Source organism: Colius striatus, chromosome 4 (assembly GCF_028858725.1).
Source record: "Colius striatus isolate bColStr4 chromosome 4, bColStr4.1.hap1, whole genome shotgun sequence".
Classification (NCBI taxonomy): Eukaryota; Metazoa; Chordata; class Aves; order Coliiformes; family Coliidae; genus Colius; species Colius striatus.
Window position 1 is genome coordinate 97,133,985 of NC_084762.1, and position 71,355 is coordinate 97,205,339.

At 45.3% G+C, this 71,355-nt stretch overlaps 1 protein-coding gene and 1 long non-coding RNA gene across 12 annotated transcripts; one reads left to right on the plus strand and one right to left on the minus strand.

Moving 5' to 3' along the window:
* Positions 1 to 2,528: 2,528 nt before the first annotated feature.
* On the minus strand, positions 2,529 to 17,616 carry MAPK15 (mitogen-activated protein kinase 15). Its single transcript, XM_061995121.1, has 14 exons — positions 17,463 to 17,616; positions 15,171 to 15,269; positions 14,692 to 14,721; positions 13,289 to 13,379; positions 12,124 to 12,254; positions 11,803 to 11,966; positions 10,800 to 10,939; positions 9,414 to 9,471; positions 7,798 to 7,935; positions 7,450 to 7,555; positions 6,459 to 6,759; positions 5,895 to 6,046; positions 5,118 to 5,345; positions 2,529 to 2,854 (listed from the first exon to the last, which is right to left on the minus strand). The coding sequence occupies exons 1-13, from the start codon at positions 17,529 to 17,531 to the stop codon at positions 5,139 to 5,141; spliced, it is 1,686 nt and encodes a 561-aa protein (XP_061851105.1). The 5' UTR covers positions 17,532 to 17,616; the 3' UTR covers positions 2,529 to 2,854; positions 5,118 to 5,138.
* LOC133625307 (uncharacterized) lies at positions 16,919 to 26,780 on the plus strand. 11 transcript variants are annotated; one of them, XR_009818623.1, is made up of 7 exons: positions 17,778 to 17,991; positions 19,612 to 19,722; positions 19,836 to 20,261; positions 20,767 to 20,886; positions 21,483 to 21,595; positions 24,582 to 24,690; positions 25,076 to 26,780. It is a non-coding gene; the product is annotated as an uncharacterized LOC133625307 (long non-coding RNA). The 11 variants fall into 11 exon arrangements; XR_009818619.1 differs by lacking the exons at positions 24,582 to 24,690; positions 25,076 to 26,780 and adding an exon at positions 16,919 to 17,010 and having other exon boundaries at positions 17,916 to 17,991; positions 21,483 to 23,765; XR_009818627.1 differs by lacking the exon at positions 24,582 to 24,690.
* Positions 26,781 to 71,355: the final 44,575 nt, after the last annotated feature.

Consider the following 71,355-nt stretch of genomic DNA (forward strand, 5'->3'; position numbering starts at 1 on the left):
AGCAGCACATGCTCAGCTTTTGTATTTACCATTTCCTAACACTCTTGGCTCTGTTTTGTTGTTGGTTTGTTTCCTGATACATAGTGCAAGTATGGATTTGGGAGATGAGCAGGAAGAAGGAGCTGAAAGGCCATGACAAAGGATATTCACACTCCACTAAGGGAGGAAAGCCTGGTTTTAGGACTCCTTTTCAGCTGGGTCAGGAGTTTAATTAAGCATCTAAAATGCTGTCTTGGCCAAGCAGTAACTTCCTCAACGATGTAACTCCAGCTCATTAAGGAAGAGAGGACATTCCTTTGTCAGCACTTCTTTCCATGTGAAGACAAGGGAAAGACTTACAACAATGGAAGGAACAAGGCTGTTGTAATTTTTGAGCTCAGAAGTGTTTCATCTCAAGTAACTTTTGGTAGCTTGGTACCAAGCTTAACAATGCAGCTTTAAACCAGTCCAGATTAGCCAGTGGGTGCATGCAGCTGTGTTACAGCGTCTGGCAAGACAGAAGGTAGAGACAGAGGCTGTTGAGAAAGCTCTGCACGTAACGTTTAGTTACTTGGCTGCTGGGAGGTTTTGTCCCCTCAGCTTGGGCTGGCTCTGCCTGGCGTCCAGCAGAATGGCCACAGTGGATGGGCTGCTTTTTTCCTGATCTTTGTAGCATAGTCTAAAGAGATGATGGAAGAATGCTCTCAAATGGAAGTAGGTTGCTGCATTTCCCATTCCATCAGCCTGAGTTTTGTGGTTACCCGCTTGGGACACTCACTGCAAACTCAGCAAAGCAGCCCAGGGCCATGGCTGACAGATGGAGGTGAGAGGCGGTGTCAGCTCCTGAAGGTAACTTTAGTGGGGTTTAGGATATGCCAGCTCTGATGGTAGCAGGCTTTAAACAGCTCACATGTCTGTAACAATTCATGATCATTTTACTGTTTGATGAAAACCTTGTGAGATTGATGTGCAGAAAGACAGATTGATCAGAAAAAACAAACTAAGATTTCCATATCCATAGAGATGGTGGTAAAACTCTGCAAGAATCAAGAGGAATTGCTATTTAACGTGAGGAGGTAAACCTAGAATTACAGTTGAGAGGAAAAAGGAAAGAAAAAGGAGGGAAGAGGCAGACAAAATTGGGGAAAAAAGCTGAAATGTATTTCTTATGGTGATTCCTCGTTGTGTAAATGTCCATCATTTCAGCTATAACCAGTTACACAGACTCATAAAGGAGTGCTGCATGTGGACTTAGTAAGGAATCAGATCCAGTTATTCATGGGTCTAAAATTGAAATTGATACAATCATTCTGTGCCAGATGAGAGGGTTTATTTTACTCTAGAGAGGAAGACAAGCTTTACAGATATAGATACAGATATACATCCTCTCAATATGCCAGTCCTATTTGGTGTAATTCTTACATCATCCCACACCTCACCAGCCTTTCCCAAATCTACCTGCTCCAGCATCGTTCTATAACAAACAAGTGTGAAACTTCATTTTCTCTCTAGTCCCAGATGACATTAACACTTGAGAGTTTTGCTGCATTTGTTCAGATTTTTAGACTTCCATCTTTCTCAGTGTGGTGTGCTCAGTGTGAAAGGATGTTCCTGACCAGAACTAGAATGACTCACCTCTCGTACCGATGTTGGTTACCAGATGTTGTAGATATGCACAAATACCGCAGAATAACCAAAATCAATTGGTCATAACAAAAGTTATCTTAAGAATGAAAAGTTAGTGCTGCAGCCCATCGCCTCTCAGCGTGAGACGAGGTTCACGGGGGATCTTGGATGTCACGTGCTGTCATCAAATTGCTGGGTGTTTGGCTTTCAGTGGAAGTCACAACCCTGATTTAAGCAGCAGACTCCCTTTTTCATGCTTGAGAACTGGCATCTCGGACTCAAAAAGCCAACATACCACACAGAGTGCAGCCTACACAACATATTCACCGTGTCCTGGCCATTTCCCATGTCTCTCTCTACCTGTGATAGGAAATGCCTATTCTATGAATACAACAGAATAAACCAGGACTTCCCTGCGAGCTGCATTCCCAGTTCCCCACTATTGCCAGACTTAAGTGACCACACCTGGTACCAGAAGGGAATGTTCCTCAGTGATATAGGCTGCTGGGGGAGTGCCCAACCCTGGAGGGATCCCAAAGCTGTGGGGCTGAGCTGCTGAGGGCCGTGGCTCAGTGGTGGCTGTGGCACTGTGAGGGCTCAGGGCTGGACTCCAGCAGCTCAAAGGGCTTTTCCAGCCTCAATGAGTCTTATGTTTTTAACTGAAATTTCCAGGACAAAGACTTCTAATAAAAACTAGAAGTTAATGAGTAGAATGCATCATCATTAAAACAGGAATATAAGGTTTACTATAGTCCCAATGTTGACTGATAACAACTTCAAGATGTTTCAGCAATAGCTTCTCTCAGAATGCTGCTTTCTGAAAGAAAATAGTAGTTACTATGTTCTTCATTGCAGAAGATATGAATGTATTTTCCCCTTTCACATGCAGCAAACATTGACTGAAAGACAAAGATTCTCTGTGGTGCAATAGAAGGTATTTATTTTTACAACATTTACAATATTACAGGGTAGGTAAGCTAATAAATCCTGCAGCAAACTCACCTGTATTCCAAACGCTTTTCTGTGCAATTTTAGATATATATGTTTAGAATATATAAAGAAACATGTAAATATGGAATTAAAACAAGCCACCATTGGTTCTGTCCATTTACCCCAGGACAGCCATGGAAATTAGTGGAAAACAAAATGAAGGGCTTTAAGATTATTTGTGAAGGGTTTGTTCTTCTGGGTCTTCAGCGAATTACCTGTTCTGCTCAACAGAAATCCACATGCAGTAGCACACCTGAAACTGTTGGAGAGCCATAGAATCAGAACATGGCTTGGAAGAGACCAAAGATCATCTAGTCTAATCCCTCTGCCTCAGACAGGGACATCTTGCACTCCATCCGGTCGCTCAAAGCCCTGACCAACGTGCCCTTGGACACTCCAGGGCAGCCACAGCCTTTCGGGTCAGTGCCTCACCACCCTCATGAAAAACTTATGTCCAATCCAAACCAGTCTAAAACCATTGCCCCTTTTTCTGTCACTATAGGCCTTAGTGAAGAAGACTCCATCCTTCCTGTAAGCTCCCTTTAAGGGTGGAAAGGCCACAGTGAGGTGTCCCCAGAGATTTGCCTTCTCCAGGCTGAACAGCCCCAGCGCTCAGCCTGTCTTCAAAGGAGAGGGGTTCCAGCCCCCGGGCCATGTCCTTGGCTTCCTCTGGACTCACTATAACCGGCCCATGTCTTTCTTGCACCGAGGACTCAGAGCTTCATAGAATCATGGAATGGCTGGGGTTGGTTAGAGCTCATCCAGCCCCAGCCCCTGCTCCAGCGGGTTCCGCTCGCGCAGGGGCACAGGAACGCGTCCAGGCGCGTCTGAAACCTCCCGTGAAGGAGCCTCCACACCCTCACAGGGAAATAGTTTTTCCTTATGTTTGAGTGGGACTGTTTGTGTTCCAGCTTCACCCCGTGGCCCCTCGCCCTGTCGCTGGATACAACGCGAGCGCTGCCGCGGCCTCAGGCGCCGACCGCAGCTCGGCCGGCCTTCGGCGGGGAAGGGGTTAAGTTCCCCCGCCGCCGCACGGGGGCGTGGCCGCGCCCGCCGTGACGTCACGCGCAGGGTTGAAACGGCGGCGGCGGCGGGACACGCGCGGGGCCGCGGCTGCGCACTCGGGCTGAGGCACCGGCACCGGGCGCCGAGCGGAGACAGCGGGCGCCGAGCACCGAGCGCCGAGCACCGAGCGGAGACAGCGGGCGCCGAGCACCGAGCGCCGAGCACCGAGCGGAGACAGCGGGCGCCGAGCACCGAGCGCCGAGCGGAGACAGCGGGCGCCGAGCACCGAGCGCCGAGCGGAGACAGCGGGCGCCGAGCACCGAGCGCCGAGCACCGAGCGGAGACAGCGGGCAGCGAGCAGGTACCGCGGGCGCTGCCCGCTTTCCGTATCCCTTGGCCGTCATTATAACTCCTTATTGTCTGTGCTGCTCAGTTGCCCTTTGCCTCAGCCCACACGGCTCTGCAGTTCCTCCTGCGTTGCCCTCCCCGTGCTGCGGTGGGCAGCAGCAGTAACTGTGGTTCGGTTAATTCTCAGCCAGGGCTAAACCACCACGGGCTTATTTTTTGGCACGCAGGGTGGGCACGAAGGGTTGAGATAAGGACAGATGTGACCAGAGCGTGCTGGAATCTGTTACACAGTTTGCGTTGGTTAAAGGAGGCAGCTCCAGTGCTGGTTCAGGTGTTGGCGTGGGGGTGTTATGCAAACTCTCACCTGCTCCACGTGTTCCCTGCAGCGCTCTTTATCAAAGCGGGGCAAGCAACGAGCACCGTGATTTCGTTGTATTTGGCCCTTACAGCTTATGATATATTGTTGGTTATGGGGCTCAGCTGGTATGTCCAGCGTTGTTGGCACTCCCCTACCTCAGGCTTTTCCTTTCAGAATTTGTTAGTAATCTCACCCAACCTACAGAGAAGGCAGGGAGGGAAACTTTCTCCCACCTTTTACCTCCTCTTTCTTCCTCTGGCTAACTACAGCAACATTTGAGAAATGTGGATACTTTTGAGTCATCCTGATTTTACTGTTCTGTCTCGTGAATATGCTTCGCATCTTGCTTAGGGTTCTAAAGTTTGTCTCACTCAAAGATCTGCCCCAAGGCTTGGTAATGATGGGTGGAATGGCAGGTGGGAGAATATGGGTAGGTATCTCTCACTTCCAATGGTCTAGAACTTCCCCTTCAAACAACTACATGACCCTGATAGGGCAATAGAGTATTTGAAAGGAAAAGGTTGTGGTTATTCCAAAGAGGCACAACTGACCCCACTGTGCTGGGCGCTGGCCAGTAGCTACCAAACACTGCTCAACATTAGGCAGCATCCTCAGGGGGAAGGGGAGAGAAATAGACCAACAGGCACTGGAGCTACCCCAACCCCAATGACCTGTGGCTGCTCAGACCTCAGCAACAGGCAGCATGGCTACTCAAACCCTGCAGCTAAATCAGGAACACAATCTGTGCCAGTATCAGTCACCCCTATAGAGAAGAAGAAACGTTGGACTGATGAGATGAGCTGCACCTCACCTGGTGAGAACACTTCCAGGCTCATTGCTGATGTTGCTGGGAGGACTGTGGGATTGGAAGGCTCTGCAGGGCAGATTTACATATGGTTCCATAGGCCTGGGAGTAACTCCCCATTGATGCTTTGGGATCACCAGCAGCTCCCATGTTTGCAGTAATCTGGAACATCTTTTTGCTGGGCTTCAGAAGGGGACGAACATCTTTGTTGTGAACCTGAACATTTCTTGGATTCTGTGTGAGAAAGAAAAGCCAAGATCGTTAGTAACCTGGAATCAGTGTTCTAAAATGCAAACAAGGAACACAGATTTTGCCTCAGCTGAGGAGAAGGACAGATCATACATGTTACATGAGCAACAAACAGGCTGTTTTGTGAGATCAACAAGAGGATGGTGAGAACAATGTGCAGGAGAGGGGCTCAGAATGTGTGTCTTGAAAATGAGCTAGTGTCACTGTAGCAAGATACAACAAAGTAAGCTTGCACTGGAGCAAAAGTCCAAAGGCCTGCTTGGCTAATATCTTGTTTTCAACAGTAGTTAATGCTTTAAATATATATACAGAAGACAGATCATCATCATCATTCCTTTGTATATCCTCCTGGCTTCTGCCAAGGCTACATACAGATACCATGTCTATCAGCCCCTGTGGGGGAAAAGTTAGTAATACATTAATACATTCCAAAACATCATACATCACACTTGAATCTGCTGTTTCCCTGCAGCTAATGCTTTGGCCTTTATAGGAGCTGTAACACACGTTTGTTTTGGTAGGTCTGCCACTCACATTATAAAGGTTCTGCACACTTGTAGGAGGGAGCCGAGCATTAGTGTTTGCCCATGTGGTTTGTCTCCCCAGTTTCCAGTTGTTGTGGATTCTGGGCTGTTGAGAAGGTGGTGCAGAACAGTTTCTGATCACAGCACCAGAATTTGCATTGCCTGCAGAAGAAAAAAATGAGAGAAAGTAGGAGAATCGTGAGGACATAACACACACTGACTGAGGAACACAACTTAGAAACTGAGTCAGCCCCTGCCAGCTCGCTCCACCTCACAAACAGAACAAAAGTATTCAGAATACAAGTAGAAGACAGTAGCAAATCAAGCCAAAAGGGCATGGGAAAAGCTATCAGCAGTAGAGAAGCAAAGAGAAAACAAAGGATCACAGAGTTAAGACTGAGGCAGGAAAGAGACAGAAGTCTTGTTCTTATGTTATTTTCTTCCCACCCTTTCACTCTCTCATTTTGGCATGCAAATCCCCCTTATTTCCTTTTCCCCACTCAGTCTCTTTTCTTCTCTCTCCCTCACAGTAATGCCTTGTGGTGGATCACTTCCACTGTAGGCCAGTACCTACTTTGAACAGCAGTGTGTGTTATGGGGTTGTATATCACATTGAGCGTTGATCTCTGACATAGAGTTCTTCCTAAATCTTCACCCTGGCTGGACACTTCTGGCTGGACAGGAGTTGTAGTTCCAGCATGCACATGCAAAGTTTTTGGAAGAGGTTGTGTTGGTTCTCTCTGGCCTTTCCTGCTGGGTGAAGTGACAGAAGTGGAAGCTGGAAGAAGTGGCCTGGATTCAGACTGGCTTAGTGGAATGTTTTCTCTCTGCATTTGCTCTTTTGGATGGCTGTTTAATTTTTTGTCAAGGATCATCTACAGGAAGGAGAAGTTGGTTAGACTCAACATAGCTACACAGCATAGAAACAAAGACTTAAAACTGCAATTTATTTCACAAGATAGGTAACAAGTACAATTTAAAAGTCAATGTAGTGTTGGAAAGAAGGTAGAAACAAGATTCTCAATGGAAAGAAATAATAGGATGAAGCATTAAGAGTGGATGAAGAGGCAGTGCCAATGTATCCTGAGGGAGGACACCTCTATGTTTGTGTGAGTGCTCTGCCTGCCTGTTTGTGATCCATCTATAGGTTTGTATCTATATACACAGTGCCTTTTTGTTTTCTGTGCACTTGTGCTGTCTGAGAATACTTCTTCAGCCCTGTTACTGGCTGGACCTGTGGCCGTGGAGTGGCAGCAGCCTGGCTGTTTTTGCATTGTTGGATCCAGTACAATACACTTTTGTCTGCCCCAGTCTCTGTCAGACATCTGTCAGAGTCTGCTTTGCAGATTGTTCTTTTCCCAGTGGGAATATAAACGTAAAGACCTCTCAAAAAAGTATGACAGCATAGAACCGACTGATGAGAAACAGCCAGATGTCACTGTTAGCGTGTATGGAAATGTAGGGGAATGCAAATAGAAGACAGTGACTGAATTCCTTAAGCATGTGCAAGAATGGCAGGTTACCTGGAGGATTAGGATTTTGGAAAGTAGGGTAATAGAAAGTACCTCATATAATTTATTTCGATATTCTGCTACAGACAGCTGGATGTCATCACCTAGAGGAAGAATCACATCGTAATCCAGAGAGGGCTCCCTGGCAGGACAGTGAAACCTGGGAAAATCATAACATCACATGATTCACTAAGACTAAAACCAGCACCACAAATTAGTATGATGTTGAAAAGGATCCTTAAATGACCTAGTGTGACCTCTAGTGCAAACAGCTACAGAAATGTAAGACGTGGCTTTGTCTTTTTTGTTTCTGTCATGCATATAAAGAAAACTTGCATCAAAAGCAGGTCTGTCACATCTCAGAAGACATCAGGGGAAACTGCACTTGGGTACCACTCTCACCTTTTCACATAAGGATGCTGCAGAGCCTCCTCTGCTGTGAGTCGTTTATCAGGGTTAAATACAAGGAGTTTCTTGAGAAGATCCAAGGCAAGCAGTGGAGTAGAGGGTGGTAAAATCTCATCAAATGTTACTCGCTGCCTGAAAGTCAAAAGCAATGATATAAGCTCCCAGCATGTATCTCGCAATGAAGGCAGGAATTACAGTTCTGGGAGTCACATCAAGGTCACACCTGACTCCAGAGATCCCTCACAAACAGTGTGTCAGCATCCTGGAACACTCTGAAGTATAGGCCTGGAGTGCAGCAAAGGCTTTTACACCTCTGATGAGGTTTGCATCTCCCCCCTAGCACTAGGAACCAACATGAAGTGCCTGACTTGCAAATCTACTCTTTCTCTTGTTTCAGTGAAAAGAGTGATTGATACCAGAGAGTATCAGACACAGGGGATTAACAGTCCCCTGGACCACAAGTCCTGTTGTTCTTTTGACAGTGCAGGAAGCCCAGACTCCTAAGGTGGATGTTTTAGTTGATCTGTTAAAGACCCGATGAATCCAGCCCTTAGGCCACAGAAAGACATTTCTCTGTAGTTTGCAATAAGAAGATGAAATTTAAAAATCTCATTTTGCATTTTGCAATCCTCAAGACAAGCCCTCAAATGTGATGTACAGCAGGAGATGCAGCATGCCATGGAAGAGGTAAAGGAGCAGATGGACCCGTGGCAAGAATACATACATCAGTACTATGACCAGCAACAGTTAAACGTGTGTAACTACTATCAGTCCCTGTCCAGTACACTCCAGTCAGATCTGTTGCGGTGTTCAACTCCTCTGGCCCCATGCTGGATGCCCAAAAGGATGCTGGTGAGTTGACCCCAGCAGACAGCTGAGACCTCAGCATTAAAATGCACGTGCTATTCATGTGAATGGCAAGGGACCTGCTTGAGCTTATGGTTTGAGCCCCCCTAATCTAAACCTATAAAAACACAGCAATAAACATTCAGAGAACTCACTGCCCCACTCAGCTGGGCTATGTGTATTGCAGATGAGAAGGGATGCCCACTAGTACCATGACAGACATGAGGAGAGAATACTTAGAGAGTAGTGAGAATAATTTGCTGTGGACGTGAAATAGTGTAGGAGCATAAAGTTTACTAATTAGGTATGTAATAAGTACAGAATTATGTGGCAGTTTGTGTGCATAACTGGGTGTCCAAAAGAACTGTGACAGATACAAGAACAAATGAAATACAGAAGTCACAGGGAAAGTCATTAAAGCAGCTGGAATAAGGCTGCCAGCCTGAACTGATTCAGGCTTTCCCTGTGTGACCCAATGACATTGGGTACTCAAAGGACTCAGGAGAGGGAACTGCGCTGATTTTTGGGAAGCACACATGCCAATAGCGTGGAGTATAAGCCCAATCTCATTTTGGTTTGCTCTTCCCAGATTGTGTCATTAGTCTTCTCAAATGTTAATGTTTAAACTTTACATCCCTTCCCTGGAGCCTGGGGAATGTGCAGAGGGCAGAAACCATTTCCAAGGCAAACTTCAGGGGAACTTTTTGCCAACATCACGCAGTAGGTTGTTGACTTGTGACACGCAGGGAACGTACGAGGCTTACCGGGAGCTCAGGTGGTTAATAACTGAGGCTCTGTAATCCGACTGCATGGCCAAAATATCTGCAACAATGAAAAGATACTGTTCATGCCAAGATTAGGCTTACCACAGCTACACAGTTTATGAAGGTAAGCAAATACTTGGTATTAACATAGGGAGTTACCCTAATACAACTCATTATCCCTTATGGAAGAGGGATGGAATATTTACTTACAACTTTTCTAAGCTGATTTTCTCAGTCCCTATTCATTGTCATAAATTTCACACACTTGCACTTTTATACCCACATACACAGAAGCACCAAGACATGTGATTCCAGGATCACTTGTGTGGGACACAGAGAACAAGGGACACCAGCTGCTGCTTCCCTCATCACTTCTGCAGGGCTCTTTGTGACTGGTGACAACAAGCTGTTTTATGAACATACCTGTCACCCTCTCAAAGAGCCAACAGTTGCTATGGATTTGGTTTATTTTCACTTCAGAATCTTGTTCCTTTGCTCCCCATAAATCTCAGGCAAAGCTGCTGCTCATAGATTGGTTTTCCTTGTTTGCATTAATGTTTTGAACAAGTGTTTCTTTGTTTTCACTAGTTTGGCTAAAAGTGAAATACATTGTGCCTGTGATACGCTGCAACCTTTCAGCCATTGTCCCGTGGAACTTCTGCTAAGTCATTTGTCCAGGGGTCTTGTCTCAGAGTGCAGACATTATCAACACCTTCCTCAATTTGTATTGCTGAGAATGGAACGGCATTTTTTGTTATTAGTGCTGGCTATTTTTCTACCACCTGTTTTGGTGTCTTTGTACACGTTTCTGTTCGTATTTCATTCACAGCAACCAAATCTCTAATAAAAACCGTAAATAAATAAATTTTAATGGAATTCTCCAGAAGTGGGATGTCCTTAAACCAGAGGCAGGCATTTTTCTGAAACTATTTTCTGAAAACATTTAGAAAATATCAACATGTTGTAAAAGCTTGTAAAATGTTGGGGCTGTTGGACTGACACTCACACAAGACAGTCATAATGAAAAGGATTCCTTTTGCATTTCACACATGTACTCCCATTTTCACTTCTGTGTTAAGATTTCCAGTCCAAAAAACGTGCAATTTACCTTTACCATGCAAGTCCCACTGAAGTATGTTACTCTGTTCTAAACTGTCACCCTCCTGTAAATCTCAAAAGTGTTTTGAAGGCCAGGTTCCTGTTTCTCATCTAATTGAGTAAGGGCTTGTTTTCCTCTAACGCTGACATTTCACAATTAAGTCTTTCATTTCCTTGGAAAGATGGTAGAATGACTCATAAGATGCCTTCTTCCCCGAGGCAGCTGGGCTGCTTTCTTTCACTTTTTTAAGCTTTTCTCTAAATACCTTTCCTATAGAAGAGTCCTACCTTCTCGGGATGGGGCAGGAATGACCCTCAAGATCTGCTCGATTTGATTCACTGTTGATGTGCCAGGAAAAAGAGGTTTCCCAAGCAGCAGCTCTCCCAGAATACAACCAATGCTCCACATGTCTACACCTTTAGTGTAACTGCAAATAAGAACAGAACAGAGTTAGGACTAAATCAAGCAAATATTTTTTTCTGTACATGATGTTCACATCATCTGCATTAGTTTGTTTTGCTAGAAAAACAAGCTGGATGACTCCTTGAACACAAATGCTCACAGCTTTTAACTGTACAGTGAACGAGGTTCAGGAGTCATGAAACTTGCAAGCATAAAACAGAAAGGAGATTTATCCTACTAAAAGTGCATTCTAGGAAACCAGAAAAGGAAATACACTAAAGGTAAATGCCAGGACAAGGAAACTTACACTTTTCACTGGACCAACAGTGAAAACACAAGTTGCTGTTTGGAAACAACTGACTTTGCAGGGCATAATGATTCTAGGAAGCACAGTAAATACCAAACACACATTTCAAATTTGGAATACTAACCTAACCTGCACTTATTTTCTTTTCTGATCAATGAGATTTTGTACATTAAAGTCAAAGAAAAAGGACTAAGCCTGACTAACAGGCAGCTGATTCAGCACTTGATTACAGAATATTTTGTGAAGGTCTTTCAAAAAACTCTTATAAATTTGGAAAAGAGGGACTAAGACACTCAACCAAATTTTGTACAGATGCAGATTTCAGGGGAGAAAGGATGAGAAACAGATGGGACTGTAATGTATGTAAATGGACGCTCTGAGAGGCCAGGCAGCAAATGTAGTGAGAGGTTTTTATATTGCAGAGCCAAGTTTAAATGTGCATTGAGGAAATGCACTGCTGGTCTGACATTCCATCTGGTGGCATCCAAAATGAACAAAAAGTTAAGGCTTTTAGACAATAAATTCTCGCAGTGGTGAAGACATTACAGGATCCCATCCCTCTGCTCATGGGAAGCAGTTACCTCTGACAGGAGAGCAAGATCTCAGGGGCTCGGTACCAGCGTGTTGCCACATACTCTGTTAGGGAAGGGTTGCCTTGATCCTCATTCATCTGACACAAAGAGCGGGCCAGCCCAAAATCACAAAGTTTAACAAAGCAGTCTGCATCCAGCAAGATGTTGGAAGGCTGATTTGAACAAAGGAAAATCAAGAAGCTTTTTACACACTGAATGGCAGAAGATTATTATCAAGGTTCTTCTACTGGTCTCATTCTTTTTCTGTTTTTCCATCTAGTGTTTAACAGAAAACGTGGGTGAAGGAGAAGGACTATGGCTGAAATATACCTTCTGATCTCTGTGAATAACGTTTCCCGAGTGGATGAATTTAGTTGCCTTCAGGAGTTGGTAGAGAATGTAACACTTGTGGATATCTTTCAGCAAATTCCCCTTCTTAATCACAGCATGTAAATCTGTCTCTGTAATACATCACATCAGTAATATATTTACATTGGGAAAGGATCATCAACTTGTGAACAGAAGCTCAAGAGAGACAGGGAAGTGCTGCAGAGAGGCCAGCACAGGGACACCAAGATGATCAGGGGTATAGAACATCTTTCATATGAGGAAAGGCTGCGAGACCTGGGGCTGTTCAGTCTGGAGAAGAGGAGACTGAGGGGGGATCCTATTAACATTTGTAAATATCTAAAGGGTGGGTGTCAGGAGGTTGGGACATCCCTCTTTTCTGTAGTAGCCAGCAACAGGACAAGGGGTGATGGGCTGAAGCTGGAACACAAACAGTTCCATTGAAACATCAGGAGAAACTGTTGGAGTGTTTGAGTGAGGGAGCCCTGGCCCAGCTGCCCAGGGAGGGTGTGGAGGCTCCTTCCTTGGAGGGCTTCAAGCCCCAGCTGGACACGTTCCTGTGTGACCTGATCTAGGTGGGACCTGCTTCTGCAGGGGGTTGCACTGGATGATCTCTAAAGGTCCCTTCCAACCCCACCATTGTATGATTCTATATCATCAGGACACTCTCTCAAAAGTTCCTCAGTGCAAAGGCAGAATAAACCCTTGTCCAAACCAGAATCTTTCAAGTGCATCTTCCACAGGAGTTAACACTGTAATTACTAATACTCCTGCAATCTCTCTGTACTGTCAGTTTGACCTGCAGCTCATGCTACAGTAGCTATTCTATTATTGCATGTTTTGCTGTCATAAACTTGCACAGCCTCTTCTACATAGAACTCTTATGTCTCTACAAGCCTTCTAATTTGTTGCTCACGTCCATCTGTCTTTCCTTCATCCCAGCCAGCCAGTTCTTAGATAATTATTACTCCCTTTAAAGTTTCACTGCCATTCCCATCTCATCACAATGGACATCTATAAAAACCCCTGTACTGCACCTATTTATTTGTCTATTTGTGTGAATATTCATTAAATTGTGAACACACTACTATCGAAGTAGAGAACAAAGATAACTCATAAGAGAGGCTGATGCAATGCCAGGTCTCACCCATGGACTCAAAGATGAGGTAGATGTCCTTGTCATTCTCAGCTCGGATAACATCAAGCAGTTTGATGATATTTGGGTGTTCTCCAAATTCCTGCAGAGGGAAGAGACAACAACTGTCAAAATCAAGTGTCTCGCTTGGGAATCAAAAAAGGACCATAACCTATTTCATTTTATGTCATTGTCTAGAACAAACATTAATGTGCTACTTCCCTTTGTTCTGCTACTACTGTTCTGCCAACATTTTAATGGACTACCCTGGGTATAAGATTATAAATAGCTGCATCATAAACCCTGTGTTTGTATCTAAAATGCATCTCTGAACTTTTTGTTATTTGAACCAGTAATACAGACTCTTATTTCCATCACAAATTCAGTCTTCAGCATTATCAAAGCCCTCAATATGAAGCTGTCTTCAGCACAGTCTAACAACAGCATCACCTTCCTCAGCTCTGAGGGCAAGACAAAAATTGGTTCTACTGTACAACATGTAGAAGCATCCATAAATCAACATGCTCACCTGCAGCAACCCATGAAAACACAGTTTCAAAGAAGCACCATGCAGCCAGGCCATCAAATGCCATTGCATTTACTCTGAGGACAACATTCAGAATATCCATCCAAACAATCCAAAAGGGATCTTTTTCTAGAGATGCAGATCAGTCTTGGCAATGTTACTAAATTACTGTTTAAGAACTTACTTCACACTGAAGGAAAACCCCATTGTCTCACACTGTCTTGCCCTGGAACTGATAGCAGAAAACTGATAGCAGGAAGTTATGAAAAAATTTAAATCTATGTTAAAAAAACCATCCTACCTTGGGAAAAACATCTTGTCAGAGCCAGTCCTTCTTCCCTATGCTTAGAGAACTATGCTCTCACTACACCGACATTCCAAAATGTGGCCCAAAAGCTACTAAACTTTCTTCTCCCACCTCCTTCTCCACTCATCTACTCCAGAAGTGTTATACGTTCAGAGATGATCTAACTTACAGGTAAGTAACTTCTAAGGAATCATTCTGCCATGATTTAGCTCCTAAGTTTGCAGCTTCTATTCCAAGATTAAGAATGATTAAAAAGTAAAAATAACTCATTTCTTTCCTACTTAAACTTGACAGTCTTAGGAAATACCTGTGAGCCCTGCCTGGCTTGTGTCCTTAGAAAATCATTGTTACAACATTATCACTATTCAAAACCATTGCTGTCTCCACCTGGTAAGTCAGCAGAGGAATGGACAGATAATTTTAATGCCACTGTGACTGATAAGGTAATTAGGAACAATATGTGAAGATGAATAGAGTTGTCAACACTGATCACTGCATTTTGAAAAAGAATGAGAAGAAAATATATGAGCAACATCAGAGGTGATAAAAAACCAGAGAAGAATGGGGGGAAATGGACTTTACCTGCAGGAACATAATCTCCCGAAACGTTCTCTAGAAATAAACAAGAAAAGGTTTATTACCACTTTGACAGAATGACAAACCAGAGTGTGGACTTCCAACGGGGGGGGGGGGGGGGGGGAGGGTTAAATCCATTCTAATCTCTGAGCAGAGGAAACCCTGGTATGGTAGACAGGCTAGGAAAAACCCAATTGCTCCCTAGAGAGGCACAAACTTGCTCTCTGTGCTCAGACATTACAGCATTACAGGGAGAATCACATTGTGCAAGACTTTGGAGACATGTTTTCCTCATGGACATCAAACAGTATTTTGCAGATACCATGATATACAAAGCTTGATGTTTACAGCTCCTGGTAGGTAATTGTAGGCTGTATTATTGCATGCATAACGCATAGAATGGTAGGGGTTGGAAGGGACCTTTAGAGATCATCTAGTCCCTCCCACCACATCTTTCAGGAGATGTCAGAGCAATGATTTCTCACCTGAGCATCTGTTCTGTTCCTGAAAGCATCAAAAATCTTTTTAACAGCAACTATTTCTCCTGTCCTGCGATCGATTGCTTTCCATACTATGCCATAAGCCTGGGGAGGAAACAGGACAGATGAACAGTGTACTGTGACATCTTAAGCACAGTTCAGACTCTCAGTGTGGAAGTAGAACCTATTTAACAGAGAGGCTGAAAGTAAAGGTAATCACCAGCAACTTAGAAGAGAGATCAGGCCAATGAGCAATATGTGGTTGTGTCTGGACTAAGAACATCTGTACTGAATCCAACTGAAGGTCCTGGCCTCCATAGCAGCCAGTAGCAGATGTACCTGCTTGTGAAGTTCAACAGGGCCAGGGCAAGATCCTGCACATGGGTTGGAGCAATCCCCAGTAGCAGCATGGGATGGAGGAGGAAAGGATGGAAAGCAGCCTTGTGGAGAAGGACTTGTGGATACTGGTAGATGAAAAGCTGGTCATGAGGCAGCACAGTGCACTGGCAGCCCAGAAAGCCAACCCTGTCCTGGGCTGATCCCCAGCAATGTGGGCAGCAGGTCGAGGGAGGGGATTCTATGATTCTCCTCCTCTGTTCTGCTCTGGTCAGACACCCCCAGAGCACTGTGTCCAGAAAGACGTGGATCTGTTAGAGCAGGTCCAGAGGAGGCCAAGATAATGGTCTGATACTATAAACAGTATTATAGCTGTTATCTGAGATACACTCCAGCTGTTTGTACTTCCTCATGCACAGCAGAGAACCTGAATCCAAACTCCAGCACCACACAGGCTCTTGGGAAGTCTGCCTCAATGTTGCTATCCGAGTCTTTAAGCATGATAATCACTCAGCATCACATATTGCAGCTGTTTTGCTTTCTGTGGGTATTTAAACATTAACTGTGCATTTCTGAGTGACAGGTGACCCCGCTGTGGACGTCTGAGGCATCTCCAGGAACGTGGACAGTTACAGTTCAAATCTATGACCTAAAAAGAACGCTGGATCTGTGCCACAGGGGAAGCCCAGTCTTCAGCCTTTGCAAGTATCACACAGCCATCCACAATAGGGAAGACTTGTTCCCTTAGTGAAAAGTGCAGCTTCTAATTAACAGTGACAAAGGGGCTGTTTGAACTCCCTGGCTGTGTGGGAACAGCTCACTTTTTGGGCGGCCCTCACCTGTTTCAGGGCCTACAGCAGCGTTTTCAGTGCTCAGGTAAGAACACCAGCTGTGTACATACGTGATACATGTGTTACTTTTTGCACACAAGAGGCAAAGCCTGTAGGTATTTAGGAGACAGGAACAACTTAAGAGCTTGAGTAGTAGTTTTGCTAATGTCTGAAGCCAATAAAGTCCTTTAAAGACAGCAATGTGTGTAGTTGGGTTTCTGAAGCAGTCTCCACATAGAATTCTCGAGCAATTTGATATTTCAGGTGAAAGAACATCATTCTGTTCCAAGAACCTCGCACGGTAAAAGGTGTAAATGTATTAGCTGCAGTCGAAGGGAGAAAGCTGACAACTAGCAACAACACATCAGCAAACGTCCAGTCAGAGGCAAACTCAGAATGAAATACACCTTAAGATAGATCAGGGTGAATGCGAAAGCAGGAGACAAACACATTGCCTTAGAGGATAATGAGGCCTCTCTCAAGTCCTCCTTTGTAATTGCACGTGAAATAGTTAACTGCTGGCGTCAACACAACTAAACAATGGCAGAGCTGCCAGGAGAGAACAGATAACCAGGAAGGGTTCAGAAGCTGCTTGAGGAGAATGATCTTAGAAACCCCCACATGCGTGATTCTATGGAGAAACATGACTGGATGCAGATCACAATACTTGAAGTAAAGAGGTAACAGTAAGTGGGAAATAATGGGGTAGGCACAAGCTGAATTATACTTTGAAACTCAGATTGGCCTCAGTGCAAGTCGACATGCGAGGTCTGAGCTTGGAGTGGGGGTTCTCCGGTAAATAACGGGGAAAAAAAAAACGGGGAATTTAAATCTTCGACTGCATCGAGTCTTCAGAAGCCGAGGAGCAGGAGCAGCTGGGACGGCCAATGGGGCGGGGACGGGAGCAGCGGGGACGGGACGGGAGCAGCGGGGACGGGACGGGAGCAGCGGGGCAGGGACGGGAGCAGCGGGGACGGGACGGGAGCAGCGGGGACGGGACGGGAGCAGCGGGGCAGGGCCCGGAACAGCGGGGCAGGGACGGGAGCAGCGGGGCGGGGACGGGAGCAGCGGGGCAAGGATGGTCACAGCAGGGCAGCGCCAAGCCCGTCCCCCGTCCCGCCGGGACACTCACCCCCTTGCCCAAGCGCCTCTTGATCTCGTACTTGCGGGCCACGGCCGCCTCCACCTCCGGCGCGCTCATGGCGGCCGCGCGGGGCGGTTGGTCGCTGCTGCCATGGGAACGGCGCGCGCCCCCGCCCCGCCGCCGCTGGGCCCGCCTCGCTGCTTCCCTGCCTCCCTCCCTGCCTTCCTGCCTTCCTCCCTCCCTCCCTGCCTTCCTCCCTTCCTCCCTGCCTCCCTCCCTCCCTCCCCCCCTGCCTTCCTCCCTCCCTCCCCCCCTGCCTCCCTGCCTTCCTCCCTTCCTCCCTCCCTGCCTCCTTCCAGACGCTCTGCGGCACAGCCGGAGGCGCGGCCCGGAGCCCGGCCGTCCGTGCCGGCTGAGCGGGGGCTGCGGGGCAGCGGGCGCGGGTTGGGGCAGGCGGGGTGTGCCATGCCCACGTCCCGGTCTAATGATGGCTATTGACAGGACAAGGGGCAACCGGGACAAGCTGGAACATCAGAGATTCCAAAGAAACACACGGAAAAACTTCCTTCCTGTTGAGGTGAGGGAGCACTGGAAGGGGCTGCCCAGACTATCTTCCGGCTCTGGGATTTGGTTTGGACCCACCTCCAGCCCGGCCGGGCCAATCTGGTGCCTGTGCATCACTAGTTAAGGAGGAATTTGCAGTGTAGAGGAGGAGGTGGAACGGCATCTTGAAGATGCTGACCCCGCAGCCAGGAAAAGAGGACAGAAGGAGTGATGCTGGCCCAGAGAGGCCCTTGCAGCCCACGAGGAGAAGCAGAGAGACCGTGAGAGAGGGGGTGAGGGTTGGAGAATCCAGGTGAGAAGGGGCGAGCGGCTCAGAGCCCGACGCGCAGGAGACGAGCCCGAGCTGCCTCACCCCGCCGGAGCGGCCCGTGTAGGGCTGCCCGGGGCGTGAGGGACCCCGAGCTGGAGCGAGGGAGAGCTGGCGAGGAGCATTTCTCAGCAGTGAGGGCAGCGGCCAGAGGAGAGGGCTGACCCTCCCCCCCCCCCCCCCCCCCCCCCCGGCGCTGGTGATGGGGAGAGGAGATAACAGCAGCGGGCTGAGAGCTCTGAGCATGGGGGGGAAGAGAGGAGGGGAGGGAGGGGGAAAGGGATCATAAAGGACTGGTTGTGCTTTCATCCTTGCCCCCACTCGGGGGTGTTTTTCCCCTTTCGTATTTCTGTTATGTTTTAGATGGAGGTGGTTGAAATTAAGTTGCCTTTTGTTGCCTGGGCTGAGTAGCCTGCTCTGCTTTGTCCCAGACCATAAGGGGCAATTAAGCTCTCCCTGCCCTTTGGGAGTTCCAGGGTCTGTGGTACTTAAAAGTCTAATGGTGGTCTTTTGTCCCTGGATGGGCCTAAAGCACAACAATCATCATGAGGCTGGGGACTTTTTAATTGTGGAGCAAGGATCCCTGGCCATTCTGTGCAAATTTCCCTGACTGCAGGTACAGTCAGGGGTGTTTGGAATGGTCCTTTCCACTTCTCTATGGGTTCTGTGTATTACAGCTTCAGGTGGACCCAAACTCAAGCTGGTAGGGTTGTGTAGGTGTGTCCTATTCCATGGGATATAGATCCTATGCTTGTTGCTATGTGTTTTGTAGCTTTTCCAGTCTCTTTCTAATATGGTTTGTCCCTGGTAGGTGGGGGCTGGGAGGGCTTTTCATATAATAACTCACATTGATTAATGTTTATGCCATGAAGTTGTATTCTAATTCTGTCATGTCCAAGGTAGTGCTTGTGCACCAGTCCAGCTGTTTCCTGATGGATTGTTCTGATTTGGCATTTAATGGTATAGTTGATGTTTTCTTTCTCTTTTTCCCAGCTTGGCAGGGGTGTGGAGTTCTCATCTTGTGATTAAACCTCTGCTTACTTTTTGTATAATTTGAGAAGCAAGATGTGTTCCTTTGTCTCAGGACATTGCCAAAGGAACACTGAACCTTGGGATAATTTCTTTTAACAGGATTTTAGTAACTTCCTTGACTTTGCTGGTGCAGCAGGGGACGGCCTCTGGCCACCCTGAAAAGCTCTCTACAATGATGAAAAGATACCAAGGATGATTAAAAGATACCCTGGTTGCTTTGAAAAAAATCTATCTGCCAATAATTTCCCGGGTTATTACTTGATACTGTCCCTCCTGTCTTTTTTGAGCTTGCAGAAGCTCAGCCAATGTATCACGTTCTGGATTGTACTCTGATGGGGCTCCCCACTCGGTTTCGCAGACTGACCTTGTGTAACAGCTCATGAATCAGGGACTTATCCTTACCAGGTGAGCTTTGTGAGTTCAGACATGCTCATTTTTCCCAAAGAGCCCCATCAGCATGTGTGACCATTTCTGTTAGATGCTCTGACCTTCGATTTCATAAAAATCAACATATGCAGTGTTTGTGCCAGAGCTGAAGGCCATGAAGCTGAGGGGATGAGAACATCTCTGAGGAGGAAAGGCTGTGAGACCCGGGGCTGTTCAGGTTGGAGAAGAGAAGGCTGACAAAGGATCTTATCAATGCCTAAAGGGTGGGTGTCAAGAGGATTTGGCCAGGCTTTGATCTGTAGAAGTGGCAGGACAAGGTATAATGGGCACAAGCTGGAACACAAGAAGTATCACTGGCACAGGAGACTGCAGCTCTGGGTGCTTCACCCCTGCCCCTCTCTCTGCTCTGCTGTCAGGGGTCCTGTGCTGGAGCAGCTCTGCTCTGTACCTGCGAGGGGCTGGTGCTGCATGTTTGAAGGCTGAGAGCTGCCTGGGGGCGGTGGCAGCGATTCATATGGGTCTGGGCAGACCTCCCAAAGGCGCAGTGTGAGGGGAAGGTGAGAAGGGAGTGCAAGGTACCGGGGCTGCGTCTGAGCAAGGGCTCTGGGAGCAGTTTGTGCCGGCTGGTGGGAGCAGCTGAGGGCAGGGTGAGGAGCTGGGACGGTGCCGGTGCTGGTGGCTGTGCCGGATCTGAAGGCGGCGGCGCCGGGCGGAGGCGGGGGGGGCGGTGCCAGAGCTGCTGGAGCCCCGCGGCGGGACCCGGGCAGGGAGCGGCGGGAGGAGCCCCGGCTGAAGCCCCCGGGCCGGGCCGTTCCGGGGCGGGAGCTGGGGCGGGGCTGGGGGCGCTGGGGGCGGGACCGGGTCGGACCAGACCAGACCTGTTTGAAGCCCGCGGCGGCTCCGGCCCCGGGCTGCGAGGGGCGGTTGCAGCTGAGTGACGGGCGCCGGGGGTGCGGCGGCCACCGGCTTCGGGCTGGAGCCCGGCAGAGGGACAGGGACGGGGTGGCACTGGGAGAGTGCCCAGGCGTGCCTGAAATTATGTTTCCATGTTTGGTTTTTCAGCGTTTCTGAGCCCATCAGGTTCGACACGGAATCGTTGCCCAGGGCTGGACAGAAACAGACACGGCAACTGATATAATAATGAACATATCTTTAAATAACGTTCAATTCCATAGTCACAGGGTAAGTTTATGCTGTAATCTCTTGAATCCACAGGACCGTTTGTCTTTTGTAATGTGGTGCAAGACTTTTCTGAGATTCCTGTTGGTTTAAATGTTGCTGTTTTGGTCCATGTCATTAGAGCAGCTCATGTGAATGAGCATGCAAACCCCTCCCTGTGAGGTCAGCAGTGAGTTAAGAGTTATTCAGCTTTGCAACACTGCCTTGGATAAACTAGAGATTGTCATTTGCAGTTTCTCTACAGCAGCAATGGTTTTGTTTGTGATGTTCATAATTGTACTTGAATTCACTAGGTGTTAACTATGCAGTCCTGAAGAAAGGTTTGCCCACCCCCTATGTGGCAAAAGTTCCTAGAAAGTGCACCACCATGTTATGCCAATGCATTGACAGTCATGTGCGGGAAAGAAGGCCAGGGGCAAACGGTGCATGAAGTGATTGTCCAACTGACAATGTGAAGGAAGTCTCTCTTCCTCTCTGTTTAAGGTCCTGTGTCTCAGCTGGGGAGAAACTGGCCCAGGAACTCCATCTATTCAAAAAATATATATCTTACTCCCCACCTGTATGGGCCCATGTCTCACCTATTGTCTCCTCTAATCAAGGGAGGAGTCACACACTGTGCACACACCAGGGTATCTCGTGGGTCTGCCTACGTAGCCACGGAGAGGACATGAGGAAGTCGAATGGAAAGCTCACCCTGACCCTATAGGAACAGGTAGGTGAGTTACAAGGGAAAACAGAAACAAAAGGGGATTCATCATGGAAAACTGCTGCTTGGGAGCCACCCACGTGCAACACCTGAAATAACTGCTTAGGGTCCGGAGGGATGGGATTCAGCTGGGTTTGGTTCAGTATCAGGGTTACAGCTCTATTAGGAATGGCATTGGGTTGAATTGTGTAATATAAACAAACTAATTCCCCACATGGTTTCATACAGCATCTTCCTCTTTTTCTATCTCTACCCTAGAACAGTTATGTTTAAATCTTTATGAATTCACATTGCTAATCCTTTGCACTGCAAGAGCAACATCATCCTTTCCAGGCAGGATGGCTTTTTTCCATCCCACCCCTTACACACAGTAAACCTGAGTGCTGCTCACCTGGAAGCCTTCATGGCTCCCTGCAGCTTCTTCTGACTTTTCCCAGGTGTTGGTGATAAGAGCAGTGGGAGGGAGCCGGGGTACATGAAACACAGCCCCTGCTGAGGGAGCTCACTCAGCTCCTGGACTGCTCTGGAATCAGAGCTCTGCTGGTCACTCTGTTGAGAGCCCAAGTGAGGTGAAGCACTTTAACCAGATGCATTTTGATGTTTAGCAAAGCAGGGGTGGCTGTCTGAGGTCAGAGCTTCAGGACTGCTCACTGTTAAGTACAGTATCTAGAAGAAAGCAGACTTGAATACATATTTTTTAAGTTCAGCAATTTTGTATCGAGGGGTGACAAGAGAGGTTAATGGTAGATATTTTTCTTCTGCACTGTCAGTCTCTGTGTGTGTGCATTTGGCTGGGAGCTGCTCTGCCCAGGGCTGTGGAGTCAGGGGCAGGTGGATTTGCACTCAGTGTATTTTGCTGTGCCTGGAGTGTCTGTGCAGCAGTTCTGGAGTCCTGTAAGATCACGTAGCTTGCATCAGCCTGTGTGGGCAGTTTTTTTGGTAGCTTTCCATGGACAACCATTGATTAGAACCCTTTGAGGTGGGGCTGTTCAGCAGTGGTGAAGCAGATGGAACATCAAACTTCTGTGTAAGGACTAATGTTGGGGGGGGGGGTTCTTTAATGGCAGGCTGGATTTGGGCTCTAAATCTCATTACTAAATGGGAAATAGAGCTCTGGAATTTTTTGTCTGTGGCTCTGCATTGCTGCTGCCTTTTAGTTCCCTGTTTTAATTAGTTCTTGCTTCCCTTAGTACTGCCTCTTTGAAAATTCCCTTTCTACACCTCTTACTTTGTTGGCATTATTTCCTATTTTTTTCCTCTCTTTTTCCTTAATCAGTTCACCAGGTTCTAAATAGTCTTTCTATGCCTAATTGTATTCTTTGTTTTGTTAAAAAGGAGCTTTTTTTTCCTTTCGTTTGTGCCACTCTGTTTACATTTTTGCCTGCTTTTTACTCGGTTGCCTGGTTTCAGAATCTTGCCCTTTCATTTCCCTAAAAGCCTGTTGCTTCTGAAATGTTCTTTTGATACCTTCTTTTTCCACTTCCATGTTTTTATATGTATCAATTTCCTTTTCATCCTTAGTGCCTCCCGTTCTTCTTGTTTATTCTCAGGTCTCATTTTCAGGGGACTGTCACTGTTTCTAAATAATCTCCTTAAACAGTGTTGCTTTTGAAGTTCCCTGTGTTTATCTCATTGGTCATCTTAATTGAGCACACTCACTTTTTACATGTTCTGTGTCCCTATTTACATCACTAAGCCCCCTCAGTTTTTAGACCTTTTCTGCACCTGCCTTTTTTCCCTTTGCTGCCTTTTTGACATGTTTCCCGCTCTCGATTCCTGGCTTCTCAGGCGTCTCCCTGGCCCTGCTCCCGGTGCCCTGGGGGGGCGGCTGACAGGCGGCAGCGCCGGCCCCCGCGCAGGGTTTGGGTGACACAGAAGCGCGTTCAGAAGCTGCCGCTTTCCTCTTTGGCCCCGCTGCCAGCCCGGTGCGGTGCAACCTCCTGCAAAAGGAGCGCTCGGGGCTCCCGGGAGCGCCAGGCTGAGAGCAGCCCGTGCTGTCCGCTGCCAAAGCACGAACGGCCGCAGTCACCGTCTGGTGGAAGAGCCCTAAAGAGGTGGGCAGTGAATGGGACGTCCCGTTGTAATGGAGAAGGTCATATTCGTTAATCAAATCATGAAAGCGTTGTTTTGCTTATTTGCCGCTTGCTTAATAAATCTGATCGATGAGTCTCTTAAACTGGCTAGTGAACTTTATAACAGCAATTTATAACACCGTCCTCCCCCGTGGTGCTGCTCCGCGCATGCGCAGAGGCGCTCGCAGCCCCGTCCCGTGCCCGCCTCCTGGGGACACCCGGCGCGCCCCCTCGGGACTCCGGCTGCGCATGCGCACTGGCCGCTGCCCTGACAGGCGCTCGCCGCTGCCGCCCTGTGGTCTCCGGCCGCTATTGCAGCCCGCTGCGGGAGCGGCGCCGCGGGAGCTGGTGCTCGGCGCTGCCGACCTTTAGTTCATTCTCTTCATTCCTTCTTGCTTTCCCTTACTGCTGCCTCTTGGAAAATTCCTGTTCTACGGCTTTTAGTTTCCTGGCATCGTTTCCTAGATTTTTTTAATCTCTGTTTCCCGAAGCTGCTCCTTAATAAGCTAATTGGTTTCCAAATGTTCTTTCTGTGCCTAGTTGTAGTCCCTGCCTACATCTCCTTTTTAGGGAAATGCCACTATTTGCAAATTATTCCTTTAATTGCAATGGTTAGTAACAGCCTGTCTGCTTTTATCCATACCTGTTCTTTTTTTGAACATCTCTGGCCTTCCCAGAGATCCAGCGGTATTAATTTTTCACTCTTGCGTCCGCTGGAGTTTGCTGCCTCTGCATTTTACTGGCTTGCCTTCTTTCCTTCACCACACTTGCTTTCCTCTCTGCCATGCTCCTTTGCTGCTGCCTTTCTGCCTGTGCTCCTTTTCTGCTGATTTTCTACTTCGCTGCTCTTCTGCTGCTTTTCTGACTTGTCTCCTTTTCTTCTGGTTCTCTCCTTTGCTCACGGCGGGGACGACACACAGACGAGCGCCTCTGCCCCGGTGTGGCTCCGCGGCTGCAATACCGCCTGCCACCATCGGGAGGCACGCAGTGACTGCTGGTAAAGCCCTGCTGAACCCTGGGCAGGCAACGGTAGGTACTGCTCCCCCACCCGCTGGGATGGGGATCCTCTTTCATCTCAAGGCTTAACACACAGGCTCTTTTTTACTTTTGCATTTCTCCTTTTCTTCTGCTTTTCTGTTTTTCTCCTTTTTTGCCTTTCTACTTTACTTCAACTTCTGCTGCCTTTCTGCCTTGTTCCTTTTCTGCTGCCTTCCGCTTCGCCTTGCTCCTCTCGTGCAGCTTTTCTGCCTTGCTCCTTTGTGGTGCATTTCTCCATTTCTTCTCCTCTTCTCCTTTGCTCCTTTTCTTTCTTTGTTCATCACTGCTCTTTTCACTCCTCTCATTTCTACTCTTGTAACACGAGTGGGTGTGGTTTTTTTATTTCTTGTCTTTTTCATTTTTCTGTTCTTTTCAGTGCTTCAGGACAGCCGCGCTTCTCTTAATTGGCTGGAGGCAGCATGTCTGTTTGCTGCAGGCCCGCATGGGCAGCGGTGCCGTTATCCTCGCCGAATCTTCGCCTGTTGCATTGGAAGTGCCCGTGCAAGGCTGCCGTGTGTGAGGGGCCCCGCGGAGGTGCAGGGAGGACTGGTGTGGAGCTGCCTGCCCTCAGGAGAGACGAATGGCAGAAGCCATCAGGAACTGACTGACTGAAACCCCCATTCCCTGCCCCCCCTGGGCTGTTCAGCTGGGGAGGAAATAAAGACACTGGGATCAGGGCTCTGAGCTCAGGAAGAGGGGAAGGGTGGGGAGGAGCTGGTCTTAAAAGGGCTGGTTGTACTGTTCATCCTCGTTACCACTCTGTGTTGGTTTTTGTTGGTTATGTTTTGAGGTTTTGTGGTTATGTTTTAGTTGGTGTTGGATTAATTTAATTTCTGTTTTTTCCCCCTCCCCATCCCTGCTGGGTGGGAGGACATGGCCAGTAGCTGAGTGGCTCTTTGAAAACATGGCAGCAGCATGATAAGGGAGTTTTTCCATAAATTGAAAGTAGGGTTGTTTTATTCTTAACACAGGGTAGGGTTTTTTTACCATAAGATGAAATTGTTTGCCTTAAAAGGAGTTTTTTGCCCCCAGAAAATACGTCTGCGTTTGTGTGCCATAGTATGGTTTGTAGACAATCTGAATTAGTCCTGATTTTGCACAACTGCATCTGGTATTTTACAGAATTATTTTAATGCCTGAAATAAACAGAGACAATGAAAGAAGGCAATGACAGAGTAAAATGTTTGCACAGAAAGTCAAAGCAGTGAGTATACTGAGAGAAGGAATATTGGAAAGGTGTCAAAGGGAAGAAAGTAAATGTACAAATAGGGCTTTAAAAGCGAGGGGGATGAGGAAATGGATAAAAAACTCCAAACAAACCAAAAAGAGGGACAGCAAGTTCAAAGTCAGAGCTTACCCCTCCCCTGCTCAAATGTGGGTGGTGAATGCCAGGTGCAACCAGGGGTATATGAGCCACAGCTGCTCCGCTGGGAGTTCATTCTGCTCCTGAGACTGTCCTGAGTGTGTGCTCTGATGATTTGGAGGTTTCTGAGTTGCATATGCAGAATATTCTGAGCTCCAGTGAAGGCTGAGGTAAGAGCGTGTACCGAGCAACGCAGTGAGACATGATTGGGCAGAGGTTCTGATGTGCTTTATAGGGAAGATTCAAGCTAGATGGTTCTTTTGTTCTGGGAGATTCTGACTTGTGAGGCAGTTGGAGTTGGGCTTTGGGGAGAGTGAGGATGCAGAAGGCTGGAGCATCCCATGGGGGCTCAGTCGAAGGCAGGAAAAATCCATGGGTGTGAAGGCAGGGTTGGCATCACTCTGCTCTCCTGTTTTGTCTAATTTTATAGCGGTCCTGTTAGACTTCTCTTGGGATTTTTTTGTGTCTTGCATATTTACATTTTTGAAATAGTTATGATTATGTTTAACTTGTGTAATAAGGGACCAATTGATTAGAGTGATGTAATGTGTAAAAGTAACAACCCATCAAGGTAAAGGGTAAATTTAATGAACAATTCTAAGTGGGGTTTTATGCAGAGTAATAAAGAACAAAAGAATGTTGGGGATAAATATTTATTCTAATGCCTTGTCAGCCACTCTTTGTGAGTGATCCCCTCTCTCCAGTGCACGTTGTCAAATAAAGGATGTCTCTACTTTCTGACTTTGTGTAGATAAGTTTTTCTTCCCCAGCAGATACCATAGAATCATAGAATGGTAGGGTTGGAAGGGACCTTTACAGATCATCTAGTCCAACCCCCGTGCAGAAGCAGGTTCACCTAGATCAGGTTGCATAGGAACACATCCAGGTGGGGCCTTGAAGACCTCCAAGGAAGGAGACTCCACAACCCCCCTGGGCAGCCTGTTCCACTGCTCCATCACCCTCACAGTGAAATAGTTTTTTCTTATGTTTCCGTGGAACTGTTTGTGTTCCAGCTTCATCCCATCAGCCCTTGTCCTGTTGCTAGATACAACAGAAAAAAGGCATGTCCCAACCTCCTGACACTCTGGATTTGCAGCAAACAAACTGATCCGACAAACTGATTTGCAGCAGTTTTAGCGAGTCTGATAGAATACTGAGCTTAATTTATTGTGTACACATATCTTAAAGAATTTCTCTCTGAAAATTGGAGAACTGCTGAATTTAATGTGTGCATATATCTTAAAGTTACAGAATCTCTGTCATAATTGGAGAACTCTGTTGAATTATGTGCACAGAGTTATACAGCATTTCTGTCAGATAATTTGAGTGGTCTGCTGAATTTATTGTGTGCAGATATCTAAATCTTAAGAAATTTCTGTCTGATAGAGTATTCCTTTTAATGTATCATATGCACAGAGTTAGACATACAGCATTTCTGTTGTATGATTGGAGTACTCTTCTGAATTTATTGCAGATAGCTATCTGAAACTGAGAGGATTTGTCTGAAAATTGGAGAACTCTTGTTGAATTTACTGTGTGCACAGTTAAATATACAGAATTTTTGTCTGAGAATGGGAGTACTCTGCTGATTTTATTGCATGCATGTATCTGAAGGAACTTATCTGATAGAGTATTCCTTTTAATATATTATGTGTACAGAGTTAAAGATGTCACCTCAACAAGCGACAGTGCTCGAGATGTTATAAGACATGGGAGGAGTTGTTTCGCTGTCCTTGGCATTCCACGAGAGACAAAAACTGATAATGGCTCGGGACACATAGCCAGTATAACGTGTAAGTTTCTGAACTTAGGGTGCGTCAAACATACTACTGGAATCCCAGGCAATTCTACCGGCCAAACCGTTATTGAAAGTACTCATGAAACTTTAAAAGGACTGCTAGAAAAACAAAAAACAGGGGAAGAGGGGGTGAGCCCTCAAGATAGACTTATGAAAGCCATGATTACAATGAATCATCTAAGAATTGTGGCAAACCAGAATGAAGCACCGGAATTAACACATTTTGCCCAAATGTGTTGGGATTAATGGATTTTACTAAAAAACCAAAAGTTTGGTATAAGAATCCCACTACTGGAGAGTGGCAAGGACCTGCAAATCTGTTAACGTGGGGAAGAGGCTATGCTCGGTTGTTACAGATCAAGGTCCCTGGTGGATTCTGGCAAAGTGGATCAAGCCATATCAACCAAAAGGACTTAATGACTGTAAGACCAATGGAAAAAACAATCCCCTAAATGATCAGCCCTCAATCCATCACCCTATTAAAATGTAAAACCTGTCAATGGTGGTACCACGTATGTTGTTGTAAATTCCTCTGGCAGTCTGTATCTCATTAGAAGAATTGAAGAACTTAACAAGACGGCCAATGGAAACTTGAAAACAAAAATGGTGTGTTTTTACAGATGAAGAGGTATTTCCAACTCACAGATAATGCTCACAGATAAGCATGCTAAAGAAGTGGAAGAAAAGTCCGAAACTGCATTCAGGAAACAGAAACATCGGTTGAAGTACAGAGAACTCATCCCTTCTCACCAGTAGGCATCCCTCCTAGCAACAGATACCACATTATGTTTATTTTGAATTTATGGATTTCTGTGTTATATTGTTCAGTGATGTAGCTGTTATGACTTTTTGTTGTAAACTAATGGCCATGGGTAAAAATACTTATAGTTTCTTCATGTACCTTTAATTTTGAAATGCGTTGCTGAAGGCTGGCTGGTCCAAAAAGAAAAAAGGGGGGAATTGTAGGTACAAATATGACTTCGACCAGCCAGCTTGAATAAACATGGTAGGGACAAGTTAATGAAGCTGGCAAGCTACTTCCCATTATCAGAAACAGGTGCTGCAAGTTAATCAGTTTGTTTCTGAGTGATCACATAGGTGGAAGCAGCATATAAGTAAGTAGCTAGCAAACGCAGGGTGGCTTTGAGTTAACTCTGTTGGTTGCACTATGTTGTCTGCATACATCTCTGTATGTGCATTACCTAGCTTCTCTACATCTTTGCATGAATATTGCTTGCAACGTTACAACACATACAGCATTTCTGTGGGATAATTGGAGTAGTCTGCTGAATTTGTTGTGTGCACACAGTTAAATGTACAGAAATTTTTGTCTGAGATTTGGAGTAATGTGCTGAATTTATTATGTGCACATACCTGAAACTTAACGTTCTGTGTGAAAATTGGAGCACTCTGTTGAATATATTTTGAGCAAATCTGAAACTTTTAAGACTTGTGCCCGATACAGGACTCCTTTGATATATTGTGTGTACAGAGTTAAACATGCTGCACTTCTGTCTGAAAATTGGAGCAGTCTGCTAACTTTCTTGTCTACATACATCTGGAACCTAAGGGATTAGTCTGATAATTGGAGGACTCTGTTGGGTTTAGTGTGTGCACACAGTTAAACATACAGAATTTTTGTTCAAGGATTGTAGCAATCTGCTGAAATTATTGTTTCCACATATCTGAGAGTTTAAGATTTTCTTTTTCATATTTGGAGTATTCTGTTGGATTTATTGTGAGCACACATCTTAAACTTTGAAGAATTTCTGTCTCATAATTGGAGAACAGAATGTACTGTGAGCACATAGCTAAACATAGAGAATTTTTCCTGATAATTGGAGTACTCTTCTGAATGTATTACAGGTAGATATCTAAAATTGAAAAGATTTGACTGATAATTGGAGGACTCTGTTGAATTTATTGTGTGCACAAAGATAATAATTCAGATTTTTGCCAGATAATTAGACTACTCTTCTTAATTTATTTCTGGTAGATATGTGAAACTGAAAGGATTTGACAGATAATTTGAGGACTCGGTTGAATTTATTGTGTGCTTACAGTTAAATATACAGCCTTTCTGTCAGATAATTAGGGTAGACTTTTGTATTAATTGTGTTCAGGTATCTCAAAGGTATTCTCTCTGAAATGAATATATGAATATATATAAATGAATATATTGTGAACACACCTGAAACTTATATAACTTCTATCTGATAGGTTACTCCCTTTAATATATAGTGTGCACACAGATAAAGATACAGAATATCAGTCTGAGAATTTGTCTGCTGAATTTATGGAGTGCAGGCATCTAAAATGTCGAGATTTTCTGTCTGAAAATTGGAGCGATCTGTAGAATTTGTTTTCAGCACACATTTGAAACTTACAAGAATATATGTCAGATCGAGTACTCCTTTTAGTTTATTGTGTGCAAAGATTTAAATATACAGCAAATTTGTCTGATAATTGCGGTAGTCTGGTAAATTTAAACATGTAGAATTTTTGCCTGAGTATTGTAGTACTCTACTTAATTTGTTGCAGTAATGAAAATGAGACAATTTAATGATAATTGGAGGACTCAGTTGAATTTATTGTATGCACACATTTAAACATACAGAATTTTTGTCTGAGAGTTGGAGTAGTCTACTGAACTTATTGCAGATAGTTATCTGAAACTGAAAGGATTCGACTGAAAATTGGAAGTTATAGTTGGTATCTATCTGAAACTGATAGAATGTGACTGAGAATTTGAGGACTCTGTTGAATGTATTGTGTGCTGAGAGTAAAACATGCAGGATTTTTGGCTGGTAATTGGAAAAATTTTCCGAAGATAATGCTGGTAGTTGTCTGAAACTGAAAGAATTTGATAATTGGAGGATTCAGTTGAATTTACTGTGTACACACATTAAAAAATACAGAATTTTTGCCTGATAATTAGAAATATGTGGAGGAATGGTTAAGGGAGCATGGACATGGATCCCGGGGTATAATGTTAGGCCTGATGGGGCAAGGCAATCTGAGTTCTAGTTATATGAATTTAATGCACAATCAAGACCAGAGTCAGAGCCATGGTTAAAGTAGTTGCTGTCACATAGTCAGCGAAGACAGCAGGCCGCTATCTGCTCCTTCAAGGTTGGGCTGTTTTCAGCTAACGAGCTAATAGCTCAAGGTGAAAAACAACTTCGGGGGAAAACAAGATGGGAAAATGTGAGGGAGCTTGCTTATCGCAGAAACCGCAAGTAGGATGAACATAAGAATGTAATCTATTAGCTGCTGTTGCTGAGCTAGCTTTGAAGCTGCTGTGTGTATAAGTTAGAGCCTGCTCTCAATGGAGGAGAAGATTTCTGCTATCACTCACATTGAGTAGGACTGATTTCTTCCCACCCAGCTGAGAATCGGACCTTGGGATGATCGCCGCATGAAGTAGGCTTGGAGCTGGTTCTTCAGGCTTCGAACCTGGGTTTTCCAGGCTTCGAGCCTGGTTTCAGGCCTTGAGCCTGGGTTTTTCAGACTTAGAGTCTGGTTTGCAGACTTCGAGTCTGGTTTTTCAGGCGAAGAGCCGAAAACTTCGTGGCAGAAATATCTTCTGAATTTATTACAGGTAGCTTTCTGAAACTGAAAGGATTTGACTGATAATTGGAGGACATGGTTGAATTTACTGTGTGCACATAATTAGACTGATAATTAGACATGTCTTCTGGCTTGATATCTGGTAGCTGTCTGAAACTGATAGAATGTGACTGAAAATTGGAGGAGTCTGTGGTATTTAATGTGTGCTTAGAGTTAAACAATCAGAATTTTTACGTGATAATTGGATCACTCTTCTGAAGTTAATGCTCGTAGAGCAAAGAAACTGACATGATTTGACTGATAATCAGAGGACGTGGTTGATTTTATTCTGTGCAAACAGTGAAACATACAGAATATATATGCCTGAGAATTGGAGAACTCTTCTGAATTTATTTCAGGTAGATGCCTGAAACTGAAAGGATTAGACTGATAAATGGAGGATTTGGTTGAATTTGCTGTGTGCACAATAAAACGTAGAGATTTTACTGCTAACTAGTCCATTGTTCTGAACTTAATACTGGTAGGTATCGGAAAGTGAAAGGAGATAATTGGTAATTGGAGGACTTGAATGTTTTTACTATCTTTCCAGAGAATTGGAGTGTTCTTCTGAGTTTATTACAGGTAGATTTCTGAAACTAAAAGGATTTGACTGATAATTGGAAGACTTGATTGATTTTACAGTGTACACAGATTTAGACATACAGAATTAGTTCCTAGTGACTAGATAACTCCTGTGAAGCTAAGCTGGTATATATCTGAAAGTTACAGAATTTGGCTGATAATTGGAGGGCTTGGTTTAATGAACTTTGTGCACACAGTATAAAGATTCAGACTTCTTGTCTGAGAATTGGAGTATTCTTCTGAATTTATTACAGGTAGCTTTCTGAAACTGAAAGGATTTGACTGATAATTGGAAAACTTGATTGATTTTGCATTGTGCAAAGATTTAGACATACAATATTTGTGCCTGATAACTAGACTACTCCTCTAAATTTAATTCTGTTGTATATATCTGGAAGTTACAGAATTTGGCTGATAATTGGAGGGCTTGGTTGAATGTACTTTGTGCACAGAGTATAAAGACACAGAATTCTTTCCAGAGAATTGGAGTATTCTTCTGAATTTATTACAGGTAGCTTTCTGAAACTGAAAGGATTTGACTGATAATTGGAAGACTTGATTGATTTTACAGTGTGCAGAGATTTACACATACAGAATTTTGCCTGATAACTGGATTACTCCTCTGAATTCAATGCTGGTATATATCTGAAAGTTACAGGATTTGGCTGATAATTGGAGGGCTTGTTTAAATGTACTTTCTGCACAAAGTATAAAGATACAGATTTCTTGTTTGAGAATTGGAGTATTCTTCTGAATTTATTACAGGGAGTTTTCTGAAACTGAAAGGATTTGACTGATAATTTAAGGACATGGTTGGATTTTCTGTGTGCACACAATAAAACATACAGAGGGCCTGGTTCAATGTACTTTGTGCACACAGTATACATATAGAGAATTCTCATCTGAGAATTGGAGTATTCTTCTGAATTTATTACAGGTAGCTTTCTGAAACTGAAGGGATTTGACTGATAATTGCAAGACTTGTTTGATTTTACGGTATGCACAGATTTAGACGTACGGAATTTGTGCCTGATAACTAGATGACTACTCTGAATTTAATGCTGGTATATATCAGAATGGTACAAAATTTGGCTGATAATTGGAGGGTTTGGTGGCATGTACTTTTTGCACACAGTAAAAAGATACAAAATTTTTTCCAGAGAATTGGAATATTCTTCTGAATTTATTACAGGTAGCTTTCTGAAACTGAAGGGATTTGATTGATAACTGGAAGACTTGATTGATTTTACATTGTGCACAGACTTAGGCATACAGAATTAAAGCCTGGTAACTAGACTACTCCTTTGAATTTAATGCTGGTATATATCTGAAAGTTACAGAATCTGGCTGATAATTGGAGGGGTTGGTGGAATGTACTTTTTGCACACAGTATAAAGAAACAGAATTCTTCCCAGAGAATTGGAGTATTCTTCTGAATCTATAACAGGTATCTTTCTGAAACTAAAAGGATTTCACTGATAATTGGAGGGCTTGGTAGAATATATTTGTGCACACAGTATAAAGATACAGAATTATTGTCTGAGTATCGGAGTATTCTTCTAAATTTATTACAGGTAGCTGTTTCAGACTGAAAGGATTTGACTGATAATTGGAAGACTTGATTGATTTTACAGTGTGCAGAGATTTAGACATATAGAATTTGTTCATGATGAGTACTGATCTGAATTTAATGGTGGTATATATCTGAAAGTTACAGAATTTGGCTGATAATTGGAGGGCTTGGTTGAATGTACTTTGTGCACAGAGTATAAAGACACAGAATTCTCCTCTGAGAATTGGAGTATTCTTCAGAATTTATTACAGGGAGTTTTCTGAAACTGAAAGGATTTGACTGATAATTGGAGGACATGGTTGAATTTACTGTGTGTTCACAAAAAAAGATACAGAATTTGTGCCTGACAACTAGACTACTCCTGTGAATTTAATGCTGGTATATATCTGAAAGTTACAGTATATGGCTGATCATTGGAGGGCTTGGTGGAATGTACTTTGTGCACACAGTATAAAGATACAAAATTCTTTCCAGAGAATTGGAGTATTCTTCTGAATTTATTGCACGGAGGTTTTTGAAACTGAAAGGATTTGACTGATAATTGGAAGATTTGATTGATTTTACAGTGTGCACAGATTTAGATATACAGAATTTGTGCCTGATAACAAGACTGCCATTGTGAATTTAATTCTGATATATATCTGAAAATTACTGATTTTGGCTGATAATTTTCAGGCACAGATGTAGCTTGGACCAGCCAACTTGAATAAAGATGTAAGGGATAAGTTAATGCAGTTGGCATGGTACTTCAGAAAATTAATCAATTGGGCCCTTGAATGATCAAATGGACAGAAGCAGTATATAAGGAGGTAGCTAGCAAAGGAAGGGTGGCTTCGAGTCAAATCTGGTGGTTGTACTACATTTCCCCTGTATGTCTCTGCACGTGCATTACTTAGAGTCTCTATGTCTTCGAGTGAAAATTACCTGCACGACTACAACATAATTGGAGGGCTTGGTGGAACATACTTTGTGCACACAGTATAAAAGTACAGAATTCTCGTCTGAGAAATGGAGTATTCTTCTGAATTTATGACAGGTAGCTTTCTGAAACTGAAAGGATTTGACTGATAATTGGAAGACTTGATTGATTTTACAGTGTGCAGAGATTTACACATACAGAATTTGTGCCTGATAACTAGACTACTCCTCTGAATTTAATACTGGTATATATCTGAAATTTACAGAATATGGCTGATAATTGGAGGGCTTGGTTGAATGTACTTTGTGCACAGAGTATAAAGATAGAGAATTATTGTCTGAGAATTGGAGTATTCTTCTGAATTTATGACAGGTAGCTTTCTGAAACTGAAAGGATTTGACTGATAATTGGAAGACTTGATTGATTTTACAGTGTGCAGAGATTTACACATACAGAATTTGTGCCTGATAACTAGACTACTCCTCTGAATTTAATGCTGGTGTATATCTGAAAGTTGAAGAATTTTGTCTGATAATTGGATGGCTTGGTAAAATGTAATTTGTGCACAGAGTATAAAGATAAACAATTCTTTCCAGAGAATTGGTGTATTCTTCTGAATTTATGACAGGTAGCTTTCTGAAACTGAAAGGATTTGACTGATAATTGGAAGACTTGATTTATTTTACAGTGTACACATATATAGACATACAGAATTTGTGCCTGATAACTAGACTACTCTTCTGAGTTTAATGCTGGTATATATCGGAAAGTTAGAGAATTTGGCTTGTAATTGGAGGGCTTGGTGGAATATATTTTATGCACACAGCACTCGGCGCTGCCACCCAGTGGCGGAAAACGAGATCGCAGCCCGGGAGCCGCGCGGCGCTGCCACCCAGTGGCTGAAAACGAGATCGCAGGCTTTAATCTGCGTTTCATGTGTTTGTTGTGCCTTTCTCTTCTACCTTTTCCCTACCGATTTTCTACCGGTTTTCTGCCTTTCTTCTGTATTTCTCCTGCCTTACTTCTTGCTTCCTGCCACGTTTTAGTGCCGTTGCTCAGCCTTTGAACTGCCGTTTTTCCTGTCGTTTCAAAATTCGTTTCCAACGTTTTCTGTCTCTATTCTGATATTTTTTCCGCCGTTCTCCTGCCTCTCTTCTGTCCTCCCTCTGCCTTCTCTCAGCCTTTTCTCTGTGCGTTTTCTGCTTTTTTCCCGCGGTTTTCTATCTTTTCCTGCCACTTTTCTGCCTTTCTTCGCCAATTTCTTCTCCCTGATCGCTCCCTCGCTTCCGCCTTTAATCTCCCTTGCTTCTGGGTTTTTTTTCTGCTTTTTTACTGCCGCTTCTTTGGGTTTTTTCTGCTTTTTTTCGAATTTTTTCGGCTTTTTTACCTGCCGGCCAATCGGAATCGCGCGTCGCCCGTTCCCGGTTCACGTGTCCGCCGGCGGCCAATCGGAAAGCGGCGTCGCTTCGTCCGCCATCTTGAATTTCTCGGCCAATCGAAATCTCCCGTCAGCGTTGCTTAGCAACGCCCGAGCCAATCGGAAGGCCGCGTCCTCTCGCGGCCATCTTGGATTTTTCGGCCAATCGGAATCGCGCGTCGCCCGTTCCTGCTTCACGTGCCCGCCCGCGGCCAATCGGAAAGCGCCGTCGTTTCGCCGCCATTTTGAATTTCGCGGCCAATCGGAATCGCGCGTCGCCCTTGCCCGGCAACGCCGCCGCCAATCGGAACGTTGCGCTCGCCGCTGCCACCCGGTGGCCAAAAGCCATACCGCAGCTTTTTTTAAGCTCTCTCTCCTGCCGGGTGCCGCGCGCGCCAGCAGCCAATCAGAAAATTCCCGCCGTTTTCGCCGCCATTTTGAACGCCATTTTCTCTTCTCGGCACGGGGGAGAGGAGACTTTCCCAGCCCGATCTGAACCGCAGCTGGACGCCTGAGAGGTACGGGCGTGTTGCTCCACCGACCGTCCCTCCGCTCGGGCTGGTGAGTGCTGATGGGCTCTGGCTGGTGGGATGCACCTGGCCGTGCTGCTGCCTGCTAGCATGCTCACATCTCCTCTCTTTCCAGAGCGGCATCCGAAAGCTTATTCTTTCACCTAATTCAGGGACAGAAAAGCTCCTGTCCATTAGCCTGCTCCAAGCCAGGAGAGCTCTGTTCCACAGAACCAGTTTTTCTACTTTTCTGAGGTGGTTTTTTTTTTTTTTTTTAAGCTTCTTATGTAGTCAGTTAACATCTCGGCAGCAGCTTTTGTTGAGGTTCCCCCCTGAACTGAAGAGGGTCTTCCATAGAGTATTTTGAAGGGACTTAATGTCTCCTCAGTCCTCAGTTTGGTTCTTGTTCGCAACAAGGCTAGAGGTCGTAACAGAGGCCAGGCTAGTCCGGTTTCTCGGCACAATTTTTCAATCTGTCATTTAAGGAAGTGGTTCGTCTTCTTTACCTGGCCCGTTGCTTGGGGTCTTTAGGGAGTGTGCAACTGCCAGTCTATCCCCAGAACCCGACTAATTTGTTGGGTAATTTTGGTCACAAAATGAGGGTCTCTGTCTGAGGATATTACTGCTGGGATCCCAAATCTCGGTATTACTTCATGTAGTAAAGCCTTAGTTACCTCTTTAGCCTTGTTTGTTTGGCAAGGGAATGCTTCTGGCCGTCCTGAAAAGGTATCAGTTAGTACAAGTAGATATTGGAACCCCCTTTTTCTCTCAAGTTCTGAAAAGTCAATTTGCCACCACTGTCCAGGGGAAGTACCCTTCCCAAATGTCACATTGTTGTGTTTCTTGTTTGATGGTTGTGTACAAGTTATAGGCGACAATGCGTTTGCTCAGATACTTACGTAGGGCTTTGACTCCCCAGTGAGACTTTCTATGTTCAACCAGGATTATAACCCAAAAGTAACGTGCTCGGCACCGCTACTGTCACCTGTGGTGGTGTAGCCCAACCGTTGTTCTCTGGTTTTCCCCCTAAATCCTGAATCGATTTCTGATTGTCTTTTGAATGGCTAGGAATTTGGTTGATTGGGATTTTTCCATCTGGAATCAGAGAGGGTATCTCTGCTGTACCTTTTTCAGCTGCTGTCTTTGCTTCCTGATCTGCCGCCGAATTGGCTACCTCTTGTGCAGCTGTTCCGTTTTGGTGAGCTTTGCAATGCATAATCGCTACTTGCTTTGGTAACTTTAGCCATGCTAAAATATGCACGGTACCGGTACAGCAATTCTGCAAGCAATTATATACCACACACGTTGCCCCCGCTGTCCCAGCGAGGAGCGCCCAAGTTACCGTACCAGCGAACTCGCTAATTCCCCAGGGGCGAGCAGTATCGCTCCCTCACCCGGGCGCAAGGGGTACTTATACCCCCCTTTACAACTTACAGGGTCTTGGTGATCTCCGCTACTCCCCGTCACAGCGCGAGGTGTCCCATACGCGGCTTATGGACTCATCCCCTCTACCCCTGCAGGCTTCCCAGTTTACGTTCCCGGCCCGCTCGCCGGTCGGTCTCTTCCCCTGCAGCGATGGGATGGGGATGGGAGACTCTCTGGAGAAACTGTCTGTTGGCGCACCCAGAATGTCCCACGCCCCGCCCGGTCCAGCAGCCGGGCCGAGAGGGTCTCCTGCCTGGCTCGCCAATTGACGTGCGGAACAAAGTCTACCACACGGTGAAGGGTTATGAACCAGGTATGTATTGCGCCGGTGGGTGCGAGGGAGATAATTCTGCCCAGCTCGTGCACCTTCTTGTATAACAAAGGGCTACGTACAGGGTACAGGTAGGGGTACGCAGAAGTGCCTATTACATATTTATGACCTATCCCCGCTTCGTATTGTGGTGTAAGGCTCCTTCCGGTTTGTACTGGTGCAGCGTCTCCGGTAGATTTCCATGCCACGGAGCAGAACGCAAGCAATTCTGTTTTCCACATTCCGAGTCCTTCTTATCTGCAGCTGTCTGCCCTCCAGCTTCTTTGTTTTCAGCATTCGGGGTCTTCAAGGCCTCTACTGGTTCGAATTCCAGTGAGCTAAAGTTTCTTATCATGGTGTTATTTTACAGTGAATCGTGTCTTTCTCATTTTCTGATTTTCCCTTTGTTCTGAGTAATAATACTGAATCCTGCAGCAGCGCTCGGAGGTCCTGACTCTGGCCAAGTCTTTGTTACGCTTGACTGTTTTTAACTGATTCCTGCCAGAAAGATGTTGGGAGCTGTGGGTACACGAGGCTGCGCAGGGCGGGAGCAGGGAGTGCTGCCTGGGGCAGGTGGGGGCAAGGAATGGCCAGGGGCTTGTGGCAGGGATGTGCCCTCCAGCTGTGGGGGCTGTAGGGTGCCCACGGAGGGATTTGGGGGAGAAAACAAGGGTCAGAGGAGCCCTTCTCGCTCTCTGCGACTACCTGAAAGGAAGCTGTAGCGAGGTGGGAGTGGGTCTGTCCTCCCCAGTAGCAAGCAATAGAATGAGAGGAGACGGCCGCAAGTTGCACCAGGGGAGGTTCAAGCTGGATCTGAGGAGGAATTTCTTTGCTGACAGGGTTGTCAGGCATTGGAGCGGCTGCCCAGGGAGGTGCAGGAGTGACCGTCCCTGGAGGGATTTCAGAGCCGGGTGGATGTTGCACTACGGGAAGTGGGCTGGTGGGCGATAGGGCTGGGACAAAGGCTGCGCTCGACGAGCTTCAAGCTCTCTTCCAGCTGAAACCGTTCTGTGACTCCGTGCTGCTGGGTGTGGGGTGGGCAGAGGGGGGCTGGGCTGGGCCGTCCACTGGGACCCCCACCAATGGCTGGAGCGGTAGGACGTAGCCCAGGCTGTGGCTCTGACCGGGGTGGTTTGTCCTTCTGCTCCCCAGGGGAGGCCTGGCGCCTGGAGGATGACTGCACACATCCCCCCTGCGACCCCCAGCTCGGCACGGCCGTGCAGGACGCTCCCTTCAGCTGCTTCCGCACCTGCTCCTTCTACACGAGGAAGAGCCCGTCTGTGGATAAGCAACCGCATGGGTGCCCTCAGCTACGCCCCGCACCCCGCTGAGAGCGAGGCCGAGCGCGTCAAAGCCAAGCTCGGGCGGCAGTTTGTGAGTATGAGGCTGTGCAGCCCCACTGCCTTCACACACACACACACAAACACGCAGCTTCCTAACAGCACCCACAGGGCACAGCTCTCTTGATGTGCAACGTAACCTAAACAGCAGAAAAAGAGGCTTTTCCAGCTTGGTGGAGGAGCTGGAGGCAGCAGGTTGAGTTTGGTTGTGCTGCGGCAGAGTCCTGCCTGGCCTGGGGAGTGCCTGGCTGCCCACATCCCACCGGGCTGTGCTGGCGCTGACTGGCTCTTACCCAGCTGAGTGATGCCTGGGATCAGTGCCTTGCCTCCGAGTACTGCTCTCTAAGGTAGCAACCAAGTAGGAACTGAGTTTTCCTGTCCTTGTCCCCACGTATATGAGCAACTGAGTCTTTTCAAGGGTTCAAGCAGATTGGCTCAGTGAGGGGCAGGGGTGAGCAATGAGACCTTGGGGCAGCTCAGCCCTTTTTTGTCCCTTCAGGGCGTCTCGGTTGCAGGATGGGAGGGCCACGTCAGGCGTGTGCCACAGCTACAGGATACTGATCAATGTTCAGTGGGCTTTGCTTCTCCTCTTTCCCAGAGGCACCTGATCCGGGGATACACGTGGCTTTCCTCCTGCTGCGTTACTGGCCTCGGCCTTGTAATCAGGGCTCCGGTGTCCCGCTGCTGAAAAGAGCTCGGTGTTGGTTAAAAATGGTAACTAGACTACTCCTCTGACTTTAATGGTGGTATATATCTGAAAGTTACAGAATTTGGTTGATAATTCGAGTGCTTTATTGAATGTACTTTGTGTACACAGTATAAAAATACATATTTCTCGTCTAAGAATTGGAATATTCTTCTGAATGTATGAAAGGTAACTTTCTGAAACTAAAAGGATTTGACTGATAATTCGAGGACATGTTTGAATTTACTGTGTGTACACAATACAACATACAGAATTTGTGCCTGACAACTAGACTACTCCTTTGAATTTAATGCAGGTATATATCTGAAAGTTATAGAATTTTCTGATACTTGGAGAGCTTGGTGGAATATAATTTGTGCACACAGTAGAAATAGATAGAATTCTTTCCAGAGAATTACAGTATTCTTTTGAATTTATGACAGGTAGCTTTCTGAATCTGAAAGGATTTGACCAATAATTGGAGGACATGGTTGAATTTACTGTGTGTACACAATACAACATACAGAATTTGTGCCTGACAACTAGAGTACTCCTCTGAATTTAATGCTGGTATATATCTGAACGTTGCAGAATTTGGCTGATAATTTGAGTACTTTGTGGAATGTACCTTGTGCACACAGTATAAAGATACAGAATTTATTCCAGAGAGTTACAGTATTCTTCTGAATTTATTACAGGTGGCTTTCTGAAACTGAAAGGATTTGACTGATAATTGGAAGACTTGATTGATTTTACCGTGTGCACAGATTTATATATACAGAATTTGTGCCTGATAAGTAGACTACTCCTCTGAATTTAATGCTGGTATATATCTGAAAGTTAAAGAATTTTTTGATTATTGGATGTCTTGGTGGACTGTGCTTTGTGCACATAGTATAAAGATATAGAATTCATTCCAGAGAATTACAGTATTCTTCTGAATTTATGACAGGTAGCGTTATGAAACTGAAAGGATTTGACTGATAATTGGAAGACTTGATTGATTTTACAGTGTGCAGAGATTTAGACATACAGAATTTGTGCCTGATAAGTAGACTACTCCTCTGAATTTAATGCTGGTATATATCTGAAAGTTAAAGAATTTTTTGATTATTGGAGGTCTTGGTGGAATGTGCTTTGTGCACATAGTATAAAGATATAGAATTCATTCCAGAGAATTACAGTATTCTTCTGAATTTATGACAGGTAGCTTTCTGAAACGGAAAGGATTTGACTGATAATTCGAGGACATGTTTGAATTTACTGTGTGTACACAATACAACATACAGAATTTGTGCCTGATAACTAGAGTACTCCTTTGAATTTAATGCAGGTATATATCTGAAAGTTATAGAATTTTCTGAGAATTGGAGAGCTTGGTGGAATATAATTTGTGCACACAGTATAAAAATACGGAATTCTCGTCCAAGGCTTGGAGTATTCTTCTGAATTTATGACAGGTAGCTTTCTTAAAGTGATAGGATTTGACTGATAATTGGAAGACTTGATTGATTTTACAGTGTACACAAATTTACACATACAGAATTTGTGCTTGATAACTAGACTACTCCTCTGAATGTAATGCTGGTATATATCTGAAAGTTAAAGAATTTTGGCTGATAACTTGAGGACTTGGTGGAATGTATTTTGTGCACACAGTATAAAAGATACAGAATTGTTTTCAGAGAATTGGAGTATTCTTCTGAATTTATGACAGGTAGCTTTCTGAAACTGAAAGGATTTGACTGATAATTGGAAACCTTGATTGATTTTACAGTTTGCACAGATTTAGACATACAGAATTTGTGCCTGATAACTAGACTACTCACGTGAATTTTTTGCTGGTATATATCTGAAAGTAAAAGAATTTGGCTTGTAATTGGAGGGCTTGGTGGAATGTACTTTGTGCACAGAGTAGAAAGATACAGAATTATCACTTGAGAATTGGAGTATTCTTCTGAATGTATGAAAGGTAACTTTGTGAAACGGAAAGGATTTGACTGATAATTCGAGGACATGTTTGAATTTACTGTGTGTACACAATACAACATACAGAATTTGTGCCTGACAACTAGACTACTCACGTGAATTTAACGCAGGTATATATCTGAAAGTTATAGAATTTTCTGATACTTGGAGAGCTTGGTGGAATATAATTTGTGCACACAGTATAAAAATACGGAATTCTCGTCCAAGGCTTGGAGTATTCTTCTGAATTTATGACAGGTAGCTTTCTTAAAGTGATAGGATTTGACTGATAATTGGAAGACTTGATTGATTTTACAGTGTACACAAATTTACACATACAGAATTTGTGCTTGATAACTAGACTACTCCTCTGAATTTAATGCTGGTATATATCTGAAAGTTAAAGAATTTTGGCTGATAACTTGAGGACTTGGTGGAACGTATTTTGTGCACACAGTATAAAAGATACAGAATTGTTTTCAGAGAATTGGAGTATTCTTCTGAATTTATGACAGGTAGCTTTCTGAAACTGAAAGGATTTGACTGATAATTGGAAGCTTTGATTCATTTTCTAGTGTGCTGAGATTTACACATAAAGAATTTTTGCCTGATAACTAGACTACTCTTCTGAATTTAATGCTTGTATACATCTTAAATTTGCAGAATTTGGCTGATAATGCGAGGTCTTGGTGGAAAATAGTCTGTGTACACAGTAGAAATAGATAGAATTCTTTCTAGAAAATTGGAGTATTCTTCTGAATTTATGACAGGTAGGTTTCTGAAAGTGAAATGATTTGACTGATAATTGGAAGCCGTGATTGATTTTACAGTTTGCACAGATTTAGACATACAGAATTTGTGCCTGATAACTAGACGACTCGCGTGAATTTTTTGCTGGTATATATCTGAAAGTAAAAGAATTTGGCTTGTAATTGGAGGGCTTGGTGGAATGTACTTTGTGCACAGAGTACAAAGATACAGAATTATCATTTGAGAATTGGAGTATTCTTCTGAATTTATTACAGGCAGCTTTCTGAAACTGAAAGGATTTGACTGATAATTAAAAGACTTGATTGATTTTACAGTGTGCACAGATTTAGACATACAGATTTTGTGCCTGGTAACTAGACTACTCCTCTGAATTTAATGCTGGTATATATCTGAAAGTTGCAGGATTTGGGTGATAATTGGAGGGCTTGGTGGAATGTACTTTGTGCACACAGTATAAAAGATAGAGAATTCTTTCCAGAGAATTGGAGTATTCTTCTGAATTTATGACAGGTAGCTTTCTGAAACTGAAAGGATTGACTGATAATTGGAAGACTTGATTGGTTTTACAGTGTGCATATATTTACACATACAGAATTTGTGCCTGATAAGTAGACTACTCCTCTGAATATAATGCTGGTATATATCTGAATGTTACAGAATTTGACTGATAATTGGAGGGCTTGGTGGAATATATTTTATGCACACAGCACTCGGCGCTGCCACCCAGTGGCGGAAAACGAGATGGCAGGCTTTAATCTGCGTTTCATGTGTTTCTTGTGCCTTTGTCTTCTACCTTTTCCCTACCGATTTTCTACCGGTTTTCTGCCTTTCTTCTGTATTTCTCCTGCCTTACTTCTTGCTTCCTGCCACGTTTTAGTGCCGTTGCTCAGCCTTTGAACTGCCGTTTTTCCTGTCGTTTCAAAATTCGTTTCCAACGTTTTCTGTCTCTCTTCTGATATTTTTTCCGCCGTTCTCCTGCCTCTCTTCTGTCCTCCCTCTGCCTTCTCTCAGCCTTTTCTCTGTGCGTTTTCTGCTTTTTTCCCGCGGTTTTCTATATTTTCCTGCCACTTTTCTGCCTTTCTTCGCCAATTTCTTCTCCCTGATCGCTCCCTCGCTTCCGCCTTTAATCTCCCTTGCTTCTGGGTTTTTTTTCTGCTTTTTTACTGCCGCTTCTTTGGGTTTTTTCTGCTTTTTTTCGAATTTTTTCGGCTTTTTTACCTGCCGGCCAATCGGAATCGCGCGTCGCCCGTTCCCGGTTCACGTGTCCGCCCGCGGCCAATCGGAAAGCGGCGTCGCTTCGTCCGCCATCTTGAATTTCTCGGCCAATCGGAACTCCGCGTCCTCTCGCGGCCATCTTGGATTTTTCGGCCAATCGGAATCGCGCGTCGCCCGTTCCTGCTTCACGTGTCCGCCCGCGGCCAATCGGAAAGCGCCGTCGTTTCGCCGCCATTTTGAACGCCATTTTCTCTTCTCGGCACGGGGGAGAGGAGACTTTCCGAGCCCGATCTGAACCGCAGCTGGACGCCTGAGAGGTACGGGCGTGTTGCTCCCCCGACCGTCCCTCCGCTCGGGCTGGTGTGTGCTGATGGGCTCTGGCTGGTGGGATGCACCTGGCCGTGCTGCTGGCTGCTAGCATGCTCACATCTCCCCTCTTTCGAGAGCGGCAGCCGAAAGCTGGTTCTTTGACCTAATTCAGGGACATAAAGGCTCCTGTCCATTAGCCTGCTCCAAGCCAGGAGCTCTGTTCCACAGAACCAGTTTTTCTACTTTTCTGAGGTGTTTTTTTTTTTTTAAGCTTCTTATGTAGTCAGTTAACATCTCGGCAGCAGCTTTTGTTGAGGTTCCCTCCTGAACTGAAGAGGGTCTTCTGTCAGAGACCAGCTCTTTCCAGGACGATGAAGGACGGGCGGACCACTGCTCTTTGAGCAAGTGACAATTTATTCTTACTTCTTATGTTCTTTTATAGTGGATACATATCGTAAAGGTCATCAGTATAGGTTAACAAACAATATGAGTACGTGTATTTTCTATATGCTGCAAATCAATCAAATGTTATCTACAAAATTTATGGTACTGTTTACTACATTTTTGTGATATATGTTCCGTGACTACAAGACACCTGGTGTCGTTATTGTTGTGTATACAGGATGTTTTTCCTTAAATTAGGGGTTTTGTTTAAGGAGCCAACCCTTTCAGGCAGGCTTCCTTAGAAAAGATTAACCCTTACCAGGCAAATCCTTTTCGAGGATTTCCATTCTACCCTTTCAGGCAGATTGGTCTCATCATTTCACCCTTTTTTCTTTTTATTCAGTATGTATTGTAGCGGGAACGTGTTGTGTAGCCATTAATTGTAATTTTTTAGTTTTTATACTCGTTTGTTTTGTCATATCATGCATTAAACGAAATATGCAAGGTAATACTACAACTAGGACAATTATGCATAAAGTTGCTCCTATAAGGCAATAGATTCCTTTATAAAATGAGGATAGTGATGGAAAAGAAGCCTTTAAAACGCTAACAAAATCATGAGCACGTTGGGTAAGGGGTAACTGCAATTCTTCTATATTTTCTAAAGAGAGAATTTCTCCATGCAATTGTTTTAAGTTAATTGAAGAGTTGGCATTATTCCATATTATGCTAAGCCAATAAGCAAAGATCTGTAATGATGACCAATAGTCAAAACCATGTTGTTGTCGTCGAGGTTGTCGTGGTATCAACATCAGGCGTTGAAACCTCTTTCAGAGCTTGCCTATTTTCGTTTTTGGCATGTCGAACACAGCGTTCTGGAATCCACTGAGGTACAGGCTCATCTGTTGGGAAAATACAAACATACCCTCTACCCCATAATAAAACCGGGTCAGGGCCTCTCGTGGATCCATCAATAGGATCTTTCCATAATACTACAGGTTTTTGCTGAGCTGGGGATTGCCAATGACGATCAGCAGCCGAAAGGCCAGCTGCATCGAGAGTAAAAAAGTTTAAAACAAAAAGAGCATGGTTTAACAAAGACAAGGGAGTGTCCTTAATCCCCCATGTCCCTGTTTTTAATTTCTTTAATTGTGTTTTCAGAGTAAGATTAAAACGTTCAGTCATGCCTTGACCCTGTGGATTATAAGGAATCCCTGTTTTATGTTTTATAGAAAAATGAGCACAAAATTTTGAAGATTTAGCACTAGTATATACTGGGCCATTATCTGTCTTGATAGTCTTCGGTATACCTAAGACTGAAAAACAGTGTAACAAATGTGAAATTACTTGTGCGGTTGATTCTCCAGACAAAGGAGTGGCCACTGCAAAATGAGAAAAAGTGTCAAGGGTTACATGGATATAAGAGAGGCGGCCAAAAGAAGGATAATGAGTAACATCCATCTGCCAGAGATCATTAGGTAAAAGACCTCGAGGATTAACTCCATAATGAGGAATTGGTAAAAAAAAACCACACGAAGAACATGTTCGAACAATTTCTCTAGCTTGTTCTCGAGAGATATGGCACATACCTTGTAGAGTAGCTGCAGGTAAGTGATGCAGAGAGTGCAAACGCTGGGCTTCTGCAACAGTAGCAACAGTAAAACGAGTTAACAAATCAGCCTGATTGTTGCCGTGGCTCAAAGGTCCAGGTAATTTAGAGTGACTACGAATGTGTCCTACAAAAAGAGGTGCATCTCTTATTATTAAGAGAGATTGAATCAGACCAAAATATCATTGTATAAAAGAAACTTTAGAAGCTATGACAGGGACTGTTTCTAAAAATTGTAATGAAGTGACAATGTAACGACTGTCAGATATTCAAAGGCTCAGAAAATTTCAACAGTGCTTGATAAATTGCATATAATTCAGTCATTTGTGCAGAAACATTCTCTAATTTCCAAACATATTGGTCTGTAGGAGTATACAAAACTGCTTGTCCATTAGATGATCCATCTGTAAAAACGGTCAATGCTCCTGTTATAGGGGCTCCTTTAACGACCCTAGGAAAAGCTAAAGAATGATAGGTAGCAAAACTAAGAATTTTATCAGAAGGGAACTTTTGTGTTATTTCTCCAGGAAAAGCAGCTAAGGCTACAGCAAAATCGTCTACAGTGGCCATCAGCCAAGTAATTTGAGCAGGTGTGTATGGAATTCCAATTACTGCCGGTTCTTTCCCAAGATGAGTAATACATAACTTTCGTCCTTATTTAATTTGTTCTGCTATCTTTTGAGGGTATGAAACAAGAACTCCTTTTGCAGAGTGAGATCCATGTATCCAACACAGAACACCGTCTTGATACAAGACTCCTGTAGGAGTCATTACTGTAGGCAAGATATATAAAGAGAAAGACTTTTTTATGTCTGCATATTGTAATTGAGCATTTTCTATGGCTTTTTCAACCAATCGAAGAGCTTGTTTTCCCTCTTGTGTTAACTTGCGAGGAGAGGTAGGATCAGGGTTTCCCTCAAGTATTTTAAAAAGAGGATGCAAATCGGCTGTCGTTAACTTAAGAAAAGATCTGAGCCAATTAATGTCTCCCAAAAGTTTTTGAAAATCATTCAAGGTTGTTAAAGAATTTATTCGTATGGCAATTTTTTGTGGCATAAAAGATTTAGGATATAATTGAAACCCCAAATATTGAAAAGGATATGATTTTTGTACCTTTTCTTGTGCTATTTTCAAACCATGTTTAGTTAACATTTGTTCAATATGAGCATAAGCATGTTGCAACTTATCGATAGATGAGGCTGCTAAAAGGATATCGTCCATATAATGGATACAAAGAACATCAGGAAATTGTTGTCTAGTCGCTTTTATACTTTCATGAACAAATTTTTGACAAAGAGTAGGACTATTAGCCATTCCTTGAGGCAATACTTTCCATTGGTAGCGTTCCATAGGTTCACTAAAATTTATGGATGGTACGCTAAAAGCAAATCGACATTTGTCATCTGGATGTAAGGGGATAGTGTAAAAACAATCTTTTAAGTCAATAATTATTTTTTTCAAAATTTTGAGGAATGGCAATAGGACTGGGTAAACCAGGTTGTAACGCTCCCATGGTACACATTGTTTTATTGACTTCTCTCAAATCTTGGAGAAGTCGCCATTTCCCCGACTTCTTTTTTATAACGAAAATAGGTGAGTTCCATGGTGATGTGGAAGGTTCTATATGACCTAATTGTAAGTGTTCCGCTACTAATTGACGAGCAGCTTGCAATTTTTCTTTAGTTAGAGGCCATTGATCAACCCAAACAGGATGATCTGATTTCCAACAGATTTTATCTGCATACATAGTTACTGATAAATTTATCAGATTAACTGCTAGGCGTATAAAGGTATGCACCCATTTGTGTCAAGATATCTCGGCCCCCGAGGTTAAGAGGTAAGCTTTCTAGTACATATGGTTGAATGGTACCAGAGTGTCCCTCTTTGTCTGTCCAACTTAACAACTTACAGCTTTGAAGAGGCAAATTTGCAACTCCAATTCCTTTTAGATCAGCTGAAGCATGCTGTAAAGGCCATTCTTTTGGCCATTGTTGTAAAGTCATTACCGATACATCTGCTCCGGTGTCCAAGAGTCCCGCAAAAACTCTATTGTCAATAGTTAACTGAAGTTCAGGTCTCTGATGATTGATGGGCTGTAAAAGATAAACGTCAGTAGATCCAAAACCGCCTGTTCCCCGAATGCGGGAATCAGCTTTTCCTATAGATGAAACATAAGGAATTAAAAGCAACTGTGCAATCTTTGTTCCTGCAGGTAGATTAAAGACAGAAGTTTCAGATTGTAACATAACTTTTAACTCTCCTTCATAATCACAATCAATTAGTCCTGGTATAACTCGCAATCCTTTCATGCTCAGACTACTTCGGCCCAATACCAAACCACATGTTCCCGCAGGTAACGGGCCATATATCCCTGTTGGGATGGCTTGTGCCCCCATCTCAGGTGTTAATACGAAGTGGGAGGAGGAACACAGGTCCAGTCCGGTACTGTGACTGGTGGCTCGGTGGAGTTGTGAAATGGATTGTTTAGCTGGTGCTCTGAGGTTTGCACCTGCACAGGATACATCCCCTGTTTGTTTGGGTGGGCCCGGGGCAAGCCCATTGAGAAGTTTCCCGGCTGTATCAAAGAATTGCCATTCTTATCATATTTAGATCGGCATTCATTAGCCCAATGATTACCTTTTTTACATTTTGGGCACAGACTTGGGTTCTTTCCTCCATTATGATTCGGAATCTTTTTATTAGGACATTGACGTACCTGATGCCCCATTTGTCCGCAATGAAAACAGCTACCAGGAGGGCCTGCAACCCTTCTGTTTTTCTTAAATTGCATTGCAGCTAAAACTTGCTCAACAGGTTTGCCCTGTTGTGCTGCAGCAGTGACTATGCCTTGAATATACCCAGAGCTAACATCAGAACATAATCTGATATAGTCGTTTAATGTTGATTTATTTTTCCAAGGTCTTAATATGGATTGACAGATATTATTAGCATTTTCAAAAGCTAATTCCTTAACTAAAATCATAGCTGAATCGGTGTCTTGTATGAGCCTAGATGAAGTTTGTAACAAACGAGATACAAAATCATGATAAGGTTCGTCTGGTCCCTGTCGGACTTTAGTTAATTCTTCCCTAGACGTTCCATGTCTAGGTAGCCCTTTCCAGGCTTTCAAACCAATTTCTCGAATGGCATCATATGTCGCAGCAGGATAAGTTAATTGTTGTGCCAGATCAACATGCGGTCCTGTGCCAGCTAACATTTCATGAGTAATTCCTTGTTGGCGAAAGTGTGGTTTTTGAGAATAATCATAACAGGAATCCATAAAATCTGTAAGCCATAACAAATATTCTCCTCCCGTTAAGGTAGCTTTAGCTAAGCCTTTCCAGTCCCATGGGGGAAGAACTTCAGCTGCAGTTGTCCCTAAAATAGCAATAGTATATGGTGCAGTTGCACCATATTGAGCAGCAGCTGTTTTCAATTCTTTAAGATTCTTAAATGGAATGGATGTATATGTAGCAATTCTAACATTGGCTTGAGTAGGGTGAGGAGCATATGTTATAGGATAAGCATGCAATATTTTTGAAAACCCACTCACATCTTCACCTTGTTGTTTAGCTTGTAGCAATGATAACTGTAAGGGTGAGTGAGGTGATATTTGATGGTATATGTCAGGAGGGGGCGGACGTCTACCAGCTTCTATTGCTGGTAAAACAACAGGTTCCCTTTTTAAAAGTGTTTGCTGTTTCTTCAATTTAAAAGGCGTATTAACAAACACTTGATCATCTTCATTATGATACTGAGCAGCTTCTTTTTCTAATTCAGCTTCCTCATCGGAGGATAATTCTTCAGATAATTCTATAGGTCTCAAGGCGCTCTTGCTTTGTTTTAACGCTCGGCATTTTTTACCTCCCGTATTTGAGTACATAAGAAAGGGATTTTTAAAATTAGATTCCTGAATATCTTTTTGTTCATTATTGATTATTGATGGATATTCAGGTGGAGCAGAGGGTTGTGAATCGGGATTAGTAAGAGCAGAAGGTTTTAAACCTGAATCCGCTGAACGAGATGGAGGACGTGTTTGTCGTTGTCATTTATCATATTCAGTATCACCTTGTAAACATTCTTTAATTAAAATCCATAAAGGAAAAGCATCTATAGGGATCTTATCAGGGCCGTTAGCAGCATAATAGCCTTTAATGTTTTCACCGACCCTATTCCATGTTTCTAAATTAATAGTGCCTTTATTTGGAAACCAAGGACACACAGTGTCTATAAATTCTCAAAATCCACCCACTTGCTTGGTGGTTACAGATATATTTCGACTTTTTAACAATGTCTTAACCATAGCTACAAACAGCTGTCTTTCCGTACTATGTACATGTCCCATATTTTAAATTGTAAATGCTGAATATGAGGGAGCCCTACCGTTGAGTCACGAGGTTCAGTTTGGACCCCCTTGCTTTCTAAGACACCTTATAGAAAGGGCTTAGGTGCGGCTGGATCCAGACTTAGTCTCAGACTTGGTCAACGGAAAATCAAAGACAAAAAAGGGATTTTTGTTTTTATTTTACTGAGATAAATTTCTACTTTCTTATATTTTACACCTTCCTAGTAGTTCTGCCCCCCTTTATTTCCCCTTTTCCTTACCGCGGTTCTGTTGATTCGGAGGCAGCTCACCCTGGTCAAAGGCAACCGAGTTTCCCGGGTTTCGGCACCATTTGTCAGAGACCAGCTCTTTCCAGGACGATGAAGGACAGGCGGACCACTGCTCTTTGAGCAAGTGACAATTTATTCTTACTTCTTATGTTATTTTATAGTTGATACATATCGTAAAGGTCATCAGTATAGGTTAACAAACAATATGAGTACGTGTATTTTCTATATGCTGCAAATCAATCAAATGTTATCTACAAAATTTATGGTACTGTTTACTACATTTTTGTGATATATGTTCCGTGACTACAAGACATCTGGTGTCGTTATCATTGTTGTGTATACAGGATGTTTTTGCTTAAATTAGGGGCTTTGTTTAAGGAGCCAACCCTTTCAGGCAGGCTTTCTTAGAAAAGATTAACCCTTACCAGGCAAATCCTTTCGAGGGCCATTCTACCCTTTCAGGCAGATTGGTCTCATCAGTCTTCCATAGAGTATTTTGAAGGGACTTAATGTCTCCTTAGTCCTCAGTTTGGTTCTTGTTCGCAACAAGGCTAGAGGTCGTAACAGAGGCCAGGCTAGTCCGGTTTCTCGGCACAATTTTTCAATCTGTCATTTAAGGAAGTGGTTCGTCTTCTTTACCTGGCCCGTTGCTTGGGGTCTTTAGGGAGTGTGCAACTGCCAGTCTATCCCCAGAACCCGACTAATTTGTTGGGTAATTTTGGTCACAAATTGAGGGTCTCTGTCTGAGGATATTACTGCTGGGATCCCAAATCTCGGTATTACTTCATGTAGTAAAGCCTTAGTTACCTCTTTAGCCTTGTTTGTTTGGCAAGGGAATGCTTCTGGCCGTCCTGAAAAGGTATCAGTTAGTACAAGTAGATATTGGAACCCCCTTTTTCTTTCAAGTTCTGAAAAGTCAATTTGCCACCACTGTCCAGGGGAAGTACCCTTCCCAAATGTCACATTGTTGTGTTTCTTGTTTGATGGTTGTGTACAAGTTATAGGCGACAATGCGTTTGCTCAGATACTTACGTAGGGCTTTGACTCCCCAGTGAGACTTTCTATGTTCAACCAGGATTATAACCCAAAAGTAACGTGCTCGGCACCGCTACTGTCACCTGTGGTGGTGTAGCCCAACCGTTGTTCTCTGGTTTTCCCCCTAAATCCTGAATCGATTTCTGGTCGTCTTTTGAATGGTTAGGAATTTGGTTGATTGGGATTTTTCCATCCGGAATCAGAGAGGGTATCTCTGCTGTACCTTTTTCAGCTGCTGTCTTTGCTTCCTGATCTGCCGCCGAATTGGCTACCTCTTGTGCAGCTGTTCCGTTTTGGTGAGCTTTGCAATGCATAATTGCTACTTGCTTTGGTAACTTTAGCCATGCTAAAATATGCACGGTACCGGTACAGCAATTCTGCAAGCAATTATATACCACACACGTTGCCCCCGCTGTCCCAGCGAGGAGCGCCCAAGTTACCGTACCAGCGAACTCGCTAATTCCCCAGGGGCGAGCAGTATCGCTCCCTCACCCGGGCGCAGGGGGTACTTATACCCCCCTTTACAACTTACAGGGTCTTGGTGATCTCCGCTACTCCCCGTCACAGCGTGAGGTGTCCCATACGCGGCTTATGGACTCATCCCCTCTACCCCTGCAGGCTTCCCAGTTTACGTTCCTGGCCCGCTCGGTCTCTTCCCCTGCAGCGATGGGATGGGGATGGGAGACTCTCTGGAGAAGCAGTCTGTTGGCGCACCCAGAATGTCCCACGCCCCGCCCGGTCCAGCAGCCGGGCCGAGAGGGTCTCCTGCCTGGCTCGCCAATTGACGTGCGGAACAAAGTCTACCACACGGTGAAGGGTTATGAACCAGGTATGTATTGCGCCGGTGGGTGCGAGGGAGATAATTCTGCCCAGCTCGTGCACCTTCTTGTATAACAAAGGGCTACGTACAGGGTACAGGTAGGGGTACGCAGAAGTGCCTATTACATATTTATGACCTATCCCCGCTTCGTATTGTGGTGTAAGGCTCCTTCCGGTTTGTACTGGTGCAGCGTCTCCGGTAGATTTCCATGCCACGGAGCAGAACGCAAGCAATTCTGTTTTCCACATTCCGAGTCCTTCTTATCTGCAGCTGTCTGCCCTCCAGCTTCTTTGTTTTCAGCATTCGGGGTCTTCAAGGCCTCTACTGGTTCGAATTCCAGTGAGCTAAAGTTTCTTATCATGGTGTTATTTTACAGTGAATCGTGTCTTTCTCATTTTCTGATTTTCCCTTTGTTCTGAGTAATAATACTGAATCCTGCAGCAGCGCTCGGAGGTCCTGACTCTGGCCAAGTCTTTGTTACGCTTGACTGTTTTTAACTGATTCCTGCCAGAAAGATGTTGGGAGCTGTGGGTACACGAGGCTGCGCAGGGCGGGAGCAGGGAGTGCTGCCTGGGGCAGGTGGGGGCAAGGAATGGCCAGGGGCTTGTGGCAGGGATGTGCCCTCCAGCTGTGGGGGCTGTAGGGTGCCCACGGAGGGATTTGGGGGAGAAAACAAGGGTCAGAGGAGCCCTTCTCGCTCTCTGCGACTACCTGAAAGGAAGCTGTAGCGAGGTGGGAGTGGGTCTGTCCTCCCCAGTAGCAAGCAATAGAATGAGAGGAGACGGCCGCAAGTTGCACCAGGGGAGGTTCAAGCTGGATCTGAGGAGGAATTTCTTTGCTGACAGGGTTGTCAGGCGTTGGAGCGGCTGCCCAGGGAGGTGCAGGAGTGACCGTCCCTGGAGGGATTTCAGAGCCGGGTGGATGTTGCACTACGGGAAGTGGGCTGGTGGGCGATAGGGCTGGGACAAAGGCTGCGCTCGACGAGCTTCAAGCTCTCTTCCAGCTGAAACCGTTCTGTGACTCCGTGCTGCTGGGTGTGGGGTGGGCAGAGGGGGGCTGGGCTGGGCCGTCCACTGGGACCCCCACCAATGGCTGGAGCGGTAGGACGTAGCCCAGGCTGTGGCTCTGACCGGGGTGGTTTGTCCTTCTGCTCCCCAGGGGAGGCCTGGCGCCTGGAGGATGACTGCACACATCCCCCCTGCGACCCCCAGCTCGGCACGGCCGTGCAGGACGCTCCCTTCAGCTGCTTCCGCACCTGCTCCTTCTACACGAGGAAGAGCCCGTCTGTGGATAAGCAACCGCATGGGTGCCCTCAGCTACGCCCCGCACCCCGCTGAGAGCGAGGCCGAGCGCGTCAAAGCCAAGCTCGGGCGGCAGTTTGTGAGTATGAGGCTGTGCAGCCCCACTGCCTTCACACACACACACACAAACACGCAGCTTCCTAACAGCACCCACAGGGCACAGCTCTCTTGATGTGCAACGTAACCTAAACAGCAGAAAAAGAGGCTTTTCCAGCTTGGTGGAGGAGCTGGAGGCAGCAGGTTGAGTTTGGTTGTGCTGCGGCAGAGTCCTGCCTGGCCTGGGGAGTGCCTGGCTGCCCACATCCCACCGGGCTGTGCTGGCGCTGACTGGCTCTTACCCAGCTGAGTGATGCCTGGGATCAGTGCCTTGCCTCCGAGTACTGCTCTCTAAGGTAGCAACCAAGTAGGAACTGAGTTTTCCTGTCCTTGTCCCCACGTATATGAGCAACTGAGTCTTTTCAAGGGTTCAAGCAGATTGGCTCAGTGAGGGGCAGGGGTGAGCAATGAGACCTTGGGGCAGCTCAGCCCTTTTTTGTCCCTTCAGGGCGTCTCGGTTGCAGGATGGGAGGGCCACGTCAGGCGTGTGCCACAGCTACAGGATACTGATCAATGTTCAGTGGGCTTTGCTTCTCCTCTTTCCCAGAGGCACCTGATCCGGGGATACACGTGGCTTTCCTCCTGCTGCGTTACTGGCCTCGGCCTTGTAATGAGGGCTCCGGTGTCCCGCTGCTGAAAAGAGCTCGGTGTTGGTTAAAAATGGTAACTAGACTACTCCTCTGACTTTAATGGTGGTATATATCTGAAAGTTACAGAATTTGGTTGATAATTCGAGTGCTTTATTGAATGTACTTTGTGTACACAGTATAAAAATACATATTTCTCGTCTAAGAATTGGAATATTCTTCTGAATGTATGAAAGGTAACTTTGTGAAACGGAAAGGATTTGACTGATAATTCGAGGACATGTTTGAATTTACTGTGTGTACACAATACAACATACAGAATTTGTGCCTGACAACTAGACTACTCCTTTGAATTTAATGCAGGTATATATCTGAAAGTTATAGAATTTTCTGATACTTGGAGAGCTTGGTGGAATATAATTTGTGCACACAGTATAAACATACGGAATTCTCGTCCAAGGCTTGGAGTATTCTTCTGAATTTATGACAGGTAGCTTTCTTAAAGTGATAGGATTTGACTGATAATTGGAAGACTTGATTGATTTTACAGTGTACACAAATTTACACATACAGAATTTGTGCTTGATAACTAGACTACTCTTCTGAATTTAATGCTTGTATACATCTTAAATTTGCAGAATTTGGCTGATAATGCGAGGTCTTGGTGGAAAATAGTCTGTGTACACAGTAGAAATAGATAGAATTCTTTCTAGAGAATTGGAGTATTCTTCTGAATTTATGACAGGTAGGTTTCTGAAAGTGAAATGATTTGACTGATAATTGGAAGCCTTGATTGATTTTACAGTTTGCACAGATTTAGACATACAGAATTTGTGCCTGATAACTAGACTACTCACGTGAATTTTTTGCTGGTATATATCTGAAAGTAAAAGAATTTGGCTTGTAATTGGAGGGCTTGGTGGAATGTACTTTGTGCACAGAGTACAAAGATACAGAATTATCACTTGAGAATTGGAGTATTCTTCTGAATTTATGACAGGTAGGTTTCTGAAACTGAAAGGATGTGACTGATAATTGGAAGACTTGATTGATTTTACAGTGTGCAGAGATTTAGACATACAGAATTTGTGCCTGATAAGTAGACTACTCCTCTGAATTTAATGCTTGTATGTATCTGAAAGTTACAGAATTTTGGCTGGTAATTGGATGGCCTGGTGGAATGTACTTTGTGCACACAGTATAAAAGATAGAGAATTCTTTCCAGAGAATTACAGTATTCTTTTGAATTTATGACAGGTAGCTTTCTGAATCTGAAAGGATTTGACCGATAATTGGAGGACATGGTTGAATTTACTGTGTGTACACAATACAACATACAGAATTTGTGCCTGACAACTAGAGTACTCCTCTGAATTTAATGCTGGTATATATCTGAACGTTGCAGAATTTGGCTGATAATTTGAGTACTTTGTGGAATGTACCTTGTGCACACAGTATAAAGATACAGAATTTATTCCAGAGAGTTACAGTATTCTTCTGAATTTATTACAGGTGGCTTTCTGAAACTGAAAGGATTTGACTGATAATTGGAAGACTTGATTGATTTTACCGTGTGCACAGATTTATATATACAGAATTTGTGCCTGATAAGTAGACTACTCCTCTGAATTTAATGCTGGTATATATCTGAAAGTTAAAGAATTTTTTGATTATTGGAGGTCTTGGTGGAATGTACTTTGTGCACACAGTATAAATATACAGAATTCTTTCCAGAGAATTGGAGTATTCTTCTGAATTTATGACAGGTAGGTTTCTGAAACTGAAAGGATTGACTGATAATTGGAAGACTTGATTGGTTTTACAGTGTGCAGAGATTTACACATACAGAATTTGTTCATGATAACTAGACTACTCCTCTGAATATAATGCGGGTATATATCTGAATGTTACAGAATTTGACTGATAATTGGAGGGCTTGGTGGAATATATTTTATGCACACAGCACTCGGCGCTGCCACCCAGTGGCGGAAAACGAGATCGGAGCCCGGGACGCTCGGCGCTGCCACCCAGTGGCGAGAAACGAGATGGCAGGCTTTAATCTGCGTTTCATCTGTTTGTTGTGCCTTTCTCTTCTACCTTTTCCCTACCGATTTTCTACCGGTTTTCTGCCTTTCTTCTGTATTTCTCCTGCCTTACTTCTTGCTTCCTGCCACGTTTTAGTGCCGTTGCTCAGCCTTTGAACTGCCGTTTTTCCTGTCGTTTCAAAATTCGTTTCCAACGTTTTCTGTCTCTCTTCTGATATTTTTTCCGCCGTTCTCCTGCCTCTCTTCTGTCCTCCCTCTGCCTTCTCTCAGCCTTTTCTCTGTGCGTTTTCTGCTTTTTTCCCGCGGTTTTCTATATTTTCCTGCCACTTTTCTGCCTTTCTTCGCCAATTTCTTCTCCCTGATCGCTCCCTCGCTTCCGCCTTTAATCTCCCTTGCTTCTGGGTTTTTTTTCTGCTTTTTTACTGCCGCTTCTTTGGGTTTTTTCTGCTTTTTTTCGAATTTTTTCGGCTTTTTTACCTGCCGGCCAATCGGAATCGCGCGTCGCCCGTTCCCGGTTCACGTGTCCGCCCGCGGCCAATCGGAAAGCGGCGTCGCTTCGTCCGCCATCTTGAATTTCTCGGCCAGTGGGACTCGCGCGTCGGCGTCGCTTAGCAACGCCCGAGCCAATCGGAACGCCGCGTCTTCTCGCGGCCATCTTGAATTTTTTCGGCCAATCGGAATCTCCCGTCGGCGTCGCTTAGCAACGCCCGAACCAATCGGAAGGCCGCGTCCACTCGCGGCCATCTTGGATTTTTCGGCCAATCGGAATCGCGCGTCGCCCGTTCCTGCTTCACGTGCCCGCCCGCGGCCAATCGGAAAGCGCCGTCGTGTCGCCGCCATTTTGAATTTCGCGGCCAATCGGAATCGCGCGTCGCCCTTGCCCGGCAACGCCGCCGCCAATCGGAACGTTGCGCTCGCCTCTGCCACCCGGTGGCCAAAAGCCATACCGCAGCTTTTTTTAAGCTCTCTCTCCTGCCGGGTGCCGCGCGCGCCAGCAGCCAATCAGAAAATTCCCGCCGTTTTCGCCGCCATTTTGAACGCCATTTTCTCTTCTCGGCACGGGGGAGAGGAGACTTTCCCAGCCCGATCTGAACCGCAGCTGGACGCCTGAGAGGTACGGGCGTGTTGCTCCACCGACCGTCCCTCCGCTCGGGCTGGTGTGTGCTGATGGGCTCTGGCTGGTGGGATGCACCTGGCCGTGCTGCTGCCTGCTAGCATGCTCACATCTCCTCTCTTTCCAGAGCGGCAGCCGAAAGCTGATTCTTTCACCTAATTCAGGGACAGAAAAGCTCCTGTCCATTAGCCTGCTCCAAGCCAGGAGCTCTGTTCCACAGAACCAGTTTTTCTACTTTTCTGAGGTCTTTTGTTTGGTTTTTTTTTTTTTTAAGCTTATTATCTAGTCAGGTAACGTCTCGGCAGCAGCTTTTGTTGAGGTTCCCCCCTGAACTGAAGAGGGTCTTCCATAGAGTATTTTGAAGGGACTTAATGTCTCCTTAGTCCTCAGTTTGGTTCTTGTTCGCAACAAGGCTAGAGGTCGTAACAGAGGCCAGGCTAGTCCGGTTTCTCGGCACAATTTTTCAATCTGTCATTTAAGGAAGTGGTTCGTCTTCTTTACCTGGCCCGTTGCTTGGGGTCTTTAGGGAGTGTGCAACTGCCAGTCTATCCCCAGAACCCGACTAATTTGTTGCGTAATTTTGGTCACAAAATGAGGGTCTCTGTCTGAGGATATTACTGCTGGGATCCCAAATCTCGGTATTACTTCATGTAGTAAAGCCTTAGTTACCTCTTTAGCCTTGTTTGTTTGGCAAGGGAATGCTTCTGGCCGTCCTGAAAAGGTATCAGTTAGTACAAGTAGATATTGGAACCCCCTTTTTCTTTCAAGTTCTGAAAAGTCAATTTGCCACCACTGTCCAGGGGAAGTACCCTTCCCAAATGTCACATTGTTGTGTTTCTTGTTTGATGGTTGTGTACAAGTTATAGGCGACAATGCGTTTGCTCAGATACTTACGTAGGGCTTTGACTCCCCAGTGAGACTTTCTATGTTCAACCAGGATTATAACCCAAAAGTAACGTGCTCGGCACCGCTACTGTCACCTGTGGTGGTGTAGCCCAACCGTTGTTCTCTGGTTTTCCCCCTAAATCCTGAATCGATTTCTGGTCGTCTTTTGAATGGTTAGGAATTTGGTTGATTGGGATTTTTCCATCCGGAATCAGAGAGGGTATCTCTGCTGTACCTTTTTCAGCTGCTGTCTTTGCTTCCTGATCTGCCGCCGAATTGGCTACCTCTTGTGCAGCTGTTCCGTTTTGGTGAGCTTTGCAATGCATAATCGCTACTTGCTTTGGTAACTTTAGCCATGCTAAAATATGCACGGTACCGGTACAGCAATTCTGCAAGCAATTATATACCACACACGTTGCCCCCGCTGTCCCAGCGAGGAGCGCCCAAGTTACCGTACCAGCGAACTCGCTAATTCCCCAGGGGCGAGCAGTATCGCTCCCTCACCCGGGCGCAGGGGGTACTTATAGCCCCCTTTACAACTTACACGGTCTTGGTGATCTCCGCTACTCCCCGTCACAGCGTGAGGTGTCCCATACGCGGCTTATGGACTCATCCCCTCTACCCCTGCAGGCTTCCCAGTTTACGTTCCCGGCCCGCTCGGTCTCTTCCCCTGCAGCGATGGGATGGGGATGGGAGACTCTCTGGAGAAGCAGTCTGGTGGCGCACCCAGAATGTCCCACGCCCCGCCCGGTCCAGCAGCCGGGCCGAGAGGGTCTCCTGCCTGGCTCGCCAATTGACGTGCGGAACAAAGTCTACCACACGGTGAAGGGTTATGAACCAGGTATGTATTGCGCCGGTGGGTGCGAGGGAGATAATTCTGCCCAGCTCGTGCACCTTCTTGTATAACAAAGGGCTACGTACAGGGTACAGGTAGGGGTACGCAGAAGTGCCTATTACATATTTATGACCTATCCCCGCTTCGTATTGTGGTGTAAGGCTCCTTCCGGTTTGTACTGGTGCAGCGTCTCCGGTAGATTTCCATGCCACGGAGCAGAACGCAAGCAATTCTGTTTTCCACATTCCGAGTCCTTCTTATCTGCAGCTGTCTGCCCTCCAGCTTCTTTGTTTTCAGCATTCGGGGTCTTCAAGGCCTCTACTGGTTCGAATTCCAGTGAGCTGAAGTTTCTTATCATGGTGTTATTTTACAGTGAATCGTGTCTTTCTCATTTTCTGATTTTCCCTTTGTTCTGAGTAATAATACTGAATCCTGCAGCAGCGCTCGGAGGTCCTGACTCTGGCCAAGTCTTTGTTACGCTTGACTGTTTTTAACTGATTCCTGCCAGAAAGATGTTGGGAGCTGTGGGTACACGAGGCTGCGCAGGGCGGGAGCAGGGAGTGCTGCCTGGGGCAGGTGGGGGCAAGGAATGGCCAGGGGCTTGTGGCAGGGATGTGCCCTCCAGCTGTGGGGGCTGTAGGGTGCCCACGGAGGGATTTGGGGGAGAAAACGAGGGTCAGAGGAGCCCTTCTCGCTCTCTGCGACTACCTGAAAGGAAGCTGTAGCGAGGTGGGAGTGGGTCTGTCCTCCCCAGTAGCAAGCAATAGAACGAGAGGAGACGGCCGCAAGTTGCACCGGGGGAGGTTCAAGCTGGATCTGAGGAGGAATTTCTTTGCTGACAGGGTTGTCAGGCGTTGGAGCGGCTGCCCAGGGAGGTGCAGGAGTGACCGTCCCTGGAGGGATTTCAGAGCCGGGTGGATGTTGCACTACGGGAAGTGGGCTGGTGGGCGATAGGGCTGGGACAAAGGCTGCGCTCGACGAGCTTCAAGCTCTCTTCCAGCTGAAACCGTTCTGTGACTCCGTGCTGCTGGGTGTGGGGTGGGCAGAGGGGGGCTGGGCTGGGCCGTCCACTGGGACCCCCACCAATGGCTGGAGCGGTAGGACGTAGCCCAGGCTGTGGCTCTGACCGGGGTGGTTTGTCCTTCTGCTCCCCAGGGGAGGCCTGGCGCCTGGAGGATGACTGCACACATTCCCCCTGCGACCCCCAGCTCGGCACGGCCGTGCAGGACGCTCCCTTCAGCTGCTTCCGCACCTGCTCCTTCTACACGAGGAAGAGCCCGTCTGTGGATAAGCAACCGCATGGGTGCCCTCAGCTACGCCCCGCACCCCGCTGAGAGCGAGGCCGAGCGCGTCAAAGCCAAGCTCGGGCGGCAGTTTGTGAGTATGAGGCTGTGCAGCCCCACTGCCTTCACACACACACACAAACACGCAGCTTCCTAACAGCACCCACAGGGCACAGCTCTCTTGATGTGCAACGTAACCTAAACAGCAGAAAAAGAGGCTTTTCCAGCTTGGTGGAGGAGCTGGAGGCAGCAGGTTGAGTTTGGTTGTGCTGCGGCAGAGTCCTGCCTGGCCTGGGGAGTGCCTGGCTGCCCACATCCCACCGGGCTGTGCTGGCGCTGACTGGCTCTTACCCAGCTGAGTGATGCCTGGGATCAGTGCCTTGCCTCCGAGTACTGCTCTCTAAGGTAGCAACCAAGTAGGAACTGAGTTTTCCTGTCCTTGTCCCCACGTATATGAGCAACTGAGTCTTTTCAAGGGTTCAAGCAGATTGGCTCAGTGAGGGGCAGGGGTGAGCAATGAGACCTTGGGGCAGCTCAGCCCTTTTTTGTCCCTTCAGGGCGTCTCGGTTGCAGGATGGGAGGGCCACGTCAGGCGTGTGCCACAGCTACAGGATACTGATCAATGTTCAGTGGGCTTTGCTTCTCCTCTTTCCCAGAGGCACCTGATCCGGGGATACACGTGGCTTTCCTCCTGCTGCGTTACTGGCCTCGGCCTTGTAATGAGGGCTCCGGTGTCCCGCTGCTGAAAAGAGCTCGGTGTTGGTTAAAAATGGTAACTAGACTACTCCTCTGACTTTAATGGTGGTATATATCTGAAAGTTACAGAATTTGGTTGATAATTCGAGTGCTTTATTGAATGTACTTTGTGTACACAGTATAAAAATACATATTTCTCGTCTAAGAATTGGAATATTCTTCTGAATGTATGAAAGGTAACTTTGTGAAACGGAAAGGATTTGACTGATAATTCGAGGACATGTTTGAATTTACTGTGTGTACGCAATACAACATACAGAATTTGTGCCTGACAACTAGACTACTCCTTTGAATTTAATGCAGGTATATATCTGAAAGTTATAGAATTTTCTGATACTTGGAGAGCTTGGTGGAATATAATTTGTGCACACAGTATAAACATACGGAATTCTCGTCCAAGGCTTGGAGTATTCTTCTGAATTTATGACAGGTAGCTTTCTTAAAGTGATAGGATTTGACTGATAATTGGAAGACTTGATTGATTTTACAGTGTACACAAATTTACACATAAAGAATTTTTGCCTGATAACTAGACTACTCCTCTGAATTTAATGCTTGTATACATCTTAAATTTGCAGAATTTGACTGATAATTCGAGGTCTTGGTGGAAAATAGTCTGTGTACACAGTAGAAATAGATAGAATTCTTTCTAGAGAATTGGAGTATTCTTCTGAATTTATGACAGGTAGGTTTCTGAAAGTGAAATGATTTGACTGATAATTGGAAGCTTTGATTGATTTTACAGTTTGCACAGATTTAGACATACAGAATTTGTGCCTGATAACTAGACTACTCACGTGAATTTTTTGCTGGTATATATCTGAAAGTAAAAGAATTTGGCTTGTAATTGGAGGGCTTGGTGGAATGTACTTTGTGCACAGAGTAGAAAGATACAGAATTATCACTTGAGAATTGGAGTATTCTTCTGAATTTATGACAGGTAGCGTTTTGAAACAGAAAGGATTTGACTGATAATTGGAAGACTTGATTGATTTTACCGTGTGCACAGATTTATATATACAGAATTTGTGCCTGATAAGTAGACTACTCCTCTGAATTTAATGCTGGTATATATCTGAAAGTTAAAGAATTTTTTGATTATTGGAGGTCTTGGTGGAATGTACTTTGTGCACAGAGTATAAATATACAGAATTCTTTCCAGAGAATTGGAGTATTCTTCTGAATTTATGACAGGTAGGTTTCTGAAACTGAAAGGATTGACTGATAATTGGAAGACTTGATTGATTTTACAGTGTGCAGAGATTTACACATACAGAATTTGTTCATGATAACTAGACTACTCCTCTGAATATAATGCGGGTATATATCTGAATGTTACAGAATTTGACTGATAATCGGAGGGCTTGGTGGAATATATTTTATGCACACAGCACTCGGCGCTGCCACCCAGTGGCGGAAAACGAGATCGGAGCCCGGGACGCTCGGCGCTGCCACCCAGTGGCGGAAAACGAGATCGCAGCCCGGGAGCCGCGCGGCGCTGCCACCTAGTGGCGAGAAACGAGATGGCAGGCTTTAATCTGCGTTTCATGTGTTTGTTGTGCCTTTCTCTTCTACCTTTTCCCTACCGATTTTCTACCGGTTTTCTGCCTTTCTTCTGTATTTCTCCTGCCTTACTTCTTGCTTCCTGCCACGTTTTAGTGCCGTTGCTCAGCCTTTGAACTGCCGTTTTTCCTGTCGTTTCAAAATTCGTTTCCAACGTTTTCTGTCTCTCTTCTGATATTTTTTTCCGCCGTTCTCCTGCCTCTCTTCTGTCCTCCCTCTGCCTTCTCTCAGCCTTTTCTCTGTGCGTTTTCTGCTTTTTTCCCGCGGTTTTCTATATTTTCCTGCCACTTTTCTGCCTTTCTTCGCCAATTTCTTCTCCCTGATCGCTCCCTCGCTTCCGCCTTTAATCTCCCTTGCTTCTGGGTTTTTTTTCTGCTTTTTTACTGCCGCTTCTTTGGGTTTTTTCTGCTTTTTTTCGAATTTTTTCGGCTTTTTTACCTGCCGGCCAATCGGAATCGCGCGTCGCCCGTTCCCGGTTCACGTGTCCGTCCGCGGCCAATCGGAAAGCGGCGTCGCTTCGTCCGCCATCTTGAATTTCTCGGCCAGTGGGACTCGCGCGTCGGCGTCGCTTAGCAACGCCCGAGCCAATCGGAACGCCGCGTCTTCTCGCGGCCATCTTGAATTTCTCGGCCAATCGGAATCTCCCGTCGGCGTCGCTTAGCAACGCCCGAGCCAATCGGAACGCCGCGTCCTCTCGCGGCCATCTTGGATTTTTCGGCCAATCGGAATCGCGCGTCACCCGTTCCTGCTTCACGTGCCCGCCCGCGGCCAATCGGAAAGCGCCGTCGTTTCGCCGCCATTTTGCATTTCGCGGCCAATCGGAATCGCGCGTCGCCCTTGCCCGGCAACGCCGCCGCCAATCGGAACGTTGCGCTCGCCGCTGCCACCCGGTGGCCAAAAGCCATACCGCAGCTTTTTTTAAGCTCTCTCTCCTGCCGGGTGCCGCGCGCGCCAGCAGCCAATCAGAAAATTCCCGCCGTTTTCGCCGCCATTTTGAACGCCATTTTCTCTTCTCGGCACGGGGGAGAGGAGACTTTCCCAGCCCGATCTGAACCGCAGCTGGACGCCTGAGAGGTACGGGCGTGTTGCTCCACCGACCGTCCCTCCGCTCGGGCTGGTGTGTGCTGATGGGCTCTGGCTGGTGGGATGCACCTGGCCGTGCTGCTGCCTGCTAGCATGCTCACATCTCCTCTCTTTCCAGAGCGGCAGCCGAAAGCTGATTCTTTCACCTAATTCAGGAACAGAAAAGCTCCTGTCCATTAGCCTGCTCCAAGCCAGGAGCTCTGTTCCACAGAACCAGTTTTTCTACTTTTCTGAGGTCTTTTGTTTGGTTTTTTTTTTTTTTAAGCTTATTATCTAGTCAGGTAACGTCTCGGCAGCAGCTTTTGTTGAGGTTCCCCCCTGAACTGAAGAGGGTCTTCCATAGAGTATTTTGAAGGGACTTAATGTCTCCTTAGTCCTCAGTTTGGTTCTTGTTCGCAACAAGGCTAGAGGTCGTAACAGAGGCCAGGCTAGTCCGGTTTCTCGGCACAATTTTTCAATCTGTCATTTAAGGAAGTGGTTCGTCTTCTTTACCTGGCCCGTTGCTTGGGGTCTTTAGGGAGTGTGCAACTGCCAGTCTATCCCCAGAACCCGACTAATTTGTTGCGTAATTTTGGTCACAAAATGAGGGTCTCTGTCTGAGGATATTACTGCTGGGATCCCAAATCTCGGTATTACTTCATGTAGTAAAGCCTTAGTTACCTCTTTAGCCTTGTTTGTTTGGCAAGGGAATGCTTCTGGCCGTCCTGAAAAGGTATCAGTTAGTACAAGTAGATATTGGAACCCCCTTTTTCTTTCAAGTTCTGAAAAGTCAATTTGCCACCACTGTCCAGGGGAAGTACCCTTCCCAAATGTCACATTGTTGTGTTTCTTGTTTGATGGTTGTGTACAAGTTATAGGCGACAATGCGTTTGCTCAGATACTTACGTAGGGCTTTGACTCCCCAGTGAGACTTTCTATGTTCAACCAGGATTATAACCCAAAAGTAACGTGCTCGGCACCGCTACTGTCACCTGTGGTGGTGTAGCCCAACCGTTGTTCTCTGGTTTTCCCCCTAAATCCTGAATCGATTTCTGGTCGTCTTTTGAATGGTTAGGAATTTGGTTGATTGGGATTTTTCCATCCGGAATCAGAGAGGGTATCTCTGCTGTACCTTTTTCAGCTGCTGTCTTTGCTTCCTGATCTGCCGCCGAATTGGCTACCTCTTGTGCAGCTGTTCCGTTTTGGTGAGCTTTGCAATGCATAATCGCTACTTGCTTTGGTAACTTTAGCCATGCTAAAATATGCACGGTACCGGTACAGCAATTCTGCAAGCAATTATATACCACACACGTTGCCCCCGCTGTCCCAGCGAGGAGCGCCCAAGTTACCGTACCAGCGAACTCGCTAATTCCCCAGGGGCGAGCAGTATCGCTCCCTCACCCGGGCGCAGGGGGTACTTATACCCCCCTTTACAACTTACAGGGTCTTGGTGATCTCCGCTACTCCCCGTCACAGCGTGAGGTGTCCCATACGCGGCTTATGGACTCATCCCCTCTACCCCTGCAGGCTTCCCAGTTTACGTTCCCGGCCCGCTCGGTCTCTTCCCCTGCAGCGATGGGATGGGGATGGGAGACTCTCTGGAGAAGCAGTCTGGTGGCGCACTCAGAATGTCCCACGCCCCGCCCGGTCCAGCAGCCGGGCCGAGAGGGTCTCCTGCCTGGCTCGCCAATTGACGTGCGGAACAAAGTCTACCACACGGTGAAGGGTTATGAACCAGGTATGTATTGCGCCGGTGGGTGCGAGGGAGATAATTCTGCCCAGCTCGTGCACCTTCTTGTATAACAAAGGGCTACGTACAGGGTACAGGTAGGGGTACGCAGAAGTGCCTATTACATATTTATGACCTATCCCCGCTTCGTATTGTGGTGTAAGGCTCCTTCCGGTTTGTACTGGTGCAGCGTCTCCGGTAGATTTCCATGCCACGGAGCAGAACGCAAGCAATTCTGTTTTCCACATTCCGAGTCCTTCTTATCTGCAGCTGTCTGCCCTCCAGCTTCTTTGTTTTCAGCATTCGGGGTCTTCAAGGCCTCTACTGGTTCGAATTCCAGTGAGCTGAGGTTTCTTATCATGGTGTTATTTTACAGTGAATCGTGTCTTTCTCATTTTCTGATTTTCCCTTTGTTCTGAGTAATAATACTGAATCCTGCAGCAGCGCTCGGAGGTCCTGACTCTGGCCAAGTCTTTGTTACGCTTGACTGTTTTTAACTGATTCCTGCCAGAAAGATGTTGGGAGCTGTGGGTACACGAGGCTGCGCAGGGCGGGAGCAGGGAGTGCTGCCTGGGGCAGGTGGGGGCAAGGAATGGCCAGGGGCTTGTGGCAGGGATGTGCCCTCCAGCTGTGGGGGCTGTAGGGTGCCCACGGAGGGATTTGGGGGAGAAAACGAGGGTCAGAGGAGCCCTTCTCGCTCTCTGCGACTACCTGAAAGGAAGCTGTAGCGAGGTGGGAGTGGGTCTGTCCTCCCCAGTAGCAAGCAATAGAACGAGAGGAGACGGCCGCAAGTTGCACCGGGGGAGGTTCAAGCTGGATCTGAGGAGGAATTTCTTTGCTGACAGGGTTGTCAGGCGTTGGAGCGGCTGCCCAGGGAGGTGCAGGAGTGACCGTCCCTGGAGGGATTTCAGAGCCGGGTGGATGTTGCACTACGGGAAGTGGGCTGGTGGGCGATAGGGCTGGGACAAAGGCTGCGCTCGACGAGCTTCAAGCTCTCTTCCAGCTGAAACCGTTCTGTGACTCCGTGCTGCTGGGTGTGGGGTGGGCAGAGGGGGGCTGGGCTGGGCCGTCCACTGGGACCCCCACCAATGGCTGGAGCGGTAGGACGAGGCCCAGGCTGTGGCTCTGACCGGGGTGGTTTGTCCTTCTGCTCCCCAGGGGAGGCCTGGCGCCTGGAGGATGACTGCACACATCCCCCCTGCGACCCCCAGCTCGGCACGGCCGTGCAGGACGCTCCCTTCAGCTGCTTCCGCGCCTGCTCCTTCTACACGAGGAAGAGCCCGTCTGTGGATAAGCAACCGCATGGGTGCCCTCAGCTACGCCCCGCACCCCGCTGAGAGCGAGGCCGAGCGCGTCAAAGCCAAGCTCGGGCGGCAGTTTGTGAGTATGAGGCTGTGCAGCCCCACTGCCTTCACACACACACACACAAACACGCAGCTTCCTAACAGCACCCACAGGGCACAGCTCTCTTGATGTGCAACGTAACCTAAACAGCAGAAAAAGAGGCTTTTCCAGCTTGGTGGAGGAGCTGGAGGCAGCAGGTTGAGTTTGGTTGTGCTGCGGCAGAGTCCTGCCTGGCCTGGGGAGTGCCTGGCTGCCCACATCCCACCGGGCTGTGCTGGCGCTGACTGGCTCTTACCCAGCTGAGTGATGCCTGGGATCAGTGCCTTGCCTCCGAGTACTGCTCTCTAAGGTAGCAACCAAGTAGGAACTGAGTTTTCCTGTCCTTGTCCCCACGTATATGAGCAACTGAGTCTTTTCAAGGGTTCAAGCAGATTGGCTCAGTGAGGGGCAGGGGTGAGCAATGAGACCTTGGGGCAGCTCAGCCCTTTTTTGTCCCTTCAGGGCGTCTCGGTTGCAGGATGGGAGGGCCACGTCAGGCGTGTGCCACAGCTACAGGATACTGATCAATGTTCAGTGGGCTTTGCTTCTCCTCTTTCCCAGAGGCACCTGATCCGGGGATACACGTGGCTTTCCTCCTGCTGCGTTACTGGCCTCGGCCTTGTAATCAGGGCTCCGGTGTCCCGCTGCTGAAAAGAGCTCGGTGTTGGTTAAAAATGGTAACTAGACTACTCCTCTGACTTTAATGGTGGTATATATCTGAAAGTTACAGAATTTGGTTGATAATTCGAGTGCTTTATTGAATGTACTTTGTGTACACAGTATAAAAATACATATTTCTCGTCTAAGAATTGGAATATTCTTCTGAATGTATGAAAGGTAACTTTCTGAAACTAAAAGGATTTGACTGATAATTCGAGGACATGTTTGAATTTACTGTGTGTACACAATACAACATACAGAATTTGTGCCTGACAACTAGACTACTCCTTTGAATTTAATGCAGGTATATATCTGAAAGTTATAGAATTTTCTGATACTTGGAGAGCTTGGTGGAATATAATTTGTGCACACAGTAGAAATAGATAGAATTCTTTCCAGAGAATTACAGTATTCTTTTGAATTTATGACAGGTAGCTTTCTGAATCTGAAAGGATTTGACCAATAATTGGAGGACATGGTTGAATTTACTGTGTGTACACAATACAACATACAGAATTTGTGCCTGACAACTAGAGTACTCCTCTGAATTTAATGCTGGTATATATCTGAACGTTGCAGAATTTGGCTGATAATTTGAGTACTTTGTGGAATGTACTTTGTGCACACAGTATAAAGATACAGAATTTATTCCAGAGAGTTACAGTATTCTTCTGAATTTATTACAGGTGGCTTTCTGAAACTGAAAGGATTTGACTGATAATTGGAAGACTTGATTGATTTTACCGTGTGCACAGATTTATATATACAGAATTTGTGCCTGATAAGTAGACTACTCCTCTGAATTTAATGCTGGTATATATCTGAAAGTTAAAGAATTTTTTGATTATTGGATGTCTTGGTGGACTGTGCTTTGTGCACATAGTATAAAGATATAGAATTCATTCCAGAGAATTACAGTATTCTTCTGAATTTATGACAGGTAGCGTTATGAAACTGAAAGGATTTGACTGATAATTGGAAGACTTGATTGATTTTACAGTGTGCAGAGATTTAGACATACAGAATTTGTGCCTGATAAGTAGACTACTCCTCTGAATTTAATGCTGGTATATATCTGAAAGTTAAAGAATTTTTTGATTATTGGAGGTCTTGGTGGAATGTGCTTTGTGCACATAGTATAAAGATATAGAATTCATTCCAGAGAATTACAGTATTCTTCTGAATTTATGACAGGTAGCTTTCTGAAACGGAAAGGATTGACTGATAATTCGAGGACATGTTTGAATTTACTGTGTGTACACAATACAACATACAGAATTTGTGCCTGATAACTAGAGTACTCCTTTGAATTTAATGCAGGTATATATCTGAAAGTTATAGAATTTTCTGAGAATTGGAGAGCTTGGTGGAATATAATTTGTGCACACAGTATAAAAATACGGAATTCTCGTCCAAGGCTTGGAGTATTCTTCTGAATTTATGACAGGTAGCTTTCTTAAAGTGATAGGATTTGACTGATAATTGGAAGACTTGATTGATTTTACAGTGTACACAAATTTACACATACAGAATTTGTGCTTGATAACTAGACTACTCCTCTGAATGTAATGCTGGTATATATCTGAAAGTTAAAGAATTTTGGCTGATAACTTGAGGACTTGGTGGAATGTATTTTGTGCACACAGTATAAAAGATACAGAATTGTTTTCAGAGAATTGGAGTATTCTTCTGAATTTATGACAGGTAGCTTTCTGAAACTGAAAGGATTTGACTGATAATTGGAAACCTTGATTGATTTTACAGTTTGCACAGATTTAGACATACAGAATTTGTGCCTGATAACTAGACTACTCACGTGAATTTTTTGCTGGTATATATCTGAAAGTAAAAGAATTTGGCTTGTAATTGGAGGGCTTGGTGGAATGTACTTTGTGCACAGAGTAGAAAGATACAGAATTATCACTTGAGAATTGGAGTATTCTTCTGAATGTATGAAAGGTAACTTTGTGAAACGGAAAGGATTTGACTGATAATTCGAGGACATGCTTGAATTTACTGTGTGTACACAATACAACATACAGAATTTGTGCCTGACAACTAGACTACTCACGTGAATTTAACGCAGGTATATATCTGAAAGTTATAGAATTTTCTGATACTTGGAGAGCTTGGTGGAATATAATTTGTGCACACAGTATAAAAATACGGAATTCTCGTCCAAGGCTTGGAGTATTCTTCTGAATTTATGACAGGTAGCTTTCTTAAAGTGATAGGATTTGACTGATAATTGGAAGACTTGATTGATTTTACAGTGTACACAAATTTACACATACAGAATTTGTGCTTGATAACTAGACTACTCCTCTGAATTTAATGCTGGTATATATCTGAAAGTTAAAGAATTTTGGCTGATAACTTGAGGACTTGGTGGAACGTATTTTGTGCACACAGTATAAAAGATACAGAATTGTTTTCAGAGAATTGGAGTATTCTTCTGAATTTATGACAGGTAGCTTTCTGAAACTGAAAGGATTTGACTGATAATTGGAAGCTTTGATTCATTTTCTAGTGTGCTGAGATTTACACATAAAGAATTTTTGCCTGATAACTAGACTACTCTTCTGAATTTAATGCTTGTATACATCTTAAATTTGCAGAATTTGGCTGATAATTCGAGGTCTTGGTGGAAAATAGTCTGTGTACACAGTAGAAATAGATAGAATTCTTTCTAGAAAATTGGAGTATTCTTCTGAATTTATGACAGGTAGGTTTCTGAAAGTGAAATGATTTGACTGATAATTGGAAGCCGTGATTGATTTTACAGTTTGCACAGATTTAGACATACAGAATTTGTGCCTGATAACTAGACGACTCGCGTGAATTTTTTGCTGGTATATATCTGAAAGTAAAAGAATTTGGCTTGTAATTGGAGGGCTTGGTGGAATGTACTTTGTGCACAGAGTACAAAGATACAGAATTATCATTTGAGAATTGGAGTATTCTTCTGAATTTATTACAGGCAGCTTTCTGAAACTGAAAGGATTTGACTGATAATTAAAAGACTTGATTGATTTTACAGTGTGCACAGATTTAGACATACAGATTTTGTGCCTGGTAACTAGACTACTCCTCTGAATTTAA

What these genes read in the sequence shown, in the direction of transcription:
- MAPK15 (XM_061995121.1), bottom strand. Translation starts at nt 17,531, where the DNA reads ATGAGCGCGCCGGAGGTGGAGGCGGCCGTGGCCCGCAAGTACGAGATC. An exon ending in CCTCATCTTTGAGTCCATGG is followed by an intron (nt 12,255 to 13,288) that starts GTGAGACCTGGC and finishes GATGTATTACAG; the next exon opens with AGACAGATTTACATGCTGTG. An exon ending in TCCTGCCCCATCCCGAGAAG is followed by an intron (nt 9,472 to 10,799) that starts GTAGGACTCTTC and finishes TCATTGTTGCAG; the next exon opens with ATATTTTGGCCATGCAGTCG.